The 72,089-nt window shown below is 44.2% G+C and overlaps 2 long non-coding RNA genes across 3 annotated transcripts; one reads left to right on the top strand and one right to left on the bottom strand.

The window, feature by feature from the left end:
- Positions 1 to 40,320: 40,320 nt before the first annotated feature.
- Positions 40,321 to 44,495, bottom strand: LOC120370891. 2 transcript variants are annotated; one of them, XR_005584043.1, is made up of 4 exons: positions 44,341 to 44,495; positions 43,820 to 43,922; positions 40,907 to 41,058; positions 40,321 to 40,510 (listed from the first exon to the last, which is right to left on the bottom strand). It is a non-coding gene; the product is annotated as an uncharacterized LOC120370891 (long non-coding RNA). The 2 variants fall into 2 exon arrangements; XR_005584042.1 differs by having other exon boundaries at positions 40,912 to 41,058; positions 44,341 to 44,494.
- On the top strand, positions 42,206 to 51,312 carry LOC120370892. Its single transcript, XR_005584044.1, has 3 exons — positions 42,206 to 42,342; positions 42,782 to 42,830; positions 51,185 to 51,312. It is a non-coding gene; the product is annotated as an uncharacterized LOC120370892 (long non-coding RNA).
- The last annotated feature ends 20,777 nt before the right edge of the window (positions 51,313 to 72,089 follow it).

Here is a 72,089-nt window from a genome sequence, read left to right as displayed (position 1 = left end):
TTCATTTAAAATAGGGACCAACACTTGCATTAGAGCTTCCCAGAAAACCCATCAGGACCTGGAACTTTATTGGGTTTGAAATTCCCAATTACAACTTCAACTTCCTCTAGTTTCCCAGTTAAAAGCAGCCACATCCAGGGCTGGCTTTATGAACTGCGGGGCCTGATTCGACTACCCGGCGGCAGTCTGGGGCTTCGGTGGCACTTCGGCGGCAGGGGGGCTGCTCCGGGTCTTCCGCGGCACTGAAGGACTCCCCGCCGTTGAAGACCTGGAACTGACCTCCCGCTGCCGAAGTGCCGCCGAAGATCTGGAGCGGACCGCTGCCGGGTGAGTAAAAAAAATTAAAAAGGCGCCTAAGGCGCAGGGCCCTCATAGGTGCGGGGATGGGGCCCTCTTAGGCGTGGGGCCCAATTCCGGGGAATCGGGGGAATCGGCTTAAAGCTGGCCCTGGCCACATTATCCTCGGACTACTGATGTAGCTATACGTTCAGCATTTGAATGTTTTGAAATACCCAACATATGGAAAAAAGTTAGCAAAACTTCCGGAGATCTGACTGATTTATCCTGTTTCTTTTTTAACTTTCTAGCTAAAAGTTTCTCACCTTTATTGCCCTTTTACATAATATTGTTGTTTAATATATCTAAGTGTTTGCCCAGCCTTACCTGTTTATAACAAATTCATCTTCCCTAATTATTTCCTTATACCCTTTTAGATCCTGTAGATGTAGGTCAACTTTCCAAAAAAGTGATTTAACTGCGCTCTCTTGTTCAAGAGCTCTCCTATTTTTGAGGTGTGACTTATTTATGAGGACCCCCCTCATTACCACCCTCCCCCAGAACACTTTTCCCTTCATAGGTGGTGGGTATAAGAGGCCAGCAGAGGCTAAGCCTTTGGAGTGCACTGCCACTGAAAGGATGAGTGCTCTGCCCTGAGGTCCTGCTCCCACTCGTCCTCTTCCCCGAGGCTCCGCCTCCTCCCATCCCGCTCCGCCCACATAGGAGCCTTGCGGGAGGGGGTGAAGAGGCATGTGCGGAGGGCGGAAGGGGCCGGGGGAGGAGGCAAAGAGGCACATGTCGGGAGGGGGCGAAGAGGCATGCACAGAGGGCTGGTGTTGGAGCATGGGCAGGGTTTTGGGGGAGGAGGTTATGAGTGGGGGTGGGGGTCTCCGGGGGGGGGGCACAGTCCAGGTGAACACAGCCGCCCCCCCCCAAATGAAAGAGTCACGTGCTGCCCATGGATCCCTTCCTCTTTTTCTTCTATATATTTCTGAAAATTTCCATCCAGCTATTGAATTCTAAGTGGGTCATACAACCCAGCTCTATTCAAATGTGTGACCCTTTGGTTTTCCACCGAGTGCCGGTCTTTTAATCTAATATATGCAGGGCATGATCAGACCAAGTTATAACTTTGAGATTAGGGTTTTTTTTGACCAAATTAGCCAAGGTTCTAGAAGCAAAAATCAGACCAATCCTTAAATAAGATCCATGAGTAGCAGAAAAATGTGTGTGGTCTCTTACATCCCGATTCATCTCCCACCAGACCCTCATTTTTAAAGTGATACTACAAATTTGCACTTGCTCCTTCTGAGTATCCTCTGTGTACATTAGTTAAACCAAAGTGGGATTAAGCACCTTGCGAAAATTCCTCTTTAGAATAATATCCTGTTCCCTAAAACTTAAGTCCCTAAAAACTGATCAAAAAAAGAAGCTAGCTTGCCCTTGATTGGGAGCATATAGAATTATAGAGTGGATCTACACTGGGAATTGACATCGGCAAAGCTACATCTTTCAGGGGTGTGAAAAATACACTCCTGAGAGATGTAGCTATGCTGACCTAACCCTGGTTTGAACAAATTTTGAACAGCTGGGGTTGGTATTACTGAGACAGTGCGAAGGAGTGGCCAGTTTAATATGAAGCTGTTTTGCATGTGTGTAGATGATGGCAAAGAAGGAGGGCAAAGGGTTATTTTCTCAAAGAGAAAAGAAGGGATTAAAACATCTAGATGCAGGGAGATTTCTCTAAAACAGTGGTTCTCAAACTTTTTTTTTCACGGACCACTTGAAAATTGCTGAGGGTCTCGGCAGCCACTTAATGATCTTTCCAAATGTTGTTTGTACCGTTAGCTAACTATTGTAAAGTGCTTTGGATAAAAGCGCTATATAAGCCCCCCCCCAATAATTAACATTTTTTGTTCTACAAATAAAAGCACACAACTCATAATATCAGTAGTCTTACTTTCCTAATGCAATGGATGTGCCCTCTCTCCCCCACTGCGGTAGCCTCCGAGCTGGGGCTAGGAAGGAGTGTGGGGGGGTCTCTCCCTCTCTCCCCCGCTGCGGCAGCCTCCAAGCTGGGGCTGGGAAGGAGGGGGGGTGTCCCCCACCACAGCAGCCACAGAGGTGAGGCTAGGATGGAGGGCCATCTCTCCCCAGCAGCTGCAGCCCTGGTATTGGGGAAAGTCACCTCTTTCTCTGGCCGCTGCAGTCCTTCATGTCCCAAATTCTCACTGCACCCCCCATCTGCCCCCTATTTCCCCCAAGGTCACCCTACATGTGTGTCTTCTCCAGGGTCCAGGCACCTAATTAGTATTGCCATGCCTGTGTGGCTCCACTAATTAGGTGGGTGGCCCTTCATTCTCTCATGTGTGGCTGCCCACGTGTGCACCTTAGAGGGAACTATCTGCAGACCACCTGAATGGAGCTCGTGGACCACAGTTTGAGAACCTCTGCTTTAAAACATCCTCAAAGCTGCTCCACACAGACAGACTGTCCTTGACTTCAGTGGGACTCAGCTTCATCTGGAGGCTCCACCCATGGGGAAAATCATGAAAGATAAGGGAGTTTCTACTTCTTCCAGGACATATTGGGGTAAGGTTAAGATCTGTATCAGGATTAAAAGCAAGGTATGATTTAGATACAAAGAGTATGTGGGAAAGGTGAAATTATGTCCCTTTGGGTGAATTTCCACATACCACTGGGATGGACTTTGTACACCAATGACTCAAATATTTTGTTTGCACATTTCCTAACCACAATTGATGGGTCTGGTAATTTGCAGTTATTACCATAAATTTGCTCAAAAGTATCAAGAGTACAGATGAATCTCATCCTGGAACCGATTGTTTGTCTTTGCCTCAGAAGTGTCCTCCTTTCATTTGATATTTACGTCATGTTTTGGCAGCCTTTATTTTTTCCTCCTGTCTCTGACTGTTAAACAAACACCATTGAAATGGAAAAGACCTGTAAGATCAGTTAGTCCCACCTCCTGGCCAAGTAGGATTGTTCCTTACAATGACTTGTCCAGCTTTCAGTAATGCAAGAGATGGGGCTTCCCAACAATGTGTGCAGTATTTTTTCTTCAATCAACCATTAAAAAAGAACAACTTCTCTGTTTCCTTCTTGCCTGCAAAGCACCTCTCCTGAGGATCAAAGCAAGCCAGTTCACTGCTGGACTGCACTGACTCCACGCCTCCGGGTCCAACCTTCCCTTATCTCAGCATTCTGGTAAAAAACTGAGACGGACAGTTTTGAATCAAACAATGATTTACGAACACAGACATTGAATAGCAGAGTCTGTGTGGCACTTCTGAGTGGCACAATAAAGAAGGTGAAGGCCAATGCCAGAGGGAGCTTGAGGGGGAGGCAAAGATGGGTTCTGTTCTGTTCTGATTCTTACAGCACAGCCCTCTCCATCGTTTCTGAGCACCTTCCAGGAGCAGGACATAAAGTAAATCTAATATCTATGAATTATGGTTCCTTTTTTTTCCTTATATGCTTGGTGGAAACTAGATATGTAGACTGCCTCATTACCCTCCCTCTCTCTTTCTTTGCTTGTTTTCAGTAAGCTAAGCTGCTCTGGTGGTGTTCTTAAAGGGAGGTAAGATTGAAGAAGTGTGCCTTGCAGTTGAAGCATGGTGAGGTGGTGTATCTAATCTAATCTGTTCCTGTGCATCTAATCTATCTACTCACGCATACTATGTCCATTGCTATAGCATCTGAGCTGATGGAAGAGAGTAAAAACCAAGAGGAATTCTGAGCAGATCTTCTAATTCTGAGTGCATCTTTGTGGTAAAGTCTGTGGCAGGGGATGCTGGTAAATAAGTTATACCGAGCAGGAGAAAACCCCCAAACCAAAACATGGGAACAAGTCACATGTGAGTGATCATCATGATCGCTAATCAGCAACTGGGCCCTCAAAAACCAGCAGCAATAGAAGCAGGGTGGCAGCTTTTTCAAGTGGATCAAGACGGACTGGTTAAATACCCTGTTAGGCAAAGTCACACTGGTCCTGATACAAATTGAATGGGAGTCTTTGCATTGACTTCAATGGTTTTTGAAGGAGACCCACGGAGTTGTAAGCTCTTTGAGGCAGGAAACTCTCTCACTATGGGTTTGTATAGTTCCTAACCCAATGGGGACCCAATCATGGTTGTGTCTTCTAAGCACTGGGATAGTATGAATAACGAAGGGCCAACTGAAGAATGCGAGAGATTGACAAGGGTGGCCTTGCTGACTTGCCTTTTAGAAGACACACAACAGGCTCCAGGAGGGCAGAAAAAACACAAACCCAGAGCTAGCAGGCTTGATTCTCATTCACACTAAGGCTCCTATACATCACTCTGGCAGTGTAAAGGAGCCTGAAAGTGGGTATAAACAGGGGTGCTGGAACAATTTATATGGGGAGAGGGTAGTGCTGAGAGCCATTGAACCCAACTGTAAACCCTGTATATAATGGAAACCACTTCAAGCTAGGGGGTGCGGCACACCCCTTGTTCCAGCACCTATGGGTATAATTGTAATTTAAGGCTAATTTAATGCCATTTTATATTGCCTGAGTGCTGGAAAGGGGCATTACTGTAAATGAGAATCAGGCCCATAGCAAGACACAGCAGTCATTTGAGTCCTGGAAATACTGAAGTCATCTTCCCAGTTCTTCCACCCCTCCCAGTCCCTTCCCCATATTGACGGGGGCACCTGTAAAAGCAAAAATGATGTGCAACACAGAAGAGTCTGGCTGAAGTCCTCGATCTGTTGACATCAATGGCAAAACTCCCATTGACATCACTGGGGCAGGGATTTTGCTCCCAAGTATCTAGACCAAGAATAACTGGCTTTCACAATCCTACCAATCATGAAAAGCGCATAGACATTGCAAAGCATCCAGCTGCACAAACTTGGCCCCAGAGCTTTGCACATCAGATGCCATGTGAATGGATGCCAACGTGGCATGTGTCTTCTTTCTGACCTACTCTTCCTCGTGCTTTGGCAGCAGCAGATCCTTATTTCGGTGGAGGTGTATATGTGAGCCTGTGATTCATTTCTCAATACCCATCGTCAGGAAAGGCTACAGGGTGCAGCTAGGGATGGAAGAGTGGTTTCATGGTTTATTTGATGTAGAGGTACTCATGCTGCCCAAAACAGACCCACAGCAGCCCCTTTCATGCCCTTTGTGCACCTGCTTCCCATATCAGCCACACACCTACAGTAGCTATCGAGTCAGCCCACTGCATTGCAGCCATTTTAACCCTCTCTACTGCACGGGGCAATTTTTCAACTTTGCTAGCTCTTCGCCTGGCAAGTTCTAAAGCAGGTATCAACGGGAAATATTCTGCTCTGTGCTTTCACAGCTTTGAAAAAGAACACATTGTGATCAGCTTACTGTAGGAGTTTTGGAGCGTGGCTCTCCCCGAAGTCTCTGGAGCTTGTATGTGCTGGATCAGACAATGGTGCCAATCACTGGCTCTACCCACACACTACAGTGCTTTGTACTTTGTATAAACTTTCTTATCAGTGACTTCCTGCCTCATAAGCACGATATGAAAAATTAGTCTTGGCATGAAAGATCTGTGGATGCTTTGTCTGTTCTGTATCAAGGTTAGAGCGCTCCTGACCCAACTTCTGGCTGCAGTTCGTTGGAACTCTGTGTATATTATATGGTTTAAAGACTTCTGGAACGACGAAAAGCTGTACAAAGCTGTGATGAAATGTACAAAAGAGGCCGGGCGGATAGTACCCTTTATCCCAGACATTGGGATCTTGTTGCCAATTTCATCCACATTTTCCATCTGTATAAAATGGGCTCTCAGTCGGTAAGGACACTATCCTCAGCTGGTGTAACCTGGCACAGCTCCATTCATATCCATATATATACTTAATGTTGCTATTTATCAGGTGCTTTTCTGTATCTTTTGCTGCATAAAATATGCAAAGACAAAAGAGAAAATAGTCACATTGTTAAGAAGGCCCTGGCCAAATTCATGCTGTAACCTGTGGGTAATTGTTACACCTCAGGCAGTGGTTGTGACACCCCCCCATCACCTACATCAGCATTAATCAGGATTAACTCCATTGAAGTCAATGGATCAAAGAGATTCTTTGAGTGTTGGGGTCTCACAAACAGTATATGACACCTAGACTCCAGCTGTCTTCTGTCTGCAGTGCCTCATCTCTGTGTAAAACAATGGTGAGACGGATCAACATAATATGATCAAGTTATTGAGTCAGACCTCTTGTCGTACCCCAACCTTTAGGAACCTGCTGGCTGTTGGACCTAAACATACAAATGTTGACTGGGGGAAACCAGGTTCACTTACGGAAGGTTTAATTCCAGCTTTTTGAAAAATAGCCCATACTCAGTTGTTATAGTGAATTACTGAATTTCTGGTTTTAGACAGAAGTGAGTCTATTTTAAAGAAATATTTTGGAATTCCATATTTATTCTCTCACTGGCAAACATGCAGATCAAATTTCCTCAGCTCACTACTCATGGTGATTTCTCTGTATTTCTGATGGGGCAAATGCAGCCCAGACTCTAAACAATCTGTATCAGAGGGGTAGCCATGTTAGTCTGGATCTGTAAAAAGCAACAAAGAGTCCCGTGGCACCTTAAAGACTAACGGATGTATTGGAGCATAAGCTTTCATGGGTGAATACCCACTTCGTCTTATGCTCCAATACATCTGTTAGTCTTTAAGGTGCCACAGGACTCTTTGTTGCTTTAAACAATCTGTGTTCATTCTGTCTTGTATCATCGATGAGGAGGAGCGCTGGATCTCTGAACTCCTTCTATCAAACTTTCTCAAAGTTTGGATTCGGATCCAGAGTTTGTGGCTTAGTTCTATTTCTCTGAATAAGCCCAGGCTGGAACCCACATCCACAGCCTGCTTAAGTTTTCAATCCAGATCTGAATCTGAGTCCATCTCTAATCATCGTCACCAGTAATGGAGACGGTGTAGTTCGAACTTTCCTGGGGATGTTGTCTAGCGGCAGGATGATGTGAGGTAAAAAGGAATGTGGCTTGCTTTCCCGTACCTGGCACTGCTGAGCTAACTGTAAGCGGAAATGACTCAAAGATATATGGGAAACTGATATGTTCAGTAAAAAACTCGCATTTTCTTATAGTCACCTCTCTGACCATAACAGCAATCTAATCAAATATTTACTCTTTGGCAATCAACAACCTGTCTTTAGACCTGGGCTTTTCATGCTTATTGTCCTGAGGAAAGTAAAAAATGACTAGAAGTTGTGTTTGATTCAGAACTCCACATCCAACCCGCTGTGAACTTTGTGGAAGTTTGATAGGTGACCAGATAGCAAGTATGAAAAATTGGGATGAGGGTGGGGGTAATAGGCGCCTATATCAGGCAAAGCCCCAAATATTGGGACTGTCCCTATAAAATTGGGACATCTGGTCACCCTAAGTTTGGTACCCATTTCAGAACTGACTTTTGTGTCCCATCTCTGGATGACACTAAACCAAACTTCATGATCAGAATATCTCTGAACTTTTCTTCTTATATGTCATTTGTCAAGAAACAGCAGTTATCAACCAGTGAGTGGTTTGGTATTTTAACTTACCTCTACAAATTAAAGTAACCAGCACCAACTGAGCAGGCTGCAAAGGGATTAATGGCTGTTTATCAAATCAATCTCAGTCAGTGGTTGCAAAGGGATGTTTTTCTAACCTTCTACCACTTAGGACTGGAGTTCCACAAGGGTCACTGATGGGGTACTTGCCAGCCACAGTGTTTATCATCAATGATTTTTCAAAACAGTGTTAAAATCCTCTTCATCATGAAGACACAATGAAACTTTTGTTCCATCCAGCTGGTGGCATTCTATGGCATTAGTGGGAGAAGGCGTTACACATGTTTGCTCAGTGTATTTCCTACCATAATCTTGTGTGGTCTTTGCTTATTTGTGTTGTCACATTTTCAGTTACCGTTGATAGTTCTTTATGTATTTTTATTGTTCTTTATTAGTCAATAAAGTAACTGATTGCCAAAAAAGGTTCCCTTTACACTTATGTAAAAGACCCTGGAAAGCAATGGAAATGAGGTATGGAGGAGTTGAAGGAATAATAATGTTGTGCTTCCTCACTTTTCTCTCTTCCGATGATCTTAAAGAGCTTTAAAAATGTCACGGAAGCCTCACAGCACACAGGTGAGATAAGACACAGCCATGGCTTACGTGTACATATCTACATGGATTTACCAGGCTAAGTCGTGTAATGGCTGGTGGCTGTCACCTCCAGATGCTGACCAGGACTTTGGGACAATCCAAAAAGAGACTGCTGCCAGAGACTCCATCATGGATTTTACACTGAGCCTGGTGCACAATGGGAGACAGGACATTAGGTGTGTTAAAGTCAGTGGAGCTACACTTATATATGTGAGAGGAGAAGTCCCCAGAGTAAACTGGGATGGGCCCCTCCTGAGCCCAAAAGTCTGTCGGTCTCAGAACATTTCCTTTGGGCCACTGATGGAATAAATCACTCAGGGGAGCTCTGGCCACTGTTCCTTCTCCCCACCCCCAATAAACTTTTCCACAGTATGGATGTTTTTGGCTTGTTAAAAAAAAGGCCAAATGTTGGGACCCCCTCCAACCCCAAGTCTAGCAGAACTCTTAACATATATAAACCCTGTCAGCATAATCCATGCAATTCTCCCCCCTCCCCGCCAAAAAATCCTGGCCCTGATTCTCGAGTGCACACATTGCATGCTCAATTCTATGCAGAGCCAATGGAGTTGCACTGGTGGAAATCTGATGCAGTAGAGAATCAGACCCATGTCTACAGAATGCTGCCGTGTGCGTATTCTCTGCCTATGTTGTCAGCAGTGCTGATCTCCTGGCTCCTGGGCTGTACTGGATATATCACTGTCACTTTACGCTCTTTGAGGCATCTCTTCTTTTGCAGCAGGACTAGAAAGTATCTTCCCTTTAAAGAATACAAGCAAAACAGAAGCAGCTAAACCTTTCAGGCTGTGACAGTGCTGCACATGTGGCTCCTGCTTCAGCTTATGCAGCGGGTGCCACCTTGGATGCGTTTGCTGGTAAGCTGGCTTGTAGAAGAGCAGAGTCTTCTCTGCTTCTGAATGCCCCCTAAAGTTTTGATTGAGATCCAGAACCTGAACTTGGCAGAGGCCTCTGACACCTGTAATGGTCTGACATGAAACCCAGGACCAGTGAGACACCACCAGGCTTTGGGGAAGTTTGGATCAAGATCTAAGCTTTGCATCTGGGGGCCTATCTCATCATCTAACTCTTTATCTGCAGCCTGAAAGCGCGGTTATAGTCAGAATAGCGACTGCTCCATATCAGCTTTTTATTCAGCTTTCCTACCCCCATGGGTCTTCCAGTCTCAACCAACAAATTTCTAGGAGTCACAGAGAGAGAGACTGACCAACCAAAAGAGGAAACTCCAAATGTTATAGTTATTGTTCAGAGGTAGCTGCATGCAGCTACCATGAAACTGCTTCAAGGCACTGCAATACTGCCTGGCTCTGAGAGAAGACCATGTAGAACTCATGCTCTCCTTGTTGAGCTTTACATTTCAGGGTTGATGGTTCAAGGCATGCGTGTAATGTGGGAACATGCAGAGCACAGGCCAGTGTTGAGTGGTAGCTCTGTGCTCATGGAAATCTCACTGGTAAGGAACGTGAGTAAAATGGGAAGCCATGAACCAGCCACTGGCTTTCAGTAAAATCTGTTACATTAGTTCAGTTGTTGAGGAGGAAAAAACAGTAAAATATTTATTTAGAAAGTGCATCTTGTTCCCATTTGTGATTGAGCAAATTATGAAGCCTGAGCTTTGAGGGGGTATTTTTAAATGGAAAAAGCCCTGAAATAATGAAAGCCAATGAAATAAGATTTTAAAAGAAGGTCAAATAAGCAAGTTTAAATTTCAGTAGTAGCTGCAGAACGCAGTAGTGTTGGCCTCTTTGCTACTGGTCCTTTTAAGCTGCTCTTTTTCCTGGCTGAAGTTTTACTTTAATTTCCTTTCCATATTGGTCTCTGAACCCCTGCTTCCTTCCCTAACCTAAAGATCCTCCCTCTAATCCCCTGCTGAATATCGGGATGTCAAGGTATGCAAGGAATGAGGTATCCTATTGTCTAAAAATCCAACAAACTTTTAATTCAGCAGCACCTGCTTCCCCTGGAGCTGGTGCCTGGCAGCATTCCCTACCGCAAGGACACTCCCCCGACTTCTCTCTCAAGCCACACCACCCTGGTGGACCCTAGCTAACGGGGGAGGGGTAGTCTAGTACAATACTAGTGTGCTGTTACGGAGTCAGTTACACGTTCTACAGAACTGAGAATTCCTTTCACCCTGGGGCAAGGAATGCTACAGGCTGCTAGGTGTTCCAATGTCGACTGTGGGCAAGTGAGTGGAGTGGAGTATATACAGGGGAATAGATTTTGCTAACATTATGAAGAGTCTTAAGAGGCTCTCTCACAGGACTGCAAAGGAGGCAAATATTGTAGATGGCGTAAGTGGTCAATATCACATTGCAACGACACGTAGCGCTAAACCGATGCACTAGCAACAGGGGTCTTTAAATCACGAGTAGAGGCCTTGCTGGATGGTACACCTCTGTCTCAATATAATGCTGTCCTTGGGAGCCAGAAAATCTTACCGCGTTATATGTGAAACCGCGTTATATCGAACTTGCTTTGATCTGCCGGAGCGCGCAGCCCCGTCCCCCTGGAGCACTGCTTTACCGCGTTATATCTGAATTCGTGTTATATCGGGTCATGTTATATCAGGGTAGAGGCGTATACTCTAGTTCAAACAGACGTTATGGGCTTCAGGCAGGAACCACTGGGTGAAATCCACTGGCTTGTGTTATGCGGGAGGCTAGAGTAGGTGATCAAAGCGGTTCCACTAGCCGTAAGCTATGAAGCACTTTATGCCTAGGTCAGTAGGTTTCAAACTGGTAAAAGGTAACAGCAGGGAAAGCCCCTTTGTGCCTCCAAAATCTCCTCCAACCTCCATTGCTGCATGCCTTGCTGTGCAACTTCTCAGCTTCTTTTTGTGAGCTTCAGCTTTCCACTGCGAGAAAGCAGCTGTCGTTGAATGTTCAGTTCAAATGTAGCCTATTACAGAGGAAGAAATACATTGTGCGCTCTCCTGGAAACGTTACTATTCCCCTGCCACCATCCCTTGCCGCCTTGGCATCAGTTGCTCCTCTCCGTCAGCCTGCGTAAATCAGTCCTGACTTACCTTTTACAGCTCATTGTGCAGAGGGTTATATCATTAATAACAGAAACGAACACAAAAACAAGCTGTCTCTGGTTTGTCTCCCCAGATTCTTGTTTTTCTCTCACCAAAGAACAGTCACCAGGCTCTTTGTCATCCTGGTGTCGGCTGCTTCTCCCAGTCCACGCGGGGGTTATTAGTCTCACATTCTGAGTCCCTCTTCAGTGGCTACTCCCTCCCAAGGAGCATACTGTCTCCAGGATTGTTTTCTTATCCTCTCCCTGGGATTTTACTCCTTTTCAGAGGACTTTCCACTTTCCTGCTCCCTCCCCAAGACCAGATTTTGAACTGTCAGCCTCTCCTGTCTGGAGGCACCTGCCAGCTATCTTTCCAGAGCAAACAACTGGAAATTTCCTCTACTGTCTCCCTTCCCCTGGGACTCTGACCATTTTCCCTGGGGATTTCCCTGTTTCTTCCAACTCAGGCCTTCTTCCCCAGGAGCCTGCTCTGACCTCAGTGGGTCCCTTCTAGCCCGTAGAAGTCTCAGGCTTTCCCCAAGGAGAGAACACTCTTCGTTCCTCCCTCCTATCTTAGTGCCTTCCTATGCTAGTGCCTTATATTGCTCAGGAAGTCTCCGTATAGAACTCAACCGCTCCATTCCTAATTGGCTAATGAGCCATTACTAGGAGCAGCTAATTGCTCCCAGATGCTGTTTCCAGGGTCATCATGGGCAAGGTAGGCCCGGATTCTCCTTGAAAAGCCACTTCACTCGTGACAAACTTCCATCCACCAATCTAAAAGAAGCCATTTAGACTGTCTCTGGGCAGTGTATTTGGAGAGACAACATCTGGGAAATGTTTTAAAGAAAACTGGATACTACAAGGATAACTAGATGCCATATTGTGCTATTGACTTTGAAACAGGGCTCTCTATCTGAAGCCATTTGGAAACTGATGGCACAATATGGCCCTTGTAGGAGGGGACGGGGGCAGGACCGAAGTACCCAAGAGTTAGTAAAATTTCCTTGAAACACACTTTTATAAGAGGTGGTCCCCAGATGGGATGGGCCACTAAGGGAGGTGGGCTTTGCCTCCACCTGTGACTCATTAGCTGCCCCCAGTGACGGGCTTGATTTCCTTTATTGTTACTTGTACAAACATTACATTACGAGAGACATGGGCAACCCACATAAAGGGAACGAAAAACAAGCCCCGATGTTTACAAAGTAACCACAGCACAACGAAAAACAAATTTCTGAAAGGCAGAGACAACTGAATCAAATGACAGAAGTAAATAAATAATCCGTGTCCTGTCACTAGGGCAAGACACCCCGAAACTGACACAGTCCGTCTTTACTAGAAAAAAGCATTAGACAGGAAGAAACCAACTCAGGCAAAACCATCTGTGTTGTTTTTGAGCTGAAGCCGGTGAGCCTGTAACCTGAAAGGACTCCCCACTTTGAGCCATTCCCTTTCTTCTAACAGCCAAATCAGCGAATCCACAGCAGACACATTAAAGGAGGCTCATCAGGCACACCCCTGTCTCACCCTTGGTTGTGAAGAAATAGACCTTGACCCCAACCACCCACTCACTAGAGGAATACGGGTCGCATTAGAGCACAGAGGCTGAGGATTCCACATTTTTGTAGCATAGCCCATAAATAATCATGTGCAATGTGAGCAGAAGCTTTACTTTGCTCCATGGAGCTCACAAACCCTTTCTCCTATCCTCTCTCCCTACCTTCAAAAAACCTCACTGAGGTCTGCAGGCGAGTCACCAATTAGCCTGCCCTTCATTGCACTCATTTGGGCTGGCTGAATGAGAGCACTGATCACTCGAGACAGCTCCTGAAGTGATGCTTTGGCCAGGGTTTTGTGATCCATATTGAGCCAGGCAAGAGACCACCAGATGTTATAGCCAGGGTTATTGTGTCTCCCTCCTGGCCCAGCGAGATGAGAATCCATTTATTAAGATTCCTTCAAATTTTCTGTTTGAGATGTGGTTGAAGATATCCCAGTTAACATTCTAGCAAACAAGCTTGAGAAGGACTGGCCTAGTTCACTTCTTAGGTCACTTAAACCCAGAGAGATGCCTTTCTTCAAGCCCAAAATTATCTAAGCTACTTCTGTACAGGTTACTTGAGCCCTCAAACCATCTTCCTGTTCTGGAGTCAAATCCCTAGAATAATATTGACCACAGTTAGTCTCTCTTGTCTGCTATTTGGGCCTTCTACTCCCAGGAGTGCCATTCCTGCTGTCCCTGAAGGCAATCTTCCCTCCTGTTCCTAAAAAGACCTGAGTAGTAATCAGAAAGGACTGAAAGCATCACTTTGTGGTCTGTACATAAGTCTCTTGCGTATCCCTCAAGCTCAGCATTTCTCAAGCTACCCATCTCCTCTTACTGCAGACAAAAAGGGTAGAACAAGCAGCCCCTAACTTGCCCCGTTCGGCAGCTAATTTGGATGAGTTGCCAGTCACCCTTCCATACCCCATCATCCCCTCCCAAACCAGACCTTCCCCTTCCTGGGTACTTCCCATAATTCATCACAGCCAGTAGGACATTTAACATTCTCTGTGACAGTCCCTTACTGCAGTCTTTAAGGTGAAAACCTCATGCTCCACCCTTCTCCTGTCATGGCTTTCCGACAAACCCCTGTCCCTTTGAACATGTCTGGACCATTGCAAAAAGATACTTGTAATGTCTATATTCCTTTGTTGCCATCATGCTGCCAGTGAATGATAGAAGCCAGATATGTTTTCAGCTTCTTCAAATTCTGACAGGAAGATGCTGGCCCCAACACTTGTGACTTCCTGCCAAAAATCTCAGATTTAGTTTCCATCTCTCTCCCAGAGCTAATGGAGGAGTCCAAATGCAGAGAAATGCAAATTAGAAAGTGATTTAAGACCTCCATAGGGATTGCAGAATAGCTTGTACTCTGAATGTCTTCCTTTACATACATCCCATCAATTGTGGACCCTTGACCCCTTCTACATAAGAACGGCCATGCTGGGTCAGACCAATGTCCATCTAGCCCAGTATCCTGTTTTCTGACAGTGACCAATCAGAGGGAATGAACAGAACAGGTAATCATCAAGTGATCTATCCCCAGTCGCCAATTCTTTGCTTTCAGCAAACAGAGGCTAGGGACATTTCAGAGCATGATTTTGCATCCCTGCCTATCCTGGCTAATAGCCACTGATGGACCTATCCTCCATGAATGTATCTAGTTCTTTTTTTGATCCCTGTTATAATTTTGGCCTTCACAACATCCTCTCATAAAGAGTTCCACAGGTTGACTGTATGTTGTGTGAAGAAATACTTCCTTCTGTGTATTTTAAACCTGCTGCCTATTAATTTCATTTGATGACCCCCAGTTCTTGTGTTATGAGAGAGAGTAAATTACACGTCCTTATTTCTCCACGCCAGTTGTGATTTTATAGACCTCTACCATGTCCCCCTTAGTCATCTCTTTTCCAAGCTGAAAAGTCCCAGTCTTCTTAATCTCTCCTCATATGGAAGCACTTCTGTACCCCTTATCATTTTTGTTGCCCTTTTCTGTATCTTTCTCCAATTCCAATATATATTTTTTTGAGATGGGGCGACCATCTCTCCTATCTAGCAGCCCTGTCTATCTCTCAAGAGGAGAAGAACAAGGGGCAGAGGCCATAAGGATAGGAAGGATCAGCTGAGCCAGGATAGAGTCCTGCAAAGCAGACCCCCTCCTCCACTTCACCCCCACTGCCCTTCTATCAGTGGGCACGAGTGATGGAGACAGCTCTGTCCTTTCCCACTCAGTTCCTAGTCAGACAGGATATGAAGCTTTCAGCATCAGCCTTGCCCTCAACCACAATAGCCACCTCAGAGTCTGCAACCCTTCCCCCTCTCCTCATTCTTCTCTCACAGTGCCACCCCTTGTGACCTTTCCACACCTGCGCCAGGGTCCCTCTTATTCCCTGGCCTCCCCTTGGCTGTTGTGCTTTCTGACCTGCGCCCTTAGCACTTTCGTCCATGCACTATGTCCAGCTTCTACAAGAGGAATGTCTTCTGCACATTTCTCTCCACCTTCTCTAACTTCAGCAGGGTTGTGCTGACACCCGAATACTGTTCCCTCCTCCCTTCTCCCTCTCATTCTCAGAAGCAGCTTCTTGCCTCCTATGGACGGCTAAAGGAAAGCTACCACCCCCATCTCTCAGCTTCTCTCTACCAGCATCCTCACCACCTCCATATGCCTCTTCTCCGCCTTTGGCACATGCCTCCTCCTGGTGGCCCCCATTTCCAAAACATGCACTTCTGGTCTAACGTGGAGACCAGGACGCTAACTGTCCTCACTGCCTGCACCAGAAACATTAAAAGAGAACTGGATAAATTCATGGAGGTTAAGTCCATTAATGGCTATTAGCCAGGATGGGTGGGGAATGGTGTCCCTAGCCTCTGTTCGTCAGAGGGCGGAGATGGATGGCAGGAGAGAGATCACTTGATCATTACCTGTTAGGTTCACTCCCCCTGGAGCACCTGGCATTGGCCACAGTTGGCAGGCAGGATGCTGGGCTGGATGGACCTTTGGTCTGACCCAGTACGGCCATTCTTATGTTCTTATTGTACCAAATAGCACAATCCGAGGTAAGAAGCCCCAAGCTTATGGGAGGTGCGAAGCTGTCCCACATAACTGATATGCCCCCATTGGTCTGCAGTAGTGGGAGGGAAGAGCAGATGTACAATCTGAGAGCTGTACCAGGATCTAGACAACCGCACCGTGAATGGCTACCCTCAGTTAACTCGTGTTTTCTCACTCGGGCCCAATACCACTGCCTGTCTGCTTAGCCAACCAGCAATTAGCTCATAGGGCACTAAATGATTGCAAAATGTGACAGTGACCTTCTCAATACCAAGCCTCATCAGAGGAACCACCACCACCTCCTGCAGTCCCCCTTCCCCGTCACCAGTCCCCCAACTTGGCACTTGCTTGGTCATCAGGGAAGCTGAACCTGCCAGCCACCCTGTGACAGCTTCCCATGCATAGCTTCAGTAGCACCTGTTTTAGTGGCCACCTCACTCCAGACTACTCCCCCACATCTGCCTCCGGGTTCAGAGATCCCTCTGCCGAAGCACCTGGCACTGCAGGGCCACTATTTGAACCCTCCTGCTCTCAACTGCGGCAGGTCCCCTGAAGACGTCCGCCAGTCCCTCCTCCTCCAATTCCCTTGGGCTTCCTCCAGCCCCCTCCACCTCACTCTGAGATTTAGCTGAGCCATGCTGAAGTGCGTCCTGCTCTAGCTAAGCAGGAAGTGCAGCAGAAGCAACACAGCTAGCCAAAAGCCTGGCTGCTGAGCGAGTGGCCGCCTCACCCATGCTACCTCTGCCTCCCTCCGTGCTTGCCTGCACGTACCTAGACACCACCACGTCTCCTCCCGCGCCAGCCAGCCCACCCTGGGTCTGAACACAGTAGTGTAGCTGCTGCCATTGCTACACCTGCACTGAGGTGGCACAGGGTGGCTGGTCCTTCGAGGGTGGTGATCTTAGCCCCACTGGCGGCTAGTTTGTTACCTACCAGGTGATGGGTCTGAGGCCAGGGATCAGATGATAGTCTGCAGGTTACCTGGGACTCAGATAAGATGCCAACAAGTGGTAGTTAGTCTCTGCTCCTTTGGGACCTGGACTACTTCACACTCCTTTGTTCAGCTTTCTGCTAGATGGGTTCCCATTTACACAGAACCTCCCTTCTTCCCCCAGCTAAGAACCACTGTTCTGAGGGACCCCACTGACCTGGCTCCCCTCTGGGATTGGAGATCCAGTGGTGAATCCCTTGTCGCTGCCTTATACTCACTCACTCTGTAACAGAGTCCCAAGTCCCCAGACATGAGTCAAAACCATTGCCCCACTATGTTCGGGCCCCCTTCCTGGGCCTTGAACCTACAGGCCGTCCCCTGGGGTTATTAGAACAGACAAATCAAATCATACTAATTCTAATGCCTCCAATCCCAGTGGACTGTCCACCTTAGTCCATTCCAGTCTCTCAATTCCTCATTAGACCCTCTTACCACAGCAAGAGTCTTTGTCTCCCGCAAGCTCTGTTCACTGATGTCTGAGGGTTTTTCTGCCTCCTGAAGCCTTCCTGATGTTCTCAGTCTTCTGGGCCTCTTTCCAAAGGCCTTTACCCCTCTTCCTTCAGGGCTTACTGCTAGGTTCATCTTGCTGCCAGCAGCCAAATCTCCTGGGTCAACATTCTTTGTGGGTTCTTATCCCTTCCTTTCAGTCCCAGGGCTCCCGCCCAGCACCTCCCTGGGGCTTCCTTCTTTATAACATTGCCCTGTCAGACCCATCTCTTCCCCAGCTGTAGCAAGGCAGTGCTATATAAGCCCTGTCTCTTTTATCCCTTTCCTGGGCCCTACTCCTTTGGGCAGAGAGGAGGAGGAGGTTTACACCATCAGGCAGCAGGCCCTAAACCAGCCATATGACACCTGATTTCTGTGATTTGTAATGTCATGACTTTCCCCAAAATTCACGTTTGTAAACCTACACTGTGTGGGAAGTAGGGAAGCTTGTCTTGGCGAAGAAGTCAAGGCTGATTTTCAGTTTGTGATAAACATCACTGAGAAATAGCGGAAGAAGTCAGGAACAATTGATTACGACTCAGTATGTAGTTTTATGACAAATTTCACTATTTTGAGATGAACTCTTTGTTTCTTACAAACAAGCTTGACACTTGGGCTACTGCTCTCATGTTGAGTACCACCAGGGTATCATCCGTCAAACTGATACTCGCTGAAAGAAACAGGAACAACTGATTACAACAGTCAAAATTTTTGCTTTATCTTCTTTTTGTGGTCAACCAGACCCAGATTGTTGATGTCTTCAGAAAAATGGCTTATTTTAAAAAGCAGTAGAGCTTCCCACGTGCTTTGGATTTGGATTATTAACGAGAGATCTGAGGGCATGGGAAAATTGCTGAGAGCACAGGAAAGAAGAGGAAGAACTTGCTGTACAATGAAGAAAGTGACCATGGAATGGGAATGTGCTTTGAACGTTCCAGGAACAGAATTCATCCAAATGTGAATGAAATGCAACGTTAGGGTTCTTCAAGGTTCATATCACTGGTGGGGTTGAATAACTTTATCCAATTATTAGATCAAACACAATGAGCCCTTGAGGGGCAACATGCTCTCATGAAGATCCTACAGAATGAATTACAGTGATAAACTTTTCAGTAAGCTTCCCTTGATTTAATGACTCAAGGTTTTCAGTGATCTAAAGCCTTTGGAAGTTCATCTCGGTCTTTGGTTTGGTCAAGCTGATGTTCAAATTTCCAATGTACTTCAGCTCCCATAAAAAGGGAAATTCATGCACTGGTGTGTGTCCATGGTGGCTATTGTTTAAACTCTGGGAATTTGGTAATAAAGTATTGCCTTATCAATGGATTTGATGCACATTGTTGTCAGATACAAAGAGTGAAGATCATAATAATTTAAAAAAGCTACATACCTGTGACACTTGTGTGCTTCTTGATTGGCTAAGGGTAGGATGTAATACTGGATGTTCTGTTCAAATTCTCAGTGATTCATGGAGTGCTTCTTTCTTGAGAAGTTTTCTCCAAAGTCAGGGCCTGATGTTGTGAGATGCCGAGCACTTCCTGAGAAGTCTTCATCACCCTCAATTTCCATCGGTCGCCACCCTGTGAGCTCTTTGCTGGTGAAACTCCCATAGGCTCAAATGAAAGGCTGTTCTTGGGAGACTGCAAATAAGATTTGTGATCCTACGAGGTTCCGACAAGCACACAAACGCCTGCATGTTTATCCCAACCAAACTGAGCCTTTGGATCCTTTGAGGGTTCCTCACTGCTAGGGACTATCTGAGGCAATAGGCAGTTCAAGCAAGAGTAAGTTCTTTCTTCGAGGAGTGTAATAAAAGGTCCAGATTTGAATCCCCTTTTCTGAAGATTGTAGAACGCATAGAAAGGTAGGGTTGGAAGGCACCTCAAGAAGTCATCTAGTCCATCCCTCCTGTGCTGAAGCAGGATTAAATATACCTAGTTCTAGATTATATATTGGGGGCTACACTCTGGAGCATGTCCTCTTGTGTCCTTGCATAGACACAGCCCTCAGCTCTCTCTTGGTGCTTGTAATCACTTACTCAGACCTGGGAATCGAGAACGAGATGTCCCCTGCGTGGGGTCTCATTTATTAAATCCTTTTACACAGAACAAAAGAAAACCCTCCCCGTTAGCTTCTCAAGTCCAACCCTTCTTTTGGCCCCGGGGCAGGCTAATGCCAACAAGTGTCCGCTCCCATGCTCAGGCTTACCCAGTCCTACTCCTGGAGCTGGGTTATGCTTCTGGCCAACTGTAGCCTCAGTCAGCTTCTCTCCAACAGGTCCCTTTCTACTCAGTCCTTTTATCTGGTGGCTTGGAGAGGTTAACAGGTGGCAGTGCTGCTCCTGCTGCTTTTCCTTGTCATCTTTAAGAACTCCTTTCCCCTGGGGGGGAGGTATTTTTCTAGGAGCCCCTCCCTCCAGCTGAGCCCCGATGGCCTTTTAAAAGGCACAGGTACTCATTGGTCAATTAACTTCTCAGGTGGGGCTCGTTACTTTTAAATTAGCACCTCACAGATAGACTGAGGCCTGACTCCCCTTAAAGTGCCAGCAACCACATCACAACATTCCTGACAGGTGTTTGTCTAATCTGTCCTTAAAAACCTCCGGTGATGGGGATTCCACAACCTCCTGCAGCAAGCACTGATTTCAGTGCTTAATATCCATATTGGTAGAAAGCTTTCCCTAATATCTAACCTAAATCTCCCTGGCAGCAGATTAAGCCCACCCTTGTCCTATCTTTGGTGGACATGGAGAACAATTGATCACTCTCCTCTCTATAACACCCATTTACATATTTGAAGGTTTATCTTGCTTCCCCGAAACCTTCTCTTCTCTAGACAAAACACATCTGCCTTGCATGCTTTCTAATGATGGTTCAATTGTTCAATAAATAAGAGACCGAAAGTTTAGCTAGGCAGAATGGACTATTGCCCAGACATAGTTGGAAAGAGTGCATTGGGTGGAAGGGTCTACTCTTTGCTCCTGACCCACTAGAATTCCTCATCAGTAACCATAATCATGTGACCTCTGGGTCAGGAGCAAGAACTGATAAAAAAGGCAAACTAGGGGTATTTTTTTCTTGTTAGTTCCATTTTATGGAGAGCAAGGACAGTTTCAAAAAGTGTTGCATTTGGACAGATATTTAAATTTTAGGTGTGATTACAAGAATTTGGGTTACGTTTTCAGCTGGGTGAACAAAGGATCAGACAATAATAATTATATTTGCACATATTTGGCTTTATCCAGTGATATCAAAGGACATTATAAACATTTATATTGACATGGTCCCAAACCCAGAAACCAAGATCCAAAAGCCCTCTACCAAATGTGGGGGTAGTTTGGATCCAGATCTGAATTTTGCAGCTTGGGCCCATTGCTGATTTAACCACTTGACTATCTTGCAGCTGACAAATGTGTGTTTTTGGTAGAGGAAGCTGTGCACTTTATTGCCCATGTACTACAAAGCCACTTTTTAAACTCTGCTTAATTTCTTGGTGTCTTGAATTTGCAGGAGGAAGTTACAGCTTCTGTATTCTGTTTATACGCGAAGAGAGAACAAAATATTCTTTAATGCATTAATGTGAAGGGCTGGTCTACACTGTGCCCGGATCGATCTAAGATACGCTATTCGTGTAGCTGAAGTTGAAGTATCTTAGTTCGACTTATCTGGCCGTCCTCACAGTGGTGAGTTGACTGCCACGGCTCCCCTGTCGATGCTGCTTACTCCTCCTGCCAAGGTGGAGTACGGGCGTCGATTCGCGGATTGATTTATCACGTCTAGACGAGATGCGATAAATCAATCCCCGATAGATCAATTACTACCCGCCGATCCGGCGGGTAGTATAGGCGTACCAGGTTTGTCTACATTTAAAACTTTACAGTGGTGCCGCTGCAGATGTGCTGCCATCGGGCTTCAGTGTAGACACTACTGACACCGGGAGGGGTTCTCCCGTCTGCATAGATAATCCACCTCCCCAAGAGGCAGTGGCTAGGTTGACAGAAGAATGGCAGGAGAGAGATCACTTATGACCTAGTGCTGTCTACATGGGGACTTAGGTCAGCTTAACTACGTTGCTTAGGTGCGTGGATTTTTCAGACCCCTGAGAGATGAAGTTATGCGGACCTAACTTTCTAGTGTAGGCCTAAGGATATTTTTCAGTTCCACTTGGAGGAGGAGGAGGAGGAGGAAGGAGTTGGTAGAGGAATTTTAGGAGATTTCTGAAATGCAAAATGTTATCTGGCTATGGATTGGCCCAGAAAGGAAATTTCAGTGAGGATATATGGCTCAGATATTCCACACAGCCTGGACACAATAATGAAACACTTTTTACTGGCGATTTACGAGTCTGGAAAATAGACTGCAGACTTTTCAGCAAGGCCTGAAAATACTACAGGCCGTAACTGTAGTCTATAGTGTGCCTCTTTAAATAAGTGAGCCAGGATGGGAGCATGCAGAGCAAGGAGGGAAATCAGAGGTGAAATATAAATATGAACATTTAAAAAAAAAAGTTTAGTGTCCAGAAATGATTGAGGCACAAATCTGCAGGGAATTTGTGCTTCTCCAGCTCTGACCAGGCTTCTTTTTTCTCTTTATTAAAAATAAAACAAGATTCATTTCAGAACATTATAACATAACATGTGACTAAGTTCAGATCCAGTAAGTTTTTAAGAAGGTCCTGAAAAAGTGGGATGTGATCTGGAAGGTTCATTTTGAAAGTGGCCTGCACCTTTCAAAACAAAGGAAGGTTACTTCCTATTGGAGAATGTAAATGTTTTATATTAAATTTTATAAAATGTAAACATGGATAACCTTGCTCATCAGTGATATCTGCTTATTGGTTTGTTGGTGGTATTATTGTTTCATTTATTATCTCTTTTAGCTAGATTTTAAAAAGAACTTGGGTCAGATTTGTCAAATGTTCAGCATCTGAGGCCAGAGTTAGAAAAAAAATCAAATTCTTGTGTCACCTAATTTGATTGCAAACTCATTTAGACACCTAGATCAGGGCTGGATTTTCAAAAAAAGCACTCTGCACCCATGAGCTCCCATTGTGTGTTACTCTTGGGCAGATTCTCAAGAGCTCGACAATCAATGTACTGAGGATTTTTTGTTTGTTTTTTCCCCCAAAAAAATCTGGCCACATGTTCTGGGTCCTAAATGGGAGCTTTGCGTTTCTGAAAATCTGGTCCCAATTCTGGGTGCTGAGCCCTTCTGAAAAGTCTGCCCAGCTGTGTGCTAGGTTCTTGCCCCAAAGAGGTTACAATCCTTGGCCACAGACAGCAGAGGCAGTAGCTGCTTGGGACATCAGCAGAGTGCAGGGAATGGACCCGGCTGCCAGGGTGCAGGGCCGGGTGTCTCCCACAGGACCCTGAACCCAGCTGCAGCCATTACAGGGCCCACCAACCCCTGCCCCATCCTGAGTTGACCACCTCCAGGAATCATGATCCTGCAGCTTTCCTTTCCCAGGAGCTCCTGAGTCACAGGGGGAACCAGCCTGGCCCCCACTTGGCTGCTGCCAGGCAGGGGTGAAAGTAACTTAAAGGACTTGCCAGTACTCCAGAGTCCTGCAGAGGGGGAGGGGCCTTAATTGGAAGAGGCGTGGCCTCTATTGGAAGAGGTGGGGCCTTTAAATCCCAGGGCTTTTAAATCAGGATTTAAAGGTCTCAGAGATTCAGCTGAAGCTAGGAGCCGAGCCCTTTAAATCACCTCCGGAGCTACCAGCTGCAGAGGCGGCTGGGAGCCCTGGGGTTTGGGCAGGGGTGAAAGTAATTTACATTTCTTACCCATATGGTCCAATCGCAAGCAACCCACCTCTCCTACGTACTTCATGGATCCCTCCCATTGTATGACATAGATAGAGAAGATAAAGCTACTATTACTACTACCAGTACTGTCTGTAATAAAACTTTACTATTGCAATAAGCCTGAAAAAGTGAAAACTCACTGTCACATTTTTCTCCGTGTCTTCCCTCCTCCTCCAGCCAGACTGCCGACACTAGGCTCCGTGCTTTCTCCCTGCCTGGCACTGAGCAGCAGCTGCAGGGGCTTCCCTCTAGCTTGCAGCAGGGAGCAGGGAGACTGGCTGAGGGAGGCAGAAGCCTGCCTCCTGCATAAGAACAGTTTAAACTCAGCTGTTCCCTGCGCAGTTCAGTAACATTTCAAAGAGGATCTGCAAGCAGTTTGGACAACACAACCATGATCCTCTGCTGGGGAGGGAATGGGATAGATTTGAACTTGTAAATGGTTCCTGATTTTGATTGTGTTTTTTGTGTATAGGAGATCCCCTCATCCTGGGGGCAGAAAAGAACTGCCCCTGCCATGGTCACACACACACCCTCCCCACCCAACAACAACTGGGAGTGAAATTAACAAGGATGCCAGAAACAGCTTCTAACCCTGAGGGCTGAACTGCGCAGGGAACAGCTGAGTTTAAACTGTTCTTATTAAGGCAGCAGCAGCAGGCATCTCAGCCAGTCTCCCTACTGCAAGCTAGAGCCTAGAGGAGAACCCCTGCTGGGGGTGGGGTGGGGGAGGAATGCAGAGCCTTGTCTGCAGCCTAGTTGGAGGAGCGGGAGGGAGGAGACGAGAAACCAATGTGACAGTGACTTTTCCCCTTGCACCTGCTTTTATTAGCTCTGGATTTAAGCTGTGCAGCCAAATGCTTGTATTTGTTGTGTATATTAGTTTTGGAGACAAGATCCCCTCATCCCGGGGGCAGACAAGGACTGCCCCCGCCATGGTCAAACACACCCTCCCCATGACCCCCTCCCGCTACCTACTGTGAGTGAAATTAACAAGGATGCCAGAAATCGCTCCTAACCCCGAGGGCTGAACCACTCAGGGAACAGCTGTGTTAAAACTATTCTTATGCAGGGGGCAGGCTTCTCCCTCCCTCAGCCAGTCTCCTTTTCTTACCTGTCCTCCGTACCAGCCTGTACCGGCTTACTTTCACCTCTGCTTCCAGGGGAAGGGAAGCCCTGGGCCACGATTTCTGGAGCTGGGCTCTGGCGGGATGAGGGCTGGCTGGCTTTGCACATATGGCAGCTGGGCTCAGGGCCCCAGGGGAGACCCCGCCCCACTCTGTGGTGGCTGGGCCTACTTCCTGCATGCTACCAGGCTTGGACATGCTGAGGGGGCTCTGCTTCAAGGGAAGGGCCTAGTACCTCAACAATGGAAATATTATGGGGACATAATCTGTGTTGCTGACCCTGCATGTCCCTTCCTGTAAACTGCTGGGGAAGGGAGGAAGAGAGGGGGCTGCATTGGCCACTGTAGCACCCAGTGTCAGGCTGGGAAGCAGGTAGGAACACTCAACCTGGGCTCCCACCTTAGTAAAATTTTGGTTGCTCCCCTGACTGAAACATCTTTTGCTCCTCTCTGTGTTTGAACCTCTTAGGCTCCTCTTCAGCTCCTGGTTCCTTGTGGAACACTGTCCTCAGGATGTCTTCTTGGAGCCTGGTCCCTTGTTCCAGGGACCTACCACAGGAGTTAGCTCAGCTCTCCAGCCACAACCCAGCTTAACTGCTCTCCTCCACAGCCAGCCCCAAGATGCTGGGCTTGGAATCATAGAAATGTAGGACTGGAAGGGACCTCCATAGGTCATCTGGTTCAATCCCTTGCACTGAGGCAAGTATTATCGACCATCCCTGAGCTAGACCATGCCTGACAGGTGTTTGTCTAACCTGTTCTTAAAAACCACCAGGGACAGAGATTCCACAACCTCCCTAGGCAATTTGTTCTAGCGCTTAACTACCCTTACAATTGGGAAGATTTCCTAATATCCAACCTAAATCACCCTTGCTGCAATTTAAGACCATTACCTCTTGTCCTGTCCACCGTGGTTAAGGAGAACAATTTATTACCCTGCTCTTTATAACAACCTTTTACGTACTTGAAGACTGGTATCAAGTCTCCCCTCAGTCTTTGCTTCTCCAAACTAAGCAAACCCAGTTTTTTCAACCTTTTCTCATAGGACATGTTTTGCAGAGCTTTAAAGATTTTTGTTGCCCTCTTCTGGATTTTATCCAATTTGTCCACATCTTTCTTGAAGTGGACATGGTACCCCACTTGAGGCCTGATCAGTGCTGAGTAGTGTGAAAGAATTTACTTCTTGTATCTTGTGCTTACAGCACTCCTGCTAATACATCCCAGAATGATGTTTGCTTTTGTTTTTTGCAACAGCATTATATTGTCGACTCATTTAGCTTGTGATCGACTATAACCCTCAGATCCTTTTCTGAAGTTCTCCTTCCTCGGCAGTCTTGTACAGATCATTATTTCTTCCTAAGTATAGTACTTTGCATTTGTCCCTATTCAGTTTCATCCTATTTATTTCAGACTCTTTCTCCAGTTTGTCAAGATCATTTTGAATTCTACTCATGTCCTCCAAAGCACTTGCAACTCCTCCCAGCTTAGTATCATCTGCAAACTTTATTGGTGTACTCTCTATGCTGTTATCCAGATCATTTATGGAGATATTGAATAGAACCGGACACAGGACCAGTCCCTGCAGGACCCACCCAATGTGCCCTTCCAGCTTGATAATGAACCACTGATAACTACCGTCACTGTCTGAGTATTGTTTTCTAACCAGCTGTGCGTCTGCTTTATTGTAGGTTCACCTAGGCTATATTTCCCTAGTTTATTTATGAGAAAGTCACATGAGGCAGTATCAAAAGCATTATTAAAGTCAAGATATAGCACATCTACTGCTTCCCCCCATCCGCCAGGCTTGTTATACTTTGCCAAAGAAGGGTATTAGGTTGGTTTGACATGATTTGTTCTTGACAAAAGACGACTTCCTTCCCTTTGCAGTCCTATACCCAGCCCAGGTGTGGCAGGACCAGGTTAATTAAAAAGGTGTTAACCAGGCCTCCTAGTCCTTAGAGGGGCAGGCCATCCTGTTACATGGCACATGTACACTTTACTGCATGTGCTGCTTGTCTAGTGGTTTCCTCCTACAGTGACGTGTGAGGTTTACATTCAAATCATGGAACGGTCCTTGTGGGCTGAGAACGAGAGCAAGTGCTTCCATGTGTGATGATTGATACTGCTAGGCAGACAATAACTATGATTTACACATGTATTCTTTTTTCTTCAAGGGAAATCCCAGTTGCCAACGATGTTAACGATGTATGTAATGGTGTGTTAACGAACACCATTAGTATGCTGGACAAAATTGAGAGCCTTGCCAAAACAAACCATCTCAGTGGTACATTTTATGGATCAGCAGACTCTGCAAATGTTTCAGAGTGGAACGGTATTGTGGAAAACATACCTTAGGGATGGCTAACAATTTCCTAACCACAAGTCCAAGGTATCTGGTAGTAATTAAATGTTCGTCAGCACATTGCTAATTTCAGCATCTAGCAACTTTTCTGTTAGGTGGAATAAATACAGCTAGGAAAGATTTTGTTTTTAGCACTGCAGCTAGCTTAGTATAGAGAATAGTCTCAGCTTGGAGAGTTTAATGTTAACAGTATTCTTCACTGCATCAAACACAAACTTCTTCTGTCCTGAGCATTAACTCTACCAGGCATTGCATCTTCCTCTGGCACTGTCTTTACTTATCCTGTGGCCCCTCTCTGGGTTCCAGCTCAGGGGTCCTCTGGTTAGCAGCCAAGGCCTGCAGTGCTAGTCCTTACTGCTATCCTCCTGAGCCTTCTCCTACCTTCTTGGCTACTCCCCTCTTTGATTTTGCCAGCTCCCCAACTCCCGCCTCCCAGGAGCAACAGTGGAGTATCCTCTATAGTTCCAACACTCCTCCCAGGAAGGGACTGCTTCCTGCTACCCCCTTCTGTTGCCAGCTTCCTGGCTTATATAGGCCCTGCCTCTGTCTGCACTGCTGAGCCTCATGTCTAATTAATCAATCCCTGCTCCCTGGTTCCTCCTCCAGGGGCAGTTAATTGGGCCTAATTCACCCTTTCAGGGCCAGTGTGGGGAGTACACTCCATCACAATGTTGTTATGATAGCTCTCTGCATCCCTTGTCATTGTTTGCTGCTTGTTTTCACTAACAGTGTTGCCAACTCTTATATTTGGTAAATTCACTTGAACCCCGGCTCTTCGAGACATGGGATCACGTGAGAGACTCAGATGGGATTTTTAAAAGAAGTATGTTGCTATCCCTGGTGGATGCAGAGAAAATCTTGAAAATGTGACCCCAGAAGGCAAATAAAAATGTATTATTATTATTTTTAATTTTCATAATTTCTAACCCAATCTCATGGTTTTGGGGGGTCCTGACTCATGATTTTTGAGATTTGGGATTAGCAATGTGCTTGGCATGGTATGAACACAAAAGAGAAGGCACTTAGAACTTTACTGACAAGCTGTCCAAGGATCTCTGTTTGGCATGTGCAAAAGAAACTTGGGGATTGAGGGTAATACTTTCAAAAGTGACTAAGGCACTTTGGAGCCTCGTATGCTTTTGAAAATCTTACCTTTGGTTTTTGCCTAAACATGGACAGGAACAGCTAATCCTGAATAACTCCCCATGTGGACACACTTATTCTGGAATAAGGGTGCCTTGTCTCTGTTTATCTTACCCCACTTTCAAAGTGCTGAAGATTTAATTCAGGGTCTGATGCATGATTAGTGCATAGGACAGACTTGATAATATAGGAAGCAGCATCTCTGAAGAATCCAATTTGAATGTTACCTGGGATTAGAGTGTAGGACTGCACGATACTGAAAGAATCCCACTATAACACCTAATTTAGGATTTTGGATTAACTAAAATAGATACAGCTTCCCCCATTCCCATGACCTCCAAACTTTTTACAGGAGACCCACTGTATCCTGGGACAGGATTTTTAGGCTATCTAGTGCTTTGTACACACTCTCAATATATGTACTCAATAAAGCTAAATAGGTTATTACTTTAATTATGAGCCTTCATTGTGTCAATAGAAGAAGATTTTGGTAACCTGACACATTTGGGGATCAGGAGGGTTAGATAAATGCCTGACAAAGCCAGGTGTATCCAATAAAGATGCTAATTCTTTCTCTTGAAAGGCTCTTGTTAATCTGGGACACAATAGCATATTCCTTGACTGATGCATGGGAAATACAGAAGTTTTATCTGGATGATTTCCCATATTGCTAATGGCAGTTGTGTAAATCCCATGCATATCAATGGGAGAAATGGCCCCTTTCTCTCACCTTGTCTTCACAGCTAAAAAAGGGATGCTTTGTACCTCAGGGTAACTAATGCAGGTGAGCTACCCCCAGGTAAAAACCTCACCTAGTTTACTTCACGGTAATGCTAGAATGCCTTTGCTGTGTTTTTACCTCAGGATAGTTCACCTGCATTAGTTACCCTGAGGTAAATTAAACCTTGTTTAGCATAAAGACAGGGCCACAAGGCATGGCTGTGGTTACTCTTTAGTGCATCACACTCACTAGCTACCAGGCTTATTTGCTTTTTGTAGCACTCTCCCTCCCCTCATCTTGTATTAATCTCTTCATGCCATAAACATATTGCATTTTAAAATGAAATAAAGGAGACAGAAAACAGAAAAAAGGCATATTTTGTGTAAAACAGGAAACACATGTTAGGAATGGGGATTCAAAATGGGAAAACATATTGAAAACATATCCCCCCCCCTCCTTTACACCATAATGAGCAAGCAGGCCTGAAACTCTTATTTTAGCTTCCCTATCTGTTTCTACCACTCAGCAGGAGGGGAGTCTATTATAACTGCAAAAATGACCAACCATATTTACTAGAAATAGGTCAAACAAGTTTGGAGCAAACTAAGGTGTTTTCCAAGTCTGGTTGTTTTGCGTAGATATGGGCATATTCTGGTACTTTATTAGGGGCTATATACACTTCTGGCATATGTAGGTGCTACTCCACTGACTTATATCAGAGATGTCCCTGGACTCGGGAACAATTATTAAATGAGTTGTTTCAGTTTGTTGATCCCCAACTTTCCCCCTGGGACCATATCTGGTTATGTCCCTCACATCCTACATGAAGCTTCTGTTTAGGAAATTCAGAAAAGATGGTCTTTTAGGAAATCAACATCTCCTTCCCCCTCCACTCCAAACAATTATTCTTCTCCTTCCCCCTCCCCCTCAAACAAACCCTCTAAAATTGGTTTAAACCATTTGAAAAGATTGTGCTATAGAAATATTTTAAGTATTCACTATTCCCAAGAACAAAAATGTAATGTGGTTTCTTTTAGTCATACACATTTTTAGAGTGAGTCAAAGAACACTGAACTGAGGTCTTGGAGACCTGGCTCAGTTCCTGGCTCTGCTGCAGACTTTGTCTGACCTTGAACAAGTTATTTAAACTGTGTGCCTTAGTTCCCCATCTGTGAAATGCAGATCCTTAATTGTTTTGTTTTCTCTTTTTACATTATAAGCTCTTCTCAACAGGAACTGTTTCAGTATATAAAACTTTCAGACTGAATGGTTAAAGTTTTGCAAAGTTATATGCAACTGAAAACAGGGTCTTATAATGGAAAGTGTTAGACAACCTTGACTTAGATGTTACTACCAGCTCTACCTGTAGCTGGACAGTACCAAGCATATTGTGGCCTCAATCTCATTTGGGCCTTCTAAGAACTACTGTGTAACATATAATAATAGCCTGAATTCAGTAAATAGTTCCTCAAATTTCCTGAGGATATCCCAGCAAATCTATAGTTAAATAAGAACTATTTCCCTAATCCTGTGCTGCAAACCTGCAAGTTGCTGGGGCAAACTTTATAAAAGTGAATCCAGGGGTTAGAATGAGGTAGGAATGTAAAGAAAAGGCTTACGTTCCAGAATTATTTCCATCTGTTTTCATTATGAACCTGTTCTCAAAAGCATCATTGGTCTCTTAAATGCTTTAGTCTGTGTGATATTTTTACAGCAATATTCAACCGGTCATGAAAAGCTGCCTGTAGATAAACATGTAACCATTAGAACTAGTTGAAAAAATAGAAAAGCAATTTTGTAAAAAACCTGAAATTTCAAAATTGTTCCTGTTTGCATTGTTCAAAATAGCAATTTTATTTTTAAATTTTTAAATTTCTGATATTGTGAAATTTCATTTTCCCTTTTTTCCTCTCCTTATTCCATTTTTTCATTTGTTCTACTGAATGCAATAAAATTGTCGCTTTTCCCTCCATTTTTTACTTTTTGCTTTTTTTCCCTTTTGTTATTCTGTGCCTCTTCAGCACTTTGCTAACTTTTGAAAAGTTAGTGACAGAGTTGCAGAGTTTTAATTTTCCCTTTTTCTGTCCTGTAACTTTTCCAAAGTTGAGAAAGTTTTCAAAAGCCAGACTGGGAAAGGTAAAAAGGAAAATGAAAAACTGAACTCTCTAGTCCTAGAAACCTTTCCTTTGATTGCGTTCAATGCGGAAGGGATAAAAATAACAATAATTTTTAAAAGTTCAGGCTTTGAAATTCAAAAGTTCAAAATTTTTGGTTTTGTCAAAGAACGGAAAATTTCTGAAAAAAAGCAAAAGCGTTTCATGAAAGTTTTTTTGGTTTTGAAAAACGATTCATTTTCAATTTAAAACACCCTGAAAGGTTGATATCTTTAAACCTCTGACAAATTCCAGCCATCTCTATCTATCTACTGATTGATTGATTATCAGCTGTATCAGCACAAACTATGCCATTTTCTTTGATTTGGTCTGACCATCCATCTCCATTCCAGAATATTATCAACAGAAGAATTTCTTCCTTCTATCTATGGTATATGACCTCCATCTCTATAGTATTTGAGTACCTTACAATCTTTAGTCCATTCATTCTCACAATGCCTCTCTGGGGCAGGACAGTACTAACTTCCCATTTTACAGATGAGGCATGGAGCAACTAAATGAATCGCCCAAGGTCATACAGGATGTTTGTGGAGAGCAGGAATCAAATGCTGGTTTCACACATCCCAGGGTAGTACTTCAACCACTGGACCATCCTTCTTCATTCTGCTTCACCCAGTACCCAAGTCATGCTCTCAAGGCCCGATCCAACTCTCATAAGAATCAGTGGAAAGACTCTCATTGACTTTGACTGGAGCTGAATCTGGTCCTTATTCACTATCTTGATGGGGATTGTGTACATATATAAATAGTAAGAAATAAGGAGATTCTGATTAAGAGAAGGCAGAAATCTTACAAGGAAGGGAAGATGGGCGAGATCAGCAAGGAAATCTGCCTCTTGGAAGTCAGAAAGTGTAGGGATAAAGTGAGAACTGCCAAAAGCCAAGCAGAGTTGGACCTTGCAAAGGGAATTAAAACCAATAGTAAAAGGTTCTATAGCCATATAAATAAGAAGAAAACAAGGAAAGAAGAAGTGGGATCACTAAGCACCGAGGATGGGGTGGAGATTAAAGATAATCTAAGCAGAACCCAACACCTAAACAAATACTTTGCCTCAGTCTTCAGTGAGGCTAATGAAGATGTGCAGGGTGGCTAATGGCAACGAAGATATGGAGGTAGAAATTACCACATCAGAGGTGGAAGTCAAATTCAAACATCTTACTGGGACTAAATCGGGGAGCCCTGGATAATCTCCATCCAAGAATATTAAAGGAACTGACACATGAAATTGCAAGCCCAATATCAAGAATTTTTAATGAATCTGTATATTTGGAAGTCGTACCCTATGACTGGAGAACTGCTAATATAGTTCCTATTTTTAAGAAAGGGGAAAAAGTGATCCAGGAAACTACAGGCCTCTTAGTTTAATCTCAATTGTATGCAAGGTCTTGGAACAAATTTTGAAAGAGAAAGTAGTTAATAGAGGTGAGTGGTAATTGGGATAAAATACAACATGGTTTTACAGAAGGTAGATTGCACCAGACCAACCTGATTTCCTCCTTTGAGAAGATAACTGATTTTTTTAGACAAAGGAAATGCAATAGATTGAATTTACCTGGATTTCAGTAAGACATTTGATATAGTCCCATATGGAAACTATTAGTTAAATTGGAGAAGATGGGGATTAGGATAATTGAAAGGTGGATAATGAACTGGCTAAAGGGGAGACTACAATGGGTAATACTGAAAGGTGAACTGTCAGGCTGGAGTAGGATGACCAGATGTCCCAGTTTTATAGGGACAGTCCTGATATTTGAGGCTTTGTCTTATATAGACACCTATTACCCCCCCACCCCCGTCCTGATTTTTCACACTTGCTGTCTGGTCACCCTAGGCTGGAGGGAGGTTACTAGTGGAGTTATTCGAGGATTGGTCTTGGGGCCAATCTTATTTAACATTTTTATTGCTGACCTTGGCACAAAAAGTGAGAGTGTACTAATAAAATTTGTGAATGACACAAAGTTAGGAGGTATTGCCAATATGGAGGAGGACCAGATTATCATTCAAGAAGATCTGGATGACCTTGTAAACTGGAGTAATAGAAATGGGATGAAATTTAATACTGCAAAGGGCAAGGCCATGCATTTAGGGACTAACAAAAATAATTTTTGCTATAAGTTGTGGATTTATCAGTTGGAAGCGACAGAGGAGGAGAAAGAGGTGGCTGTAGTGGTTGATTACAGGATGACTATGAGCCAACAATGTGACTGTGAAAAAGGCTAATGCAATCCTAGGATGCATCAGGTGAGGTATTTCCAGTAGAGACAGGGCACTGTTAGTACCATTATACAGGGCACTCATGATACCTCATCCGGAATACTGTGTGCAATTCTGGTATCCAGTGTTTAAGAAAGATTAATTCAAACTGGAACAGGTATAGAGAAGGGCTACTAGGATGATCTAAGGAATGGAAAACCTATCTTATGAGAGGAGACTCAAAGAGCTTGGCTTGTTTAGCCTAACCAAAAGAAGGCTGAGGGAAGATATGATTGTTCTCTATATATACATCAGACGGATAAATACCAGGGAGGGAGAGGAATTATTTAAGTTAAGTGCCAATGTGGACACAAGAACAAATGGCTATAAACTGGCCATCAGCAAGTTTAGGCTTGAAATTAGAAGAAGGTTTCGTATCAGAGAAGTGAGGTTCTGGAACAGCCTTCCAAGGGGAGCAGAAAAAAAAAACCCTAATTGGCTTCAAGACTGAACTTGATAAGTTTATGGAAAGGATGATATGACAGGACTGCCTATGATGGCATGTGGCCCATCAGTGACTGCCAGGAGCAAAAATCCCCAATGGCTGGAGATAGGACACTAGATGGAGAGGGCTCCGAGTTACTACAGAGAATTCTTTCCCAAGTATCTATCGCCATTTTTGGATTGGGAAGAAATTTTCCCTGAGGTCAGAGTAGCTGAGAACCTGTTATTTTTTCACCTTCCTCTGCAGCATGGGGTATGGGTTACTTGCAGGTTTAAACAAGAGTAAATGGTGGATTCTCTGTAACTTGAAGTCTTTAAACTATGATTTGAGGACTTCAGTAACTCAGCTAGAGGTTAGGGGTCTATTTCAGGAGTTTGGAGGTGAGGTTCTGTGGCCTGGAGGTCAGACTAGCAGATCACAATGGTCCCTTCTGACCTTAAAGTCTATGAATCTATAAATAGCAACCAGCCACATGAGGAATTTATATGATGCCATTGCTAATTATAATAGTTTTTCAGTGATTAGATATTTTTTTAGTTTCCTTTTAATGAAAGCTACTAGGATCCTGCAAGACAGATGGCAAAAAGAACCTAGAAATCCCCCAATCTTTATTTTTCCTGGAAGAGAATTGCTAACACACCCACCTAGTATTATTAAATAGTCAGAGTTAATGTAAGTGGTTATTGACCATAATGCCCATTTTGTAAATACGGAGTAAGTAGCCCAGTAGGCTTTGCAGAGAATTAATGAGGTTTAGACACGCTACATTCCCATTTATTCAGTTGTGTGGAGCTGAAGCTTACAGATAACAGCACAGAAATAGGAAGCACATGTAGAGGCCGCTCTGGGTACATGTATATGGCAATAAAAACTCATGGTACCAAGTCTCAAAACCCTGGTCAATTGGCTCAGTCTTGTGGAGCTTGGGCTGTGGGGCTAAAAATTGCAGTGTTAACATTTGAGCTTGGACTGGAGCTTGAGCTCTGAGACCCACCCCCCATCACCGGGTTTCAAAGCCCGGGCTCCAGCTGGAGCCCGAATATTTGCACTGCAGTGTTTAGCCCTGGCATCCAAGCCTTGCATGCCCAAGTCAGCTGAGCTGGGCCAGCTACAGCCATGCTGGGGTCTTTTATGGCAGAGTAGACATACCCTCTAAAGCTCCTTCAGATCCTGACTTTGCATTAGTCATAAAAGCTAATATTAGAACATTTTACATACAGAAGAATATTTCCTCTCCATTAATTCCCAATGTATATGGGGAAAAACTAGATTAAAAACGCATCCAAGATGTTCCTATTCAGTAGTTGAAAACATTTCTTTATCTGTTGCCTTTAAGAGTAGCCAAGTGTACATTACAAAACTCCATGTACATACTTGTGCATGAAAGAAATAGAGAGGCAGCATGGTCTAGTGGGTAGGACAATGAATGGGGTGCTAAAAGCTTTGGGTTTGGGTCCCTTTCCTGCCATGCTTTGTCTTCCTTGTGCATTTAGTGTTAAGTTCTTCAGGATAGGGACTCTCTCTAATTATGCATCTGTACAGTGTCTAGCTCAATGGAACCTTGATGATGTTAAGAGCTCCAAGGTCCTACTGAAATGGTATGTTACCCCTCCATCACATCAGCTACTTTCTTGTTCTCCAGAATCTCAGCTTTCATTTTAAAAGCTCTCTAGCTGTTATAGTTGCAAAGAAAACTTCAGAAATGTGAACAGGAGTGAAACCGATGCAGAACTGAGTCTGCAGAGAGCCAGGAACAATAGCTTTGAGGGGTGCGAATTGCCCCTTTTATGTCCATGAGTTGCCGGCCCAGCTGCCCAGTGATAACTTAAATGTCAGCTTGTTAACTCTTTCATGTCTCCTGTCAGAAAGGAGAGGGATGGCTATTTCTCCACAGTTTCCTGAGAGTGACCTCTCCCCATGGTGCTACATGTGGATGGACATTTGGGAGATGCTACCACTTAGTTCTTTTCCCCAGCAAAACTGAACCCAAAAATTTGCTGTAATTTGCTGTGGGAAAATGAAAAAAATAAAAGCGAAAAGGGCAAGTGAAAACAAACTGGAAATGTTTAGTTTTCATTTTCTCCCTTTTTCAACATCTCCTCCCATTCTCCAGTGGGTCAAAAACTATAATAAAAATGTTTCTTTTGTGAAATTCCCCCCCATGACTACCTTAGAGAAAATGGCAATTGTTTTGTCAAACCTTTTTTGACTAAAAAATGCTGATCACTTAACTCCAGTGTCAATGTCAGTTAGGCACTCAGTACCCTGTTGGAGGCGCTCAGCACCTTCCATAGGCTTTAAGGTCAGAAGTGACCATTAATCTTTTTCTAGATGTAATATCTGATCTATCTGGTAACTGAATATTTTTCTTCCATTAAGTGAAAGTTATTTCCATTCCTATTTAGTTGCTCTAATTTTTTGTTTTGTTATAAAAAGCTGATTTTTATACGCAAGTTGCCCAGTTGTCCAGATGTATGTATGTTACCTTAAAAAAAAGTAATTGATTTTTAGCCAAAAGGAAAGAGGAAGGTTTAGGAATGTGAAATGAAGTTTCTCATAACTTTGTCAAAGGCAGATGTTTCACTTCTGGTTCCAACTTCCATTTTCTTTGCATGAAGAACAAGCTCTTTAAAACTAAATAAATATCTCTTTGAGACGAGCCTGGCTTCCAGTGTTATTCTTTGAATTAACTGTTTTGTGGCTAAAATGCATTGAAGTAAAATTGTTTGTTCACTTTTATGAAAAAAAAAGAGAGAATTTTGTGGGCCCTTTGTTTCAGTAGCGACACATATTATTTTCAGGAATTGACCACAAAAATAACTCAAACCCTCCCCACCAATGCCAAAAAACCTACCCCCACCCCGCGCCAAAGCCTCTGACATTTGACACAGGCTCCGTATGAAATCTCATTATTCATTCTGGCTAATGTAAATATGACTGCAAATCATTTTTTCTTGTAATTAAGATTTCATTTAAACCATTTATAATTGCAAACATAACAGCATATATTTCAAGTTTATAAAGATAACAGAGGGTGCAATTCTATCCGCTAGCAATAACCGACACTAGACTTCTACCGGGGCAAGCCTAAAGGAAAGACAGGAAGGCTTATTAATGGTAAGGTGTAAAGGGTATAAGATTATCACCAGCTGGGGTGGAATGAAATGGCACAGTGGTGTACATTTGTCCTGGGGAATCACTGGTATTGAGGACAAAAAGGTGGTGGATTTGGAAAGATCAACAGGATACCGGAGTGTGGAAAACGTCCCCTTGCAGGTTAATGCCCTGCTAAGTCAATGCTGTCACCGGGGAAACTCCTGCTGAGATGACTGTAGCTGCTACAGATACTTAATTCCACCCTCCGCCAGACTCAGAAGCTTACAGGGGCAGGAGACCTGGCAAAGGAAAGCGTATGTGTGTGGCGGGGAATGGACACCGTGTGAGTTCTCTAAGAAGCAGGGGTCAATGGAGCAAGGCCAGAAGCTGGGGGTCACTGATAAGGTAACCGGGGCCAGGGTTTGGATCCTGTGATTTGGCTCTGACTGATGGGAGAAAGAGACAAAAACCTTTGTGAAATTTCTGCTTGCCACATGTCTCCTGCGCAGGGCTGCTATGGAGGCTGGGCTGTTGAGCTACCAAGATTACAGGAGGTGTTTGGCTCCTTCCGACAGGGCAGCTTATAAATCAAATTGGTGAGACCTACCCTGAGGCTTTAGGAAAACAAGGGATCAGTGTCTAAAGTTTGTCCTCCAGACTTGGGTGGCTGATGAGCACAATTAACTTCACCCCCCTGGTGACGGCCCCAGAGGGACGGCGTTTCTGGAAGCACCAGCTGAACTCTTGAGGGGAGAGAGAAACATGAGGAGTGAAGGTCGTTAAAGATCCCGTGACTCAGAGGGAAATGCCTGAGCTGGACAGCATGTGAGGGCTTCCCCGTACGGCACATGCTGTCGCTAATGTGCTAGGCTGGGGAGCCAAAGGGCAGGCACCAGGCAAAGGAGTCTCTTGTATGGATTGAGATGTCCGTGTTGCTCGCTGAGTGGGTGCTGCCAAGGCAAGTGCTGATGGTACGACAGCCACAGGGCCAAGCGTACCGGGCACTGTGGCTAAGGTCCACTCATTGGAGCACATTCAAGCACCGCTCTGTTTAGCAAGCTGCCCTACAGAGTTGTTTGACACTATTAAGGGTGAACCGAATGGCTCTGTGAGACTCCTTCCAAGACACCCATACATTCTAGCTATAGACAGGAGCTAACATGAGGGGAGCCTGGGAACTTTCAGCAGGAAATACAGGGCACCAATTGGTTCACGCTCATAACTAAACGGTGGCCTAGAAAGGCTGTGAGTTATTGTTTCCTCTCTGGAACGGCGGGGGAGCCCACAGCCCACCCACAGACAACTTTTCTTGCCTATAAAAGCTTCAGGAACAAACATCAACACAAAGCATATGGTGAGTAAGTCCCAAATGCTAGTGCTGAGTGGTCTTCCTCACCTCTCTATGTCCACTCCACTCCATTTGCAGCCTGATGTATGGCATGTGGAAAGAAGTCAGATACTCCTGTGATGTAAGAGGCATTTCTGTGTTTTGATGGTTTCAAGAAACTGGTTGGCCACTGTCTGAAGGGAAGGGGAGGGGCCTTAATTTGGGACTGAGGCGTGTCCAGACTGTTACTGGTGGAGTTAGAGTTCATTTCAAGCCTTGTGGATGGGTACCTTCCTCCCAGTAACCATTTTTTCTAGTGACAGCACAGTTTTGTCTGTGCTAATAAAGACATTTGGATAGCCCTCCTTGTTGGAGTTTGGAACAACCTAGCAAAGAAGACGGGTTTCAGAATTTGTTAGTCTCTAAGGTGCCACAAGTACCCCTCATTCTTCTAGCAAAGAAGGGAGTTCCCACCACAGCTCCACTGAAGAATTGGTTCTCCGTCTGGGTGCAGGACCGCAGTGGTTTTTAAATCTGTCTCACGTGTTACAAAAGTGCAACTGACTCATTGTGACACGGTTCTCGCAGGAGCGTAAAGTCAGTGGAAAGACTCTCATTCATTTTAATAGGCCTTGGATCTAGTCCCATGGGGAGGAGTGTAGCATGGTATAAATACAAAGTAGAGTATTTTATTTAGATGGCACCATTCATCTTCAAAGCCTTTTATATGCCATATCACTGAAACACAGTCATCTCTTGGAGAAGAGGACATTTTGCCCAAGTACTCCAGGACAAACCTATACGCTAACAAAATGTGCCATTTAGTGTTCAAATGGTACCTTCCTTTAAGGATCTCACACATGGTATTGCTTGGCACTGAATAGATCAAGCTCAGAAGGTGACCAAGACAGACTGCCCAGAACCTAAGTATTAAAAAACCTGATCCTCAGGCTATCAAACCATCCAGTTCCTTTGAAAGTCTCCCATCACATGGATTATAAATACAGTCTCCCATCACGTGGATCAGCAATTTCCTTTATCTAGTTTAGTTCTTAAAGAGGCCAATAGGGTAACTCGGCTCCTGCTCACATCCATGCAGTTCCACTGATATCAGTCTGGATGCACCGGTGGGACTGAGCGCAGAATTTGAACAATTGTCCCTAGCTGCACATTGGAAGTGCCGGGCAGCAGAGGGAGCGCAAGTTTGGAGCAGCAACCACATGAGACAATTCAGCTTTTAACCCCCACTCAGGGAAGGGGTGTCAGAGCTCAGACCTGTTCTAGGCCAGCAGCATGTGATGGCAGTTGTCCTGCTATGTCACACAGCCTTGTTGTGTCTTCCCAATTGAGACTGACTGCACGATAGTGGGTTCAGACTCTAACAGGAAGGCACTTGTGGCCCAATTGTCTTGTTCTAATGTTTGGATTTGTGGCTGACGTGTTTTCACCTGTAAGCAGCTGCTGCTCTGGTCTGGCGCCCTCTCTGAATACGTGCAAAGAGAGTTTGCTGTTACCACTGGATGACATTTCCCTTCAAGTGTGAGGAATTTGTTTCCTGTTTAGAACTTTGGAGAGTTCTTAGGCTCAGACTTGTTGACGTTTCAAGTAAGAAGACTGCGTGGGTTCTAGAAAGCAGAATGTGTATGCACCTCCAGATGCTCTGAGGCCTTCCAAAATGATCTTTGTGGCCCTGGAAAACCCCATTTGGAGTCCATGCCTTTTATGTTGTGCAGAGATTTAGTCTGTCACCCAGGTGACTAGCAACAGACCAAACTTCAAATTTTGAGATCCAGATCTGAACTACTCCAAAGTCTAAGGCCTTTGTCCACATACAAATTTGCGCAGGTTTCACTAAAAGTATGATGGAATTAAACTGGAGCAATTTTGTGTGTGGACAGTCTTGTATCCGCTTAAACTTCGTTCATGTCCTTTTAGCTTGAGATGATACATTTACAGGCACAAGGTAACGATATCGAAATTGATGTGTGACTCCAAACAGGAGTTTGCACTAGTTTAACAGAGTCAGTTTTTAAAATGATTTAAGTTAAACTGATGCAACTTCTGCATGTAGAGAAGCTGCAAATGTGTTCAGTTCCAGGTTGAATCCTTCCAGGTAACATGCTTATAAACTATAAGACCCTGTGTCATGCCTCAAAATGGAGATCTGCCCACTTACTGTAAGAAAGAGGCCATTTGGTTTCTCATAGCCACTAACAATGAGTAACACTCCACCCTCATATAATGGAAACCTATCTGTTATGTTCATTGCATGCACAGACAGAAAATAAATATTTATAGTCTTCCAGAAAGGTTGAAACGTAACACTGCTTTATTTCTTAGAATTCAGAAATCTAATGCACAACAACCAGTTACAGAATGAGAGATAGCAGACTGCTCCCTACGTCAGAGTGGCTCTTTTGCAGACCGATAGATGCTGAAGACTCAGATCCACTTCCCTCACAGCCTCCAGCCAGCAAGCAGAACCAGGAAACCCCCTACAATTTAAAGTGATAGCTTGTAATTTTAAGACAGTTTTCATTACTCTCACTCTGCATCATCTACTATCTTAACAGCATACTTATTTGCCTCAACTTTTGTTCTCGTTCAAACCCTTCTGGAAAAGTCCTATGGAATTTAATGGAGAATCTAGAGAACTTTTGGAATTATTGGATAGAACTGATTTAAGAATTCACATCATCCCCACTCTTGAATTTCTGTGGGGAGATTTTGAATGTTCTGAAGGAATGAGATCGTTTTCTGTTAAGATATATAGGTTTTTAGAATCATTTCTATAGAGCCCCATTGATTTCATTCTGATGTAATTCTATAGAACTTTGCAATAGTTTATTAATAACGAATACACTTGATACTGATATGACCATGACATTTACCATACCATATGTGCATCAGAATGTTGTGTATATGTTTCAGGGGATTGTCTCCATCTCTGAATAGGCATGTGGTGTGTTCTCTAGCACATAAAAATCCCGTTAAACCTCAGCACACTTCTCTTAACATGCAGTCTGCGATCTGAAGCAGCATTCTGTTGTAGAAGGAAGGATATTATATTCAATAAATCATATGGAACTATTTATCAGCAATCACTTCTTTAACTTTTCCACAGTCTTCAGTTTCAAAGCACATTTTGAAATGACTGAAGTTCATATAGAGCTGTTTATTTAAAAAATGTTTTAAGAAAATTACCTTGGGGCTTATTGTGTATTTATGAAGGTTTTTTAAAAAAAATATTAATATAGCATAAAAAACAGATTAAGAATGGTGGAAAAATGTGTAAAGAACCAGAAAGGATTTTGTGACGGACTGAATCTGCAGTGGGAAAAATCCTGCTTGTCATAGACTCATAGAAGCTGAAATCACTGATCTGACTCCTATTGACTTCAATAGGCTTTGGATCAGTCCCATAGATGTAAGAGTTGGGAAGGTCCTATTAGTTTAGCTAGTCAATCTCTGTGCCAGTGCAGGAATGTTCCCTATAGCGCTATGAGTCGCTGATAATTACAAACCCCTTCTCCTTTATGAATGGATTTACATTCTCTCCAGCACTTCTTTTCCTCCTGATTGATTTGGTTTGGTCCTAACTCATTCTGCTTGTTCACTGTCTTACCCTTTATCTGAATTCATCTCTAATTTTGAGTTTACAAGGAGGATTTTTTTAACTCTCTTCCAATCTTAGCACAATCCCTTACAAATCCATATTGGCCACTTTGTTCTTTTTCAGAGCAACAGTGGTATGGTGCATTTTAGTACACAGCTGTACATTTTAGTACACAGCCATATCCATATATAAGTATTGATTGCTGCAGAAACACAAGTAGAAGACCAACAGGACTAGGGCCTGAAAGATAGTTTGCTTAGCATAAATAATCAAGGCTTAAATTGAAGTTTGACACAAGTAACTAGCAGGCAAGTGACCTTAAGTCAGAAATTGAAGTGTAAGGTAAATAAATATAATAAGACAGTAGACTGGTGTGAAGCAAAAAAATCACAAACACGTTTTACTGATATTTTATGGTATTTTTAAGGAATGTGCATAACTGAAACTCACAAGTATTGGTCACAATAATGCTATAGAAACTAACTGATTGATGTATCTGCTAATGATTATGAAGTAAATGGATAATTAACCTATAAGAAATGGGGGATCCTAGAAGAATCAGGGTGCAGAAGTTCAGATAGGAAAAGGGGTTCAACCCATCATGAATGTGCATAAAATAAAGTGGGTTTTAGCATAACATATTATAAAAGATGATTCCCAGCCTAGGTACCATGGGACACTCCAGGAAGACAACCACCTACTAATACCCAGGTATCCTCATAAAGGATGGTGTGAGTAATACAAGCGCTGGTAACTTGGTGTTATCTCTTTCTTCTTTGCTGGATTGCAGAGTGTGTATTCTTGTTTGGTTTCTAATACAAGTATTAATCACAGAAAGAGCAGTGTACTGTCCCTGTGTATTTCGGGGTTCTTAATCTAATGACAACATCTCTACTGTAGCTGACGTGGGGCTGAACCCCTGAACATTACTACCTTCTAATTTATCCCAGAATTACAGATTAGGCTACCCAACCCAGCATGGTAGGTAGTGATGACTCAGTGATTACATTGTTTAAAGTTGTTATGTATGTTTGATAGTGAGTATACCGTAGGTGGTCTATAGTCCTGGATTATAATTCTTTCTAGTGCAAAGTGAACGTCTTGATGATGAACTTGCGGGTAACAATAAACCAGAACATTTTTGCTGCAGATCATTCCATTTTATGGGCTTTCTTTCCTTGGGACACCAGAATTTTCAGGTATGTGGCAACAATTTTAATTTCATTGGTATTTATAGTCTCATATAATCTAAAACTAAAGATTGAGAATCACTGCCATATACTTTTATGTCACTCTTTTACAATATGCATGTATATCATTTGGCCCATTTAACATATGAGCAAAGAGAACTTCTAAGTTCGTTTTACACTGGAATTTCTATTGATGACCATTGATGGGCCCATGACGCTGGTTGCAAGGAAATTTGTGGCTGTACATGCAGATATCACTAACTGCTGTACTGCACACATGCATCACAGGGCATAAAACTCAGGGCCTCCAACCCCAAAATACAGGCAACTAATACTTGAGTTTAAAGAAACTAATTTCATTGTCAGGAGTAATAGGACTTTTATCTGCATACCAACCTCTAGGGGGCAGTAGAAACGTATACTCTAAGTACATTAGTACTAACTTGCCTAATATTTACTAACTTGCTATATTAAAGGTATGAAGAACAGCACATGGGAGGTTGGTAATTTGCCAGTCACCCAATGTAAAAATTTGGAATCCAGGGGACACTAAACCTCTAGGCAAACAAGGAAAACATCCATTTTCCATACAGAGGGCTGGACACCGCAGTTTGGCATCAATAACCTGTAACCAGCATACCAAGCCTCACTGTGCAAATTACTGCTGTTGCTGGTGCATCCATTGGTAGAAAAATGCCTTGCTCCAACGAAATGCTGAATGCTGCTTGCCACTTGGCATGGATAAAATTCTCTAACTCTTGCAAACAATAAATTAACTCCAAATTAGTAGCACTTTATCCAGCTCAGGGTATATGAACGAAGTCTTCAGCTGCTGAACGGGTGAATTTGCTGTCTGTATGAGTGGCTTAAGCAGCTGAGATCTGAATGTTTGGATAAAATAGTGGCTGGCCCTAGCTCTTGTATATACTGTAAACAATGGCTTATTTACAGTAATCTCTTGCTTTTTAATTTATGGTAAAATGTTTTGAATCACTTACTTCCTGAGAATTTCTTTGGTCACTCAACATGTGCCTTACTTTATCACAAATCAAAACATCTTGATCCCAGTCCCTGGATCAGGGTATTTGTCTTTTCTTCTATCTGAACAAAAGAAAGGTGGCATCAACAGGTAGTCATCCGGACTGTCAATAGGTAGCATTCAGGGGATTAAGAGGAGGAATGAAACCACAGAATTCCATACAGCAGAAAAAAGTATCTGGCCTGAGGCTGATAAAAAGGGATTTTTCTGCTGGAATAGATCTCCAGTTTCCTTTGTTTTGAATTTTACGCAATCAATGTTATTGGAAAGAACCCGCCACAGCTCTCAAACTGGGGAATTAGCCTTTTTCAGGGCCAGTTTCAAATCTCTGTTACACCACTGTCAGTCTGGAGGAATTTCAATGAAGTCTTCCATTATATAACACCGGTGCACTGGAGATCAGATGCTAGTCCCCATTATTTAATGAGAAGCTCCCTGAAAAGATCACCAGGCATTCGGTAAGCTGGGTGTTACATGTACCTGCATCCACTGGGTCTGTTCAAAAAGGTACCTGTCCTTTAGTAATGTGCAAGGCGCACAAATACGCTAATTTATTTGAATCGCCACAGAAATGTGTGAAAGAGAGGCACTTACACTCTTTCCTCTGGTCTATGACCTGCTCGCTGGAATCAAGAAGGCCATTGTGAGGTCATGTGGATTCTGATAAACAACATTCCATCACTGGAACATAGGAGCTCAAAGGAAGAAGCTAAACACACACATCAAACCATAAAGTGGTCTTGAATACTGTGTGTGTGGTGTTGCTTCAAATACCATGGGTCAGATGCCCAGCTAGTATCCAGCAGCTTAGATTGCTGCACTGATTGATACCACTTGAGGATCAGGCCCATGCACATATTTTCATGCAGGAGCCATTTAGTACCTGCAGCTCTACCAGGCTATTGGTTTTTTTTGTCCTGCATTACACAGTAGGGTCCTAGTCCATGACTAGGAGCTCCGAGTTGCTGCGACACCCCTAATTATCTTACTGACACCATTAGATGAAAATCATGGCAGAGCCTGTCCAAGGAAGGCCTTGCTAAATGCTGACCATCGAAAACGCCATGGCTCTGTGAGGTGAAGGCTGCTGCTAAGCGACATGTCAGCCATGTCCTAAGTGATTTTTGTTTAACAGTCCCCTCTGCTGTTTATATTTTCTAATGTGCTGCGGCTGGCGTTTGTTGCCATTAAAACTTCATTTGTTTGGACGATCGCTTCAGCAGACTGAAAACCAATAAATCATGAGTAAAATATTTATTGTTTCAACCGGATAAGTGGGCAGGCCGGGGGGAGGAAAAGTGGATGGACTGGTATTCCTTCAACAGCACATGAAACAACAGGGCTGCATCTACCACAGGACTTTGACCTCAAAACAACCAGCCATGACCTCACAGGCCCACTCCAGCAACAACCTGCAACGCTAAAAGAGGGAACTGACTGGATTAATAGATTCATTGTTTCTAGGACTGGAAGGGACCTCGAGAAGTCATCGAGTCCAGTCCCCTGCCCTCATGGCAGGACCAAATACTGTCTAGACCATCCCGGATAGACATTTATCTAACCTACTCTTAAATATCTCCAGAGATGGGGAATCCACAACCTCCCTAGGCAGTTTATTCCAGTGTTTAACCACCCTGAAATAATTGTTCAGTCACGTTCAGCAGAAAAAAAACTGTGGCACTCAGGTAACTGTTACTGATTCTATTTCTTGCTATCAGTGCAGTCACAGCCATGGGCAGGTCTTTCTGCAGGGACTGAACTCACAACCTCCGTCTTTGAAAACATGAACTTCTACTGCTTGACCTACATAGTTATGCCTGATATTTTGGCCCCACTGAAGTTAGTGGCAAAACTGTACTTCAGTGGTGTCAGGACCATTAATTCAGAGATGATAGCAAACTCATACATCTCTGTGCATGGTCTAGCCACCAGAGAGGAACAAAGAGCAGGAGAAATGATGGTGCCACAGGTGAAATAGAGAACTGAGGTTGGACATGGAAAATGTTATCCCTAGATACCTTCAGTGAAAGCAGATGTAGAATCTGGATGATACAATATATGTAGTTTTGTATTATACGTAATGTGATGCAATATCTCTGCACAGTATTTCTGCGTAGAGTGTGCGGATATGTAGATATGCCTATGGGGCCATATTCCCCTCCAGCTGAAGTCAGTGCTCTGAAAAATCAAGCCCATGGATAGAAATGGTTATAAAATATTCGATGCAAGAAAATCTAGTTTCATATAGTATGAAATTTTAGGGCCAGATTCCCCACCCTGACTCTGGTGGAGTAGTTCCTTATCCCTCATGTAGTCCTCAAAGCCACCTCATTGTCCTCTTTCAGTCTTGGTTGAGGCCTCTAGATGCTACTGCAATACCAATAATAATACAGACTCTTAGATAAAATAGCTCTCGTAAATGTCCAAGCTGTCCAAAAAGGACAGGCTGTGAGCCTCCCAGTGAATCATCTGTTTAGAATGTTTCAAGCATCTAGATTCACCAGGGAGCTCTAACATTTACCAGTGTTATCTTTCTTATTTGAGACTTGGCACCTCCTCTTTTCCCCTGAGACATGTTAGATTGCACTGGGCAAGAGCACATGAAATTAGCAGCAGACGTCATTGATGATTTCCATTAAAAGGTTAGTAGGCATGAGTGTGATATTTGGCCAGATCTATTGCTTCTAACCTCACAAAAAAAAAAAAAAAAAGGAAGGAACTCTCAGATTATTGACATAGTTTTTACTTACCTTGCTAATCCCTTTAGGGTCCCTTGACAAGGGGGTGGAGCTAATTCAGGGAGAACGGGAGTTTTAAAATCCAGCTCCTATGTGATCGGAAGAGCTGGTGAGCAGAAGCAGCTAACAGGGGAGTTTAGAATGGGAGCAGGAGAGCCAGATACACCTAATAAACATTCTATACATTTAGGCCAAATAATCCCCTCCCTGCAAATTAAAAACAGACAAACGACAAACACAGAACAGACACCCACAGAAAATCCCCTGCAAGAGTAAAAATAAGGAAGTCAGAAAGTGAGTGCTATCCAGTTTATTGCACTGAATGCAGCATGTATGATTATCTGCCTTGTGAGCATGTGGTGTATGTGTGCACTAGGAGCTCATGATGCTCAGAGACTATGTATGGGCTCTTGAGAGCAGAGTGGCTAAGGGAGACAGAGAGGTACATAGATAGAATCATAGGCTATCAGGGACCTCAGGAGGTCATCTAGTCTAACCCACTGCTCAAAGCAGGACTAATCCCCAGACAAATTTTTGCCCTTGATCCTTAAATGGCCCTTCAAGGATTGAGCTCACAACCCTGGGTTTAGGAGGCCAATACTCAAACCACTGAGCTATCCATCCCCAAAAGATAAGACTTTCCAGGACAAAGTAGAGCAGTCCCACCGCGAGTCTAACAGTTATATGAAAGTCTCCATATAAATCCATGGTACATCCACGCCTTGAATACAGTGTGCAGCTCTAGTTGCCCCATCTGAAAAAAGATATGTTCGAATTGGAAAAAGTACAGAGAACGGCAACAAAATGATTAGGGGAATGGAAGAGCTTCCATATGAGGAGAGATTAAGACTGGACTGTTCATCTTAGAAAAGCGATGACTCAGGGAGGATATGATAGAGGTTAATAAAATCATGAATGGTTTGGAGAAAGTGAATAAGGAAGTGTTATTTATCTCTTCATATAACACAGCGTGTTCACAGGGGTCACCCCAAAAAATTAATAGGCAGCAAATAGCTTAAGGAAGTATTTCTTCACACAATGCATGGTCAACCTGTGGAACTTGCTGCCAGGGGATGTTGTGAAGGCCAAAAGTATAACTGGGGTCAAAAAAGAATGAAATAAGTTCATAGAGGATAAGTCCATCAATGGTTATTAGGGACGCAACCTCATGCTCTGAGTCTACCTAAATCTCTGACTTCCAGACGCTGGGACTGGATGACAGAGGATGGATCACTTGATAAATTGCCCTGTTCTATTCATTCCCTCTGAATCATCTGGCACCAGCCAGTCAGAAGACAGGATAGTGGGTTGGATGAACCATTGGTCTGACCCAGTACAGCTGTCCCTTTGAGAATTCATAGGAAGCTAAGAGTAATCCTTATTCATATTGTCTTTTGGGATTACCAAATTACCAGATAGGAAATGGGGGATTAGAAATAATAGATTACAAAATACTTTTCCTAGTAAACAGCATTTTAACATACATCTGAGGTGAAATCCTGGCCTCATGGAAGTCAGTGGCAAAGCTCCCACTCGGTTCAGCGGAGCCAAGATTTAACCCCTGCAATTCAAGCCACTGTATCATGAAAAACTTATTTGTAAACAAGTGTTAATAAATTTTATGTTCTGATTGAAATGGCCAGTGAGAGTCTACTCACCCTGTCTCAGAATCAGGGATTTTAGTTTTCCATGATAAAAAACCAAAATTCTCTGATGAAAAAACATAAACATCTGTGTTTTTCCATGGTTAAAATTAAGTGCTGAACTTTAGTTTCCCTAGCCACTATATATCTCTCTCAGTTGAATCCCATGTTTTATTCATATATTTACAATGTTTAAGCAAGCTCAAAGTCTACCAGTGCCATCAATCATTATAATAAAATAAAATGAATAGAATTACAATTTGTATTTCTTACATGTACCAAATACTTGTATGTCTGTTAGCCCTGTGTGGCAGGGTTGTGGCTGATAGTTCCAGGTGTCTCTGGCTGACAGCGCAAGCTCTGCTGCCCAAGGCTGACAGCACCAGTTTGGTTAATAGGGAGAGCCGGACAATGGAGACTTGTATAAATGGGGTCCCACTGGATATGATTTTATTTTTTCACAAAATGTAAAAACAAAAGATTCTCTGTAAAAATGCAAAGTCCATGTTTTTCTGTGGCAAACAGATTTCTAAGATCCCTGCTCATATTGCAGAAACTAAAAGGTGGCAGATTTAAAGCATATAAAAGGAAATACTTTTCATCCAGTCATAATACCTAGCTCTCATCTAGCACTTTTCATCAGGAGGTCTTGAAGCACTTTACAAAGCAGGTTACTACCTCCCTCGCCCTCCCATTTTATAGAGGGAGAAACTGAGCCACAGAAAGGTGACTTCCCCAAGATCACCCAGCATAGAACCCAGGTCTTCTGAGTCCCCATTCAGTGCTCTATCCACTAGGAAACACTGCCTCAAATGCACAGTTACCCTGTGGAACTCATTGCCATAAGTTAGCATTGACATCAAAAGTTTAGCAGGACTGAACATATGTCTGAACAAGAACATACAGAGCTGATAGAAAGAGGATTTAAAAAAGACTTCAGGGGAAAAGAAAATACCTAGCTAATAGGAGTGGAAGAAACTTCCCTTATTAGCTGGTTATCACACCATTGTCTACAGTGGGTTTTCTTGCACCTTTCCTCTGACGCATCTGTTGCTGGCTAGTGTTGGAGCCAGGATACTGGACTAGGATGCACTGCTCTGATCCAGTCTGGCCATTTCTACATTCCTGTGTTGTGTGAAGGTTTAAAAACTCATTGAGTCGGTTCACTGACTGGGGTGTGTGTGCGTCTTCTCTTCCTTTGATAACTGTGTGGTTCCTTTCTGTTGGTCCATTGGACAGGACAAATGACAGTGAATAAGCAGAGCGAGGCGTATATCCTTGGTTCTGCCTCTGACTTGCTGCCTAAGCTTTAATTTCTCCGTGCCTCATTTCCCCCATCTGTGAAACATGGATTGTTCTGTCTCCCTCAATCCAATAATCCCAAATGGCCCACAATGCTACTCACTGAAATTTGGCCTGGTGGTCCCTCTGTCATGACAAAAGGGCTGCCGGGCCAAACCTGAGTGATGCTGTGACCCTGGGTCACAAGGCCCAGAGCGGGGAGCCAGGCCCAGCCCCATGGGACAGGAACTGAGCTGCCACTGCAGGGTGATGTGTTGTGGGCTCACTCTTTGACTCTCCACCCTCTTTTTGGAAGTGGGGGAGGATCAGTTTCAGGTTTTGCCCCAATGTGGGCAACCCTGCTTGTTCATGAAATATGGCTACAGATGGTGGGGGAGAGAGGGAGGAGATGCTGAAGGGAGGGTTAGCGAGGCAGCAGGATTGTGAAAACTGAAGAAAAGATGTGAAAGAGAGAGATGATGAACAGCGTCAAAATGAGCAAAGAGGTCAAAGTGGATGAGGGTACAGCGTTAGCCAAGGAGTCATTGAAGACCCTAACAAAAGCTGTTTTACACTAGGTGGAGAAGATGAAAGCCAGAAGACTGGCAGAAAAACAGTAGTCTAGTCACAGGAAAGATTCCAGGTGTCTGATTGTGTCAGTACCCGAGATATTTTCAGTACTATTTACATGCCAACATAATATGATTCCATAAATAAACTGCACCATCTATCTAGACTGTCTGGATATGTGGACTGGAATACAAGCTGTCACACCATGATTTCAACAGCTTCTGATTGATCTAACCTCAAATACACATGGCATTTTACAGACAAATAAAGATAAGTCCCCCTCCCCCCACTCCAAAACAGCCAGCCGTCAAATTACTGTGTGGGGCGTAGGTGAGAAAGCAAAGCTGGCCAGAGATGATGGTGATGATAAGATCACACAGTAGCTTAAATGTGTTGTGTGTATCTTGAGGGGTCTGTGATTTTCCTGGTTTTTGGAAAAGGAAGATTAAGGTTTGCAGGCGACACAGAGTAGTGTTTTAAACAGGTGCGTGGAGGCAAGAGGAACGGAATCTGGGGCCAGTGAAGCGGGGTGCAGCATGGCTGTTACATAGGAGGGTTGTTCAAAACCCCCGAGGTTTAGCATCTGGATTGTATGGGCAGCGTTATCCCATACACCAGCTCTATGGCTCATCTGGGAGAGCTGTTGCTCCACGCTTGCGCTTTGAGACTCAGGGAGGCGGTGGTCACGCCAGATGCAAGTTTGGGTCCTGGCAGTGCAATGGGGGCAACCCTACTCTGTGAATTGCTATAAAAGCTCATAGCTTTGAATGAGGGTTAAGAGGGATGTGGCACGCCGGGTGTATGTGTGCATACAGGCGAAGCTGCAAATCTTGCTTGATAGCATGCAAGTTATAAGCAGTACACGCTGAACCCTCCCGTGTCCCAGTGTGCAGTTTTTGTTTCAGACTTCATGGAAGAATCCCTTTCAGCTGCGTGTTTCTTTTAACTGAGTCAGCAAAAGTACTTGACAGTTGGCAGTGTTAGCTCAGAACAGTAAGAGATCTTGTGCAAGATATTTTATCCTCCACAGGTTGCTAGGACGTACTGTTACAGAGCATTACAGATAAATCTGCCTTTTTCCTTTCTCCTCAGGCAACTAAAACATTTCAGCGATTGCTCCAGAACAGTACAGATGTCCTGGCAAAGTCCCTGGAGCCAGCACTTTGATGCTTTTCTCCAGAGAGACTATTATTTTGAACGTTGGAACAGCTAACGCGAGGACCCTGCTCTAGTCACCGTTTATAAGATAAAGCTTTCACAAAAACCAATTGGTTGGATAATTCATCTTGATAGGTGCAGGGCCCAATCCTATCTCACTGAAGAACCAGCTCCACAGCTGGTGGGAACTGGTATACAGTCCCATTGACATCAACAGAGCAATTGTACACTGATTTACATCAGCTGGGGATCTGGCTCAACAACAAAACCCCATGATTGTCCCTGCACTCTAGAGGGGGGGAAGAGAAGGATCCTCATTTTGGTAGGAGCCCCAGCAGGAACTTTAGTTTTATTAGTTATAATTATTTCAGGGGGCTTCTGGGGCATGGGTAATGGCGCAATCATCCCTATAGACCTCCACCCTCATCTGGTTCCTGTGCTCCCCTCCAAATGACTCTGTGCGCATGGATCCAGAATTCATGGACTGGCCTTTTGTTATTTCCCCACCAGTAATTAGTACCTACTCCATATTAAGGACTAAGCCAATACAAAGTCTGAACCCTCAAAGTCCATCCATTACTGAGTTACCTCCCTTGAGTGCAGGGTTGGGAACAAGGGTAAAATTTTAAAGCAGGAAGTGTGTAATACACAAATCAGCATTGTTGATGGGGGATATGCCCCAACCTTTAGAAAAAAGCCATCAAGGGATGAAAATCAGCCATGGGAAATTTCATCCCAAATGGAAAAATTTTCAGACATCAATGAGTGAATGAAACCAAAGGGTTTGGATTCAGTACTCCTGGGGTGAAATCTTCTATGACAAAACTCCCATTAATTTCAACAGGGACAGCATTTCATTTCTGGTTTCTGGTTTTGCTGCTCATTCACTGGGACTTTGGGCAGATTACTTAATGGCTGATTAAGTCATTAATGACCCATTGAAGTCAATAGAAATAACCCCATTGTTTAAAGTTTTAAACAATTTTAAAGCACCTGATTCTGCCACAGTTACTCATAGATTTTGGTTCCCTCACTAAATTGGGCACAATAATACATAAGATTGAATTAATGTTTATTTATAAAGGCCAAATGTTGAAATTGGGTACCTAAAATTAGTTTGAAGATGAATGGAAGAGGCTGGTGTGATTTATTTAGGCCACTTATTAAGTACCTACATCCATATTTAAGCACCTAAATGTTATGCACCCAAGTTTGGAAACTGTAGTCAAATGACCTGAAGTCTGTAGATAAGAGGTGCTCTATAAATGATTTGTACACATGTTAACAAAGCATAATACAGTCCACAATACAAATGGCCACACTATTTACTACTCCCGAGCATCAGCTTTGAATTGGTTTTAATTTTGATTGCATATTTGTCCACAACAGCCGTCTGGAGGTTTAAATGCCAGTATTACTCTGGTAATAAACATCTCTTTTTAAAACCCTTGCTATGGTTATACCCATTGGGAGTTTATATAACAAACTCAGTGGTTAAAAAATTCATAAAAAACGTTTGCTTCTTGGAGATTTCCACATTGTGTGACAGCTCAGCTATGACTCATCATTAGGCCGTGGTATATTTCTTTACGCACGCTCTACAGTGTCCCAGACTTAAAAATGGTACAAAGTGTCCCAGACTTAAAAACGCAACCAACTGCAACCATTTCATTAAAAATGGATGTCGAATGAAACGTTATTCTCCTGTATGACTTTCCCATGGCAGTGAAAATGTCATGAAATTTGGGCAGGCGGCCAATCTATTTGGAGTTGCACGAAGGCTGCAGACTTCAAGAGTCAGGAGTCCGATGACAGACGATCAGGAAAGAAGGAAACACCCTGTGATATTTGCAGAATGTCCCAATAGGGCAGGAATTTTCAAATGTTATTTTCATCCTACATTCTAATTTTATCTGGTCTTTTATGTAACTTTCAGGGTTACTGCTGGACATTCTTCCAGGCCAAGGGCAGTTGCCTTGATTTTTCCCTCTAGGTCAGAGACCTGTTTCTCATTTACACTAAGACCCAGAGATGGCTGATGCCTGCCAATTGTAGGGGTGGGGTTGGGGAGGCAGAGTGAAGGCAGCTGTTTTCATTATTGAGCATGCTCAGTCTGTGTGAGCATGCTCACTACAAGCCAAGCAGCAAATTTGGGGGCGGGGGGGGCACATGACCCCTTATGCCTTCCCACCCCTCTTGTTGCCTCTATTAACACCCCTTTGTGCCTTTCTAGTAGAGTAAAGAAGCCTTAAAGAGCAGAAATAGCCCTCAAAGAATTTGCCCTGTGCAGGAGCCCTTTACTGCAGCCTTACTTCCAGATCCCAGGGTGGACGGAGGGTGTCTAGAGCACATTGCACTATCACTAGTCTTTTCCCAGGGGAAGTGTTGGAGTACCATTAAAAACAACTAAACACCAGGCCCCAAAACTTGAGCACCTCAAAATTTGTAAGAAGGAAAACCCTGGCAAGATTTGGCAATATAAAAGTACCAGGTATTTGGACTTTGAGTCATGTAAAAAGCCCCTGACAAATTTGTGTTTGCAGAAGATAAGAAATATTGACATAAAAGAGTCCATAGCGTGCTCTCCAAAATCCCCTTCCATTAACGGGGAAAGATATTACATTTATACTGATCTATAACACGGAAATAGAAAATTGAAGACCCGCTAACGATAAGATAGCTATATTTTTAATAAGTTGTAATTATGGATAATGAATAAGTATAGGTGAAGTAACACACAGGCATGGCATGAGTGCATTTATGCCCATTGTTCTTTGAAAAAAATTGCTGATTTCTTTAAAAGGATGTTATTGCTGGCCAGGTAAGTAATGTGTCCTGTTGGAAGATGTAAGTAAGAGGAACAAACATGTAAGAATAAATACCGCTGCTTCCCCCACCCCCACGCCTTTTCCTGGAAAGCTCAGAAACTGCAAACCCAGCAGGAAAAATGTAGAAGTTAGGTAAGTGGAGGTTGTGCATGCATAATATATGGCATATGTAAAAATCAGTGGGTCATGTGTTAAATGCTGATTGGAGGAAAGTTGAGTAATGGGGAATGTGGAAATGTATAAGAATCCAAGGGAACGTGGGCCCAGAAGTAGAGAAACACCAGACTAGAAACTGAAGAATGGGAGTGAAGGACCAGATCATGGGAGGCAACGGCTATTGTGGATCGACTTCATGGTTTAACATACACTGGGGACCTGATGGGTCCCTGGAAACTTCTGAATATGGTAGAGCAAGGTGGCTTAAGGCCACCTTTGTTTTTCCCATTACCTCCTGCTTCTGTCACATGTTTTTTTTCCCCAATTGCGGGAACAGAATAACTGTGAACGGTGTCTTGCCTATTATGTCCATCCTTCTAAATGGGAAACATATCGGGCAGCATTCTGGGAACGGCTGATAATCTCACTAGCCAGATATTAGAGAGGGATAAAACAGAGGTTTGAAGAAGCTCCAGGAGAGGAAAAATAAATGTACTATTTAAATAAGAGAAAATGGTTGGAAAGGCCAAACATCTTTACCCCTGGGGATCACAAACACGCTGCTCCTTTTACAGGGCAAAATGCTGTAACTTAGCAAGAAAGCAATTGATTTACAAAATATTTATTCAACAAATTCTGCCTCTTTTTCAGTTGGGTGAAAAATCAGTCCACCCACACAATGCCTGAGTATTCAAGAACTATAAAGGTGGGATGCTGGACTTTACAAACAGCCCCGCCCCTAGTCAGAGGTAGGGTAAAGGGCTACTACATATGCAGCTGCTGTTCCAGCAGTTCCATACTGCCTGGAACGGCTCATGGGGTGAAGCATTCTCAGACGTTCTGCCTCAAGATGGGAGCAACAGCTGGGTCTTCTCTATACTAGTTGTGCAGGATTGTGGGACAAGACTGACATGAAAGGGGATCTGTGACCCTGCCCCCAAACTGACCTCCTGTATTGGTATCACACAGGCTGGCGGGGAATCTAGATCTGCTCCACACACAAGGTGCACTGGCACCCTCTGTGCACCTGGTTGTTCCCCATCCCTGCAGCCCTCCGTGTAAGGGTTAAGGATGAACAAACCAAAAACACCACACAGTAGATTCTTCCAGTCCCAAAGGGCCAGTCACTCACCCCAAGTCAATGGATACTTTGATTTTACTAAAAAACAACACGGTGGCCAATCCTTACACCATATTTACAGCCAATCCACACCAGTTTTCCTGGGTGGTAAGTAGGGTCTGGAATGCCAAGGGGATTGTCTGTACTCTGTGGTAAACTACGGCAGTGATCCAAGAGTGCCCTTTTATTACTGGCGTGGTGAAATCTAACCATAGAATATACCACCAGTTCGGGGTGTCTGCCCTATTTTCTAGCAGTCTGTCCTGAGTTTGGGCATTCTCCGCTGTGACCCACTCTAGGCACCGTGACAATAACACAATACAAATAAACAATTGGTGGGTTTTACACCAGTCATCTGCATTAGGGTGAATTGCCTGTGGGCAGATTGTGAATTTCTCCCTTTCCCCATCTTGATGACATATATTCTGTGTGAACTGAAATCTTACCTTGAAGGGGCTTGTTTATCATGGATATTCTTGTTATTTGAACTATAAAACTTATGTTAGAATACCTATAAAAACTTGCCAGAAGATGAAAACAGATCTAAAAATATTCAGTTATATTGGTTGTTAAAGTATTTTAAATCAGCAAAAGAGATTTTTTTTAAAAGCGATAAAACTTCGAGAACACTTGAGACTTTTCCAGCAGTCTGTTTTTATTTCCCATAAAGAAGGGAAAGAGCTGATTTCAGCTGATGAAGGGTTTCTCTTCTGAAGGATGCACTGCTAAAAAATATTAACTTGGCTAAAATACCCCAGTAACTAAGGGCCTAATCCAAAACCCAGTGAATTCAGTGGGAGCCTTTCCAATGACTTCAGTAGATATTGGATCAGGTCCTAACTGTATAGCCATAGACTAGGCAAAGTTAACCAGTATTAGCCCCTACTTGGAACACACCATTTTCAATATAATCCCAAAAGGGATGTGATCATAGTCTTACTATTGCCTCCTAGATGTACCTGGGCCTGTGGGGCTTCTCGAGAGGTGAGTGCACCTAATTTTTTAGTAGTTCAGTTAACATCTACCTCAGTTACGGTTGCCAACTTTCTAATGGCACAAAACTGAATATCCTAGCCCCGCCCCTTCCCTGAGGCCCCGCCCCTGCTCAGTACATTCCCCCTCCCTCGGTGGCTCGCTCTCCTTCACCCTCACTCACTTTCACTGGGCTGGGGCAGAGGGTTGGAGTATGGAAGGGGTTGATGGCTCTAACTGTGGGTATGGGCTCTGGGGTGGGGCCAGAAATGAGGGGTGCTGGAGGGGGAGCCAGGCTGGGGCAGGAAGCTGATGTATACAAGGGGGTGTGGGCTCTGGGGTGGGGCTGGGAATGAGAGGTTTGGGGTTCAGGAGGGGGTTCCAGGCTGGGGCTGGGGCTGATGGATTTGGAGTGTGGGAGGGGGCTGCAGGTTGAGGCAGGGAGTTGGAGTGTAGAAGGGGGTATGGACTCTGGGCTTGGGGTGCGGGCTCTGGGTTGGGGCCGGGGATGAGGGGTTCAGGATGTGGGAGGGGGGCTCTGGGCTTGGGCAAGGGGTTGGGATTTGTGGGGGTGAGCGCTCTGGCTGGGGATGAGGGTTTTGGGGTGCAGGAGGGGGCTCTGGGTTGGGGGGGGCTCAGGGCTGGGGTAGGGGGTTGAGGTGCGGGGTTACCTCAAGCGGCTTCCAGTCAGCGGCGCAGCAGGGCTAAGGCAGGCTCCCTGCCTGTCCTGGCTCCGGAAGCGGCCAGAAGGTCCGGCTCCTATGCAGGGGGGCCAGGAGGCTCTACGTGCTGCTTTCGCCTGCAGGCCCCACCCCTGCAGCTCCCATTGGCTGCAGTTCCTGGCCAATGGGAGTGTGGAGCCGGTGCTCAGGGTGGGAGCAGCGCGCTGAGCCTCCTAGTTCCCCTGCTTAGGAGCTGGACCCGCTGGCTGCTTCCAGGGCACAGCGTGGAGCCAGGACAGGTAGGGACTAACCTGCCTTCGCTCTGCAGTGCCGTTGACCAGACTTCTAATGGCCTAGTCAGCGGTGCTGACTGGTACCGCCAGGGTCCCTTTTGAATGGGGTGTTCTGGTCGAAAACCAGACACCTGCCAACCCTAAATTCAGTATGTCCCACCCAGGCTTTACACTCCCCCAAATAAGTCAAAAGACTGTGCTCTGACCAAGTCTGGCTTCATGGTTTAAGACAGAGAAAGGGTACTTCCTCCCCTCTCTTTCCTGGGTTTACCCAGAACTGCACTCTGAAAGAAGCAGCCAGCCCTTTTCATCTGACCTGCTGAGCGCTGATAGTCCTCCAATGGCTGGAAGGAGGTTGAGGCCAAAGTCTTGCTAACTCCACAAGCAGCTGACTCTGGAAGGTCTTTCTAGGCAACTCCTGGAGGTCCAAACTCTCTGCCCATCTTCACTTAAAGGGCTAGTTCCCAGGACTGGGTGCATCAAGACAGTACGGTCTCTGGCATGAGGCCACAAATGTCTGGTATGCCCCGTCACACCTCTCTAGATAGAAAAGTTTAGATCTTCTTAGCACACACAGTAACACAGGAAATCTTGGACTGAAAATTGTTTATTGAATAATGTCACAGAATTCTGCACATCACTTTTATTGACGATAAGGAAGATCTTATCCATGCTAACATCTGCACTTGGCTGGGTTTTAAGTGGGTTAATACATTATGTTCCTGATTAGCCATAAAGATTTCTGAGGCACTTGCTGAAATAGGAGCTTCTATAGTGACTGATTCCCCTGGACTGTTTGTACTGTTTCACTGCACATCAACTTTGCACAAAGCAATGAAATATAGCACTACAGATCTGTAGCTTCTTTCTCTTCCGTAACTCCTCTGTTACACAGTCACAGTATTTTTATGATACTCAGAGTCTGCAAGAAATTATTATTTGCTGCTACCTGTTATGGATGGAAAAGTGACTTATAGATTTTGTAGAATTTAAGGCCAAAATGGGCCACTATGATTATCTAGTCTGACCTCCTGCATAACACAAGACACAGAATTCTACCCTGTAACCCCTGGAGTAGTACAGTATTGTTCTTCTCTACTGCGTGAGAACACTGCTGCAGGGATATCATTGCTTTTTAAGCAGGATCACACAATATTTAGATCAGAATTTCCAGCATCATTGTTTTTGATACAGTGGCTGCCCTCTCAGTGGACCAGATTTCAATAGCTCTCACTATGGCATTATTCAAAGAAGGTTTTCCTTGTAATATAGATCTCTGTAAATGGTGGAAATGACTTTCTTGGGGCCAAATGCAACTGCAAAAAACCCCAAACCCCAACCTCCAAACCCCTCCCTGATACATCGTATTTGCCAATAAACTGACTAATGTAGGTAACACTTACTTCTTCTCAAACAGGCAGCTCATTTGGGTGTGCTCAAACTTTGCCTACACGATTGGCAAAGGGACTGAGGGCCACACCTGAGTAGAATAAAAATGAGCAGAATGCAGCCTTCCTCATCTTGAAATTGGAGATCTGGCCGTCTGGTCAAGTCTCAGATTCATAGATTCCAAGACCAGAAGGGACCATTGTGATCATTTAGTCTGACCTCCTGTATAACAGGCCATAGAACTTCCCCAAAATAATTCCTAGAGCAGATCTTTTAGCAAAAACATCCAATTGTGATTTAAAAATTGTCAGTGATGGAGAATCCTCCATGACTTTTGGAAAATTGTTCCACCGGTTAATTACTCTCACCATCTAAAAGATGCGCTGTACTTCTAGTCTGAATTTGTCTAGCTTCAATTTCCAATCATTGGATGATGTTATACCCTTCTCTGCTTGACTGAAGAGATCATTATTAAATATTTGTTCCCCATGTGACTACTTAGATTGTAATCAAGTCACCCCTTAACGTTCTCTTTGTTAAACAAAATAGATTGAGCTCCTCGAGTTGCTCACTATAAGGCATGTTTTCCAATCCTTTAATTATTCCTGTGGCTCTTCTTTGAACCCTCTCCAATTTATCAACATACTTCTTGAACTGTGGGCATGAGAACTGGACACACCATTCCAGCAGTAGTTGCACTAGTGCCAAATACGGAAATAAAATAACCTCTCTACTCCTACTTGAGATTCCCTTATTGATGCATCCCAGGATTGCATTAGTTTTTTTGGTCACAGCATTGCACTGGGAGTGCATGCTCAGCTGATTATCTGCCATGACCCCCAAATCTTTTTTCAAAGTCACTGCTTCCCATGATCAAGTCCCCCATCCTGTAAGTGTGGCCTACAGACTTTGTTTCCAGTTATATACGTTTACATTTAGCTGTATTACAGTGAATATTGTTTGCTTGTGCCCAGTTTACCAAGTGATCCAGATCACTCTGAGTCAGTGACCTGTCCTCTTCATTATTGACCACTCCCCCAATTTTTGTGTTATCTGCAAACTTTATCAGCAATGATTTTATGTCTTCTTCCAGGTCATTGAGAAAAGTGTTAAATAGTGTAGGGTGAAGAACTAGTCCTCACTGGAAACTCACCTGCTCAATGACGATTCCCTGTTTACAATTACATTTTGAGACCTATCAGTTAGCCAGTATTAAATGCACCATCTTGGCTCAAGCAGCCAGGTCACTTGGTTTCAAGATGGAGCATTTTATGCAAGGACCAGAAGCATCCATGGTCTTGTCACTGAGCTTCCTGTCCTTTAGAACACTGAGTTCTCCCTGTCCTCACAGTGACCCTCATCAGCCCTTCTGTGGCATTTGCAGTGCATGGGGCAGAAGGACTTTCTTTCCATGTGATCTTGTTCACTAGCTGTTGCCTGCTTCTTGCAATGCCTCCCTTGAGATCAGGTCTTCCCTGTAAGGTGCCTGCCACAGACTGCTCCAGGTGACTCCTTCAAGACTCAATTCTATTTTTCCAAGTAAATGCACATTATTGCAATTTTACTGAAACAGTGAGAAAAATCAAGAACTACAAAGCCCAGCTTGTCTAGACAAATGCTACAGAAAGTGTTGCTAGGTTGGCCAGAAACTTGGCTTGACAATATTGATGTACTTACCTGGGCCTGTAGCCTGGTAGCAGGGTGCCCTTTCCTCTGATTTTTGTCAGTGAGAAACACCACAAAGTCTCACCTCTGTATTCAACTATGGAGTCACCTTTTACTGTGTTTGGGCCATGGGCCTCCCTTTGGCACTCTGGAGTCTGTGTGTACAGTGGTATCAGTTTAAAGGGCCAGTGCCAAATATTTATACATTTCTGAGGACAGCAATTTAGGACATGCCATTACGGTTAAATCTCATTATGTTCCCATGTGATTTACAATCTCATCATGATTCTGAGGTGTTTTGTATCCTCATTATCTCCCAAATATTGCATTTCTAGGTCAGGGGTTGGATCTAAATGGCCAGGCCTCTATAGCAGCAGGAAATGAGACTCAAACAGCTGTGATGAGATAGTGTACAGTTGCTCTCAATAAAGTATTTATAATTACTTGAATTGGGGGAAAGCGTCCGAGTAACGTAACCTAGTCTGACATGAATATAATATAGCCTGATCTCAAGTTGTTTTCCCAGAGTTCCTTTAAAATTTTTGAATACAATCCATGCATAGTCCAGAGAAGAAGCAGACCTTGCATCTGAATGTGAAACATCACTTTCTAAGCCACATGGTTTTGTTACAGATGATGTGTGCTTCATATAACAGGAGTCAGCTTGTTCCAGTTTTGGCCTCTGCTAGATCTTGTGGTCCTCCTCAGAAAACAAAAGGGAACCTGACTGTGTTCGCTCTCTTTGTACTAAAGGGAGGCAGTCCTTCGGGTGGAGAAATGTAGTGTAAATGCAATCTGTTATGTTCTCAAAAGGGAGTTGAGTTTTTGGACATCATGGATCTTTATAGAAGCAATGTGGGGAAACATACATATTATTTACCATAATGCTTTGATTTCTGGAGAAAAACAGGGTTGTGGTTGACAGCTCACACAATCCTTTACAAACACTAAATTAGAAAAATAAAAAGGGAAAGTCACAGATTCAGGGTTTGAGTCAAAACAGTCAGATTGGAATTATTGGCTAATCCTGAGAATCAGTCCAGAATCATTGATAAGCACACCCTGGGCTCGTTAGTTAAGTTGAATATTGTTTTAACAGACCTTACAAGAACACGTTTCATTATGAATGGGGGATAGTTTTGCTTAATTGACGCGAGAAGGTCCTCAAATTATAGTTTTTTTCTGTTTAGATTATTATATTCCAGGGTTCGTCTAACTGCCATTATCCTTCATGGAAAGGATGATCCATAGCTGGCAAACAGAGGGGTCTTCTTATCTGAAGTGGAGCTTTCAAAATGGAAATATTTAGCCCCAAAACTATAATACTTTGATTTTGAAATTCCGCTGCATCATCTCACAGGAGTTATGCTACTTATTCTCCTCTATGGGCAGGCTACACAGCAGGACTTTATCTCCCATGACATACTGCGGCCATGCCACTGACTTAATGCACCATCTCCCCTCACCAAAAGGGGGAGACCATGGTGCATCATGGGAGATGTCATCCAACCAGGGAGGCCTACTCCACAGAGGAGACTGGGAGCATGAATCACCTGAATTATAACTCCCAGGAGGTATCATAGTGACATTTCAGAACTGAAATATTTCTCTCAAACTTTTCTGCTGAAACTTGACATTTTCTGTGTGTGTGTGTGTGAGAGAGAGAAATAAACATTTTCTAACCAGCTCTAAAGTCAAGTATTCAAAGTCTGTGTCAGGACGTAACAAGAAGATAAAACAATAATGTGCAGGAGGGAGTATGGGAGGAGGAGTTAAGAAAATAAATAGAGTTTAACAGAAGAAAATAGTTGTCTCAACTCACCAGTTGTCCAACCAATGCCAGGCAAGCATGATTTCTAGGCATCATGGTGGGCTTTGAGGAGGGATTTAAAGGAGAAGAAGGTGGTGGCTTTCTGAATTTTGATGGGGCATTTTCCCATGCATGGGGAGCATGGAAGTGCTTGTGTGAGAGGCAGACTGGTGAGTGAGCGGGACTTAGGTCACTGGCCGAGCGAAGGCTTACCCCGCCGTTTAAATCCCATTTGAATGTGGCCAGTTGAGTCCTACAACAGGCATTCACATGCACACACTCATTGTACAGGTTGGTTTGCTGCACATAAAACTCCTTCATGATTTGCAGAGATTTGAATGTAATAAGCTAGAGTTGAAATTTGTAAAGCAGCCAACTCAAGTCCAAGACAAATCTCTTGCACCAGCCCTGGCCTCGATTTGAGTTTTCATTCCTCTAAATGGCAGGCCTCTTAGCCTTGGATCAGCTTGTGAGTTTGGCAGCGGATTGGTTTCTCTGCTAGTTTTTGTGTCCTGTGATGTTTCTAAGGCCACGTTCTGGTCAGGCCCTGCTATATTTAGTTAATCAGCATTTCACTTCTGAGGGAGTAAAGCAAGCTGAGCTGTAACTTCCTAAGGATTATTCTGTAGATTTATTTATTTTTTTTAAAAGGAAACTCTCAATCTTCCTAGGAAATAATTTTTGTTTGTGTTGTTAAGAAAAGAACTCCGTTCTCCTCTGGCTAAAGCAGCAGGACGAGGTTCCTCGCGTGTGTTTTGATAACAAACAAATGTCTCTACACAAACACCTGTTTATTTTTATATCTTTTTGTTGATTTACGCTGCTGCCTGCATGGAAGGTAGAAGTATCTAGTTCAAACAAGGCGACTGTAAATCTAGGCTGGATATCCTGCCATAAATATAGAACTACGCCTCCCGATAAGGCACCATTCAGCAACAATGGGAACAGAACAGGGCAGTAAATTAATGAATTAACACAATCTAGTGGGCAGTTAAATGACAGCTGATGGAAAAGTAGGTTGTTTTCTGTTTCTGGGATGGAACCTCATCTCTTTGCAGAGGCTGAGTGCAATGTCCATGCACGGCTTAACCCTAACATGGGAATCCCGTGTGGCTCACAGTTGAGCTGGTCAGAACATTTTGAATGAAAATTCATTGAGTAGAAGCCAAAATGTTTCACTGAGATGTAAGAGAGAGACGCTCACTCTCTCTCTAGAGCCTGGTGGTTAAGGCACTGGCCAGGGAGATGAGAGAGACCATTTTAAGACCCAGCTCTGCCTTATGGAGAGCAATCTGGGATGAACAACTCTGCTCTACTGTATCTTCCAGGCCAGTGCCCTAATCCGCAGGACACGCAGACACCCACCCCTTTCCACATTGAAAAGTTCCGATTTTCATCCAACAGCGGACCCTGTGGCACAATTCATTGTCCAGTTTGCCAGATGGATAACGTACCTCATCTGCCAATGTCCCATTTAGCAGGTAACATCCAGTGACAGAATTCCAGCCCACCAGTTATTCTTCCAACGTTACCTTTTGGGGTGTCAATTTAATTTGCATTCCTCCACGGGAGGATAAATGAGAGATATGGGTCCCATCCAGACCCATTTACTTGAACTGCCGCCTGCCTCTCCGCTTACCAGATACTGAAGGTTTTGCATCAAACGGGACGGGCCTCTCCACCTTCCCCTTGGTTTGGGTTTTAGTGTTTCAGAACAAAAACCTGATGGAAGAGGTGAGAATTTCCCCCCAGTTCTGACAGATGGTGGAGCATTCCCATTTCACTGATTGCAGACGAGTAGCAAGGATGAACCACTGTCAGGCGAATGATCTAATTTGTCCCAGTATGCACAAGTCAGCACTGATCCTCTCTGCACGTGACTTTCCCCCTCAGTGTAAGGTTTTATGCTATGCAGCTATTCCTCACTATAAGGCCACAGCTCTCTGGCTTTCTCAGGAACTCCGTGGCTGCAGCTGAGGATCCCTGAGAAATAGCATTAATACTTTAGGGGCTAGGCTCAGCCTGCATCGGAGGTAATGGAGAGCTGCACTGCTCACGAGGAGCCAGAGAATCTGTGGCTATTGTGGCTTAATGTGCCCCATTAAGCAGGAGCAGATTGCTACCCTGATATGCAGCCCCCAATCATTCATGTCTTTTATGCTCACAACACCCCTGTGATGCAGGGAAATATTATTCCCATTTTACAGCGAGGGAATTGAAACACAGGGCTTGGCTACACTTGCAAGTTGGAGCGCATTAAATCAGACCCAGATGCCCTAACTCCTTAGGTGTTCACACTGGCAAGGCACTTAGAGTACCTGGACTCCGCAGCTGGAGCGCCCCCTGGTAATCCACCTCCACGAGAAGCATAGAGCTTGCTGTGCCCTGGCTGGAGCGCTGGGGTGTCAGTGTGGATGACGTGTTGCATTACTGCGCTGTGATTGGCTTCCAGAAACATGCCATAATCCCTTGAAGTCAAGTGGCCACTCTGGTCATTGTTTTGAACTCAGCTGCAGGCCTGGGGATATCCCCTTTCAAAGCTCCGTTTCTGACAGCTGGCATTCTTATCTGCTCCGGGACACAAAGCAAACCATTACTGTGGAATGCTCCTGCTGCAGAGGCATGTGTTTGTGAGTGTGTGTGTGTGTGAGAGAGAGAGGCATGGGGGTGGGGGCTGATGTCGGGGTTCCCCCCTGCCTCTGTCTGAACTTACAAGACAGCATGCTGACACACTCTCTGCCCCCCAAAACACACACAACACACTCCCTGTCAGACTCCACCCCCCCATTTGAAAAGCACGCTGCAGCCACTTGCACACTGAGATAGCTACCACAATGCACTGCTCTCTGTGGCATGGCAAGAGCTGCTAATGTGGCCACGCCAGTGCACTTGCAGCTGACAGTGTGAACACACGGCAGGGCTTTCCCTGCTGCTGTCTTCTAGGGCTGGTTTAACTCCTGCTGCTCTACGTCTGCAAGTGTTGCAATAGCCACAGATTCAGTGACTTGCTCAGGGAGTTTGTGGATGAGCTGGGAATTGCCCTCAGGTTTCCTAAATGCCTGCTGTTGGTACTGGGTCACTCATGATTCTTTGGGCTTTTATGCTCAAAGGTTGTTTTTCTGTTTATTTTTAAATGGAGGGGTGGTTTCCTACCCTCCTTCCCAGTAATTGAGTTTGCACATGATTACTCCACCCTCATGGCAGGAGACACTCCCCCTCTAAGGAATGGGAGTTTTTTGGACTGAGCCCACAGCACTCACTTCACTTGTGTCCTAAGCCAATCTTCAGCTCCCGAGTTGATTGTTAAATGGCTGTGCTACTGTCGTCCCCAGTGAAGTAATCTATTTTATCAAACACACCAAGGCTGTGACACCCAACCTCATGTTTTTTCTACAGTGCAGGGTGTGCCCCCGCTGACCTAAATATTTGTGAAGTTACATCCTTGGGGTGGGATGACAGGGGGGGGGGGGAAGGGGGTTATGAATGCCTTTGTTTTTATCCTTTTCTAAAGTAACATATGCTGCTATGAAGCATGACGTCGGCCTGTAAGAGTGGGAGGGAGGTTGCACCTTCCTCTGAAGCATCTGGTGCTATCAAAGAAAGGACACTGGGCTAGATGGACCATGGGTCTGATCCAATTCTTATGTTCCTAAACAGAGGTAACTGCTGTTGCCAACCAGCAAGCCTATAAAATTCAGCAGCACTCAGATGTCTGAGGCAAAGCTGTAATTGAAAAAGAGTAACCCTGCAGTAGGCTCAGATGTCAGTTGTATTTCAGATGTAAATCAAACTAGCTTCATTGAAGTCGAGAGTCCGTCCACTGAAAGCAATGGAGTAGGCTGATTTACACCAGCAAAAGACACGGCCCTTCCTGGTGAATTTGGAAGAACATTGAAAAGAATATGAATTTAAAAGTCCATGGCAGGAAACGATACAATTTAATCTCAGGTTTGGATCATGTGTACATAATACCACCGGTACAGCATACATGCATGGATTTTCTTGTGGTGGTTTAGCAGTAATTTCCCTGTGCCGAGGGATAGAAAAGAGGTGTGGTCTAAATGTTTGAACATAAGAGCGACCGTAGGGAATTCCTGTGTTCTAATCTGGGCCTGACACCCCTTCATTCTGTGACCACTGGCAAGTTTTCAGGGCTTAGATTTCAAAAGGGTTCACTAGTTTTGGGTGCCCAGATTTGGGCCTGGTTTTCCAGAGGTGCCGAGCACCCGTAACTCCAGGTGATGTCAATGAACACTGTGAGGGCACGTCATCTCAAGCTGGGCCCTCAAATATTGAGGCCGTCAGGGTAAAGACTGGGAATTTGCAGGAGTAAGAACTCTGGGTATAGACGTGGCAGGGACCCTCCTGCGTGGTCAGCTGGATGCCAATCTTCCCGCAACAGTGTGTTGCTTTTCACTGAGCCAGTCTCCATTAGCTCCCCAGGAGGTCCCAGGCCCAGTTTGTTCTCCTGGACTGCTCCTGTCCCTGGCCTAGGAGCTCTTTCTTTCTGGGCCTTTTCCTATCTTGTGAGCCACAGTTCGCCAGGGAAACACCACTGGAAGTAGCTTCCTAACCAGCTCTCCTGAGGAGTCTTTCGCCTCCGGAGCGTCCTCTGTTCTGGGGCTTCCTGACTGAGACCTCATAAACCTTTATTACGCCCTGGTGCTCCTTGCCTAATTAGCTGCTGCCCAATTAGTTAGGCAATTAACTATCCACAAGTGGATCTGGCTTGGCTAACTCTCCCTAGGGGAATCTGTCACAGGTAGGCTGGATGTCTGACCACCTCTGGGGCCAGCCCCCGTGACCCTGTTTATAAAAACTTTAAAGATATGATTTGCTTTTTTCCAAATTCACTTATTTTTGCTTTTTTCTGCCTCTGGTTGCTAACACAGTAAGGCAGGGGTGACCAATCTGAGCCTGAGAAGGAGCCAGAATTTACCAATGGATGTTGCCAAAGAGCCACAATAATACGTCAGCAGCCCCCCGCCGCTCTCAGCGCTTCCCACCCACCGGCAGCCCTACCAATCAGCGCCTCCCTCTCCCTCCCCGCACCTCCTCATCAGCTGTTCCTGGCGTGCAGGAGGCTCTGGGGGGGAAGGGGAGGAGTGAAGGCGTGGCAGGCTCTGGGGAGGGGGTAGTAAGGGGTGGAGTGGGGGCAGGGCCTGTGGTTGAGCAGTGAGTTTTCCCCCCCGTACATTGGAAAGTTGGCGCCTGTAGCTCCAGCTCTGGATTTGGTGCCTATACAAGGAGCTGCATATTAACTTCTGAAGAGCCTCATGTGGCTCCGGAGCCACAAGTTGGCCACCCCGCAGTAAGGTGTCAATGCTCATTCCAACATATCGCAGAGACCTCTCCAGTACACAACCAGGTCCTCAGCTGGTGCAAATCAGCACTGATCCACTGAAGTCAGTGGAGATATGTTGATAGACACCAGCTGAGGATCAGGCCCTTGGTCGCCAGGAATGCATCAAGCAAGACCCGAGAGGATCAGAAAAAAACCAAACTGGTATTGGGTCAGACAGAACCGAAGCTCAGGGAAAAAAATTAACTTAAGCCGGTTCAAGAACCAAGGGAGTGAATGATGGCTAGGCAGAGCAGAGATGAATGCAGATAGTGGAGTGGGGCTTTGTAGTGACAGCCTTATTACATTTGTGAATTAAGCATGACCCAGAAATATCAGCACAGGACTGACTCAATTATGGGGAAGCAGAAACCAGTCAGTGTATGCTAGTGCTTGGGGTTGCCCCATTATAAGAGATGTGCCATGATGATAGCAGAAAGGTCAAGAGTAGCTGAAGTGACTAAAGATACTAGAGGTGACTGACCCATTAGGGCAAGGGTTCTCAAACCGGGGGTCGGGACCCTTCAGGGGGTCACAAGGTTCTTACATGGGGGGACACGAACTGTCAACCTCCACCCCAAACCCCGCTTTGCCTCCTGCATTTATAATGGTATTAAATATATTAAAAGTGTTTTTTATTTATAAGAAGGGGTCGCACTCAGAGGCTTTCTATGTGAAAGGGGTCACCAGTACAAAAGTTTGAGAACCCCTGCATTAGAGACACAGAGCACTCCTGTGGGTAGAAGCACGCAGACTTTTCCTTTGACCTGCACTCAGGAGTGTCATCTCTGAAGGCATTAATGGAGATCTTCCACCTTCTTGCTTTTCTTCTATCCAGTCTGCTCCAGTTATGTATGTAGCATATAGGAGAACAAATTGTGCTGTGCTGTTCAGTGAGGCCAACTGCTTTGTATCACGCTTTGACTCACCTTCCATTTGTTTTAACCTCTTAGCTATGACTGCCAATTCAGGGCCACATTGTGCCCTTGGATCACCCATGCAACCAGTGGGAATTATGCATGTGGACTGAGGTCACCAGATGGTCCTACCCTCAGCCATTGAACTTTTCCAGCAGATAAAAGAGAGATAAAATATGTGGGGATTGTGAGAAGCCTGAGAATACGACAGTGTTCTTGTATCCAGACTAGGTGTGTCAGCGATAAAGGGATATTAGTTGTCCCTTGCACTCAGTGTCCGTAACTTCCTTGTATTGTTTGTCCAATATTAGGAGTCTCCCCCCACTCACTAAAAATAGCTTTTTGTTTGTAAGTTCACTTTGCATTCAAGCTTCCTCTGCAGGTTTTCTCAAGAGGTTCCTTGATGTCTTTAAATTTAGTTTGTCCACAGGAACAAAAGGCTACAAAATTCTTGCTGCACAGAGATGGAGATATTTTCACTTAAAGAGGTTTTTTTAAAAATCTGTTTTTATGATTAGTTCAGGTTTAATTAATGAGAGTAAACAACTCATGCAACCTTTGACTCATTTACCCAATAATAACCACCAGGGAATGCATTGTCTTCCTTGGATCTCAGAGAGCTGTTAGCAAGGCACTGGGCAACAAAAATACTGTGTCGTTGATAGATTATTTTTAAGAACAACAATAATTGTGCTGCTTGGCTCCTCCCCTTGGCAGGTATTATCTGTACCAGATGTGGTCTTGAGAGAAGGGAAATATTTAGAATTAGAAGGATATTTTTTTCTGATCTGCTTTATCAATGTTTTCAATCTTGCCATGTAGAACCCTGATAATTATCTGGTTTATTTTGATAAAGCTATGAATGTGTTACTGTTTGTACGATGGACCCTGCAGACTTAGAGGGACAGATTCTCAGCTGCTGTAAATGGCATAGCTTCATTGATTTAAGCAGAGTCAATGAAGCTCTGCTGATTTGTGCTCGTTGAGGATCTATCCCAGTGAATGTGTATTATGTGCGTGTGTTTCTCTATGTCTGTCTATTAGAATTCATTTCATGGGCTGATTGTTAAATGCTAGCATTCTGAGGCTGGAGTAGCAGGCATACAGTACTGTATTGATACCATTATCAGTTAAGACAACATTTAAAATGTTACCAAGCCTTTGATCTTAGATTCTTTTAAAATATTTTCTCTGACAATTTGTTTCATCATGATCAAATGCAGTCTCATCAGCAGGTTTACAATGCTGAACCGATCCATAACACTGATGATTCAGACCTTATCCAGCAGGATCCCAAAGCACTTTACAAATCAGGGGTCTAATCCTGCATCTCACAGCAAGGAGCCGAACCCTCCTTGTCTCACTATTACTAGTGGCCTTACACTGAAATGCAGCCATTTCAGGTGTGTAACATAGCATCTTTTGTAGTGCATATAACACTACATAACAGGCAGGGCCGGCTCCAGGGGTTTTGCCGCCCCAAGTAGCCAAAAAAAAAATAAAGCCACAATTGCGATCTGCAGCAATTCAGCAGGAGGTCCTTCGCTCCGAACAGGAGTGAGGGACCCTCTGCTGAATTGCCGCCGAATAGCTGGATGTGCCGCCCCTCTCCGGAGTGGCCGCCCCAAGCACCTGCTTGCTAAGCTGGTGCCTGGAGGCGGCCCTGATAACAGGTATTTAAGACAGGAAGTAAAAAATATTTTAAACACCAAGGGACATATTCTAGGTAGGGAGAAATTAATAACCCAGAAAGGCAATTAGCAAGAGCAATGAGATTGATCCATTATTATTGCAAAAATGCCATGGGATCTTTTATGATGTTTATATGTGATTTTTTAAAGGTACGTATTTTCAAAACAATACTTTAGCCATGTGACTTGTAGTAATGTGAATGCAAGTTGCACGGCTAAATCTGTCTCACCATTTGAGAATATGTTCTAAAGTTGTTATTGCTTTACCATGGCTCATAGCCATAGGAAGGATCACATTTGGTTGCCTTAGCAGTATATGTTATACATTGAAACAAGACTTCCTCTGGAAAGGTCAGGGCACTGAGTCACGCAGCAAGCATACTCAACAAGTAGGCATATTACTTACGAAATGTTAAAGCCCCTATGTGTGAGAATATTTCTGAAGCCAGCAACTGAATTTATGTGGTGTTAGTAATGGGCAGATAGATTTTCCACAAGCAACAACTGTAATAAAATCAGATTACAACTGAAACAAAATGCTAAATTAAACCATAGTAAATAAATAAAAATGAGGTGGTGGTGGACTCCCCACCTAAATTGGATTCATTTAAAGAAACACTTGATGCCAAAATTATACTGGAGGCAGTTGTAAAAGATGGCTCCATAATGTCATCCCTGAGTCACCAACCAAACAAATTACTGGCCCTCAGAGGGAATGAATGCCCCTTGAATTCACACAGAGGAACTGCTCTTCTATTTTCCTTCTCTTGATTATTCGTTCTTCCCATTATCCAGGTACAGCTTCATTTTTTTTAGCAGTCATCGAGGGGTATTTGGAAATGCAGAGCCCAGTGCAGTTAGGACTAGTCTGTATACAGGGGGTGGTCCAATGCCCACTGAGATCAACAGGACTCCTTCCCAGTGGCATTGCATTGAGTGCCCAGAAGTGCTTGCTGAGCCCAAAGTTTTGAGGCCAAATTGAGATGTTTTACACCAATTAATCACAGAGGGAAGGATATCAAATCTACTGCTCTTTGTGAGTGGTTTTCAAATCCAGCAGGTATCTGTTGCCTTTGATCATGTGCCCTTTGCGATAGACATACTAACCGAATACCGTTTCACCCTTGGTTAAGATAATCAGGCTCCAGGTCAGTACAAAGTTGACATCAGTTAAGCACATATTTAAGTTCTTTGCTGAATATGGATGGACTTTGGCTTGTGCTTAGGTGTTTTGCTGAATTGGGACCGCAATTTGCATGAGCTAAAGGTTAGAGGTTAGAACACTGACACTCTCTGTGACCTTGAGCATGTCATTTAATCTCTCCAGGCCTCAGGTGCCCGTTTGTAAAATGGATACAATATTTGCCTACTGTGCCTTACAGATGGTGCTTAGAGGCTTAGGACCTGTGTGACATTTCACTCCATATTCTTTGTGAAAATTTGCTTATGATATGAATATGACACAATTGAGATGTACTTTATGCAAGATGAGTCTTGTGAGATCTCATTGGAAAGGCTATAATTTACTGAATGTGATTATCCAGTTTGTATGCCTGTATCATTTCTGCATCTGAAGTTAGGAATATTGACTATGTATCTGTATTTCAATGATGCTACTTTGGGTGACGCCCACTGCTAACACTTCAGGTACAACAATGGACAAGTCAGACAGGGCAGATGGCCCATCAGCGAGGACAATGGGCTGTGAAAAGGCTTGGCCTTCCTGCAGACGCTCCACACTGCCACTGACTCATGGATGTGGTGATACTACAGAGTCAGGTGGTCTTGTCACCTGATACTAAACATTACCTGGGACTTCTTGTAACTTTCCCCTGGAAGGGAAGGAGGAGGGCAGGTTTGGGACACCAGGGATTCCCGCCTTATGTAAATCCTAGTTAAGGGTGGGGAGGAAGGCAAATGGGATTCCTCCTTTCCAAGGCCTGTCTGCCCAAGAAGAAAGACAGCTAAAGCCACCTGAAGGGAAGGCAAGCGGGG

This window comes from Mauremys reevesii, linkage group 8 (assembly GCF_016161935.1).
Source record: "Mauremys reevesii isolate NIE-2019 linkage group 8, ASM1616193v1, whole genome shotgun sequence".
Lineage (NCBI taxonomy): Eukaryota > Metazoa > Chordata > Testudines > Geoemydidae > Mauremys > Mauremys reevesii.
This window is presented reverse-complemented; position numbering and strand designations above follow the sequence as displayed.